This window comes from Callospermophilus lateralis, chromosome 11 (genome assembly GCF_048772815.1).
Source record: "Callospermophilus lateralis isolate mCalLat2 chromosome 11, mCalLat2.hap1, whole genome shotgun sequence".
NCBI lineage: Eukaryota > Metazoa > Chordata > Mammalia > Rodentia > Sciuridae > Callospermophilus > Callospermophilus lateralis.
Genome location: NC_135315.1, coordinates 48,611,032 through 48,668,532, shown reverse-complemented (window position 1 = coordinate 48,668,532; position 57,501 = coordinate 48,611,032). Strand labels below are relative to the sequence as shown.

General features: G+C 44.2%; 1 protein-coding gene and 1 pseudogene across 5 annotated transcripts; both read left to right on the top strand.

Moving 5' to 3' along the window:
* The first annotated feature begins 18,267 nt into the window (after positions 1-18,267).
* On the top strand, positions 18,268-18,903 carry LOC143410187 (large ribosomal subunit protein uL16-like; annotated as a pseudogene).
* A 12,732-nt stretch (positions 18,904-31,635) lies between these two features.
* On the top strand, positions 31,636-57,157 carry Slc13a5 (solute carrier family 13 member 5). Of its 5 annotated transcripts, none has more exons than XM_076870593.1 (12): positions 31,636-31,737; positions 37,259-37,387; positions 37,654-37,790; positions 40,289-40,425; positions 41,417-41,585; positions 43,109-43,231; positions 47,514-47,726; positions 48,495-48,595; positions 49,680-49,798; positions 51,912-52,073; positions 55,784-55,921; positions 57,026-57,157. In XM_076870593.1, exons 1-12 carry the CDS (start codon positions 31,636-31,638, stop codon positions 57,155-57,157), a joined length of 1,662 nt encoding a protein of 553 aa, XP_076726708.1. The 5 variants fall into 5 exon arrangements, with proteins under 5 accessions (XP_076726708.1, XP_076726707.1, XP_076726709.1 ...); XM_076870592.1 differs by having other exon boundaries at positions 40,238-40,425; XM_076870594.1 differs by lacking the exon at positions 37,259-37,387 and having other exon boundaries at positions 40,238-40,425.
* Positions 57,158-57,501: the final 344 nt, after the last annotated feature.

Here is a 57,501-nt window from a genome sequence, read left to right as displayed (position 1 = left end):
GTTTATGGTGATGCTGGTATATACAAACCTACCGTGTGGATACAATTACCAGTTGTATACAAGTATTACACATACAATTGTGTACAGTGCATACTTAATGATGGTAAATGACTAGGTTGCTGGTATATGGATTTACTACACTTTCTACTGTTATTTGAGAGTGCTCCTACTTAGAAATCATCATTGAGGGCTGGCGATATAGCTTGGGGTAGAGCACTTGCCTAGCATGTGTGAGGCCCTGTGTTCCAATCCCCCGCAGGGCTAAAAAATACTTCATTAAAAATTTTAAAAAATTTACCGTAAAACAGTTTGCTGTGTTATGCCAGCTGCCGCCTCACCATCTCATGATTACTGCATTTCTTGGTTCCACTGAGAGGGCAGGTTGAGTAATTGATCTACACGGCCTAGTTTTGTTGAGCATGTTCTAGAAAGTTCACACAACAATGAAATCCCCCAATGACTCATTTCTCAGAGCATGTGCCTACTTTTGAGTGATGAATGACTGCACTTATGACTCCATTAGAAACCCTTGAAGACTGAGCCTGTGTTGCTGCAAGGAGAAGAGCCAGGACCAGTATGCTGGGGGCCCAGGAGATGCTGAAGTTCCTCCTGGGTGGACCTGCTGAGGACGGAGGGGAGCCAGCCCCAGGAGTAAGGTAAGGCAAGAAGTGTCTGGGATATAGTGAGCACCAAGCCTTCATGCTGCTCCCCCTGTGAGTGAGCTCACGAGGAATCCCACCCAAGCCAAGGGGCAGTAGGCATGCTGTCATCTAGCTGGCCTAGAATAGCACCCAAGGGGGAGAAGAGGGGTGGCCAGAGGGGTTGGGGTGCCACAGAGATGTGGGAACAAGATGTTGATCTAGTTACATCCCCTCTGGCTCAAGAGACCTACTCCAGAGTGCTCTCTATGGTGTCCTTAGAGCTTTCCAAGATTCAGGCATGGTTTTATTAACAAAAGCACTTTAAACTATGATGTTTTTTTGTTTGTTTGTTTGTTTGTTTTTTGGTACCAGGGATTGAACCCAGTGGTGCTTAACCAGTGAGCCACATCCCCAGACTTTTTAATATTTTATTTAGAGACAGGAACTTACCCCGTTGTTTTAAGACCTCACTAAGTTGCTGAGGCTGGCTTTGAACTCGTGATTCTCTTGCTTCAGCCTCCTAAGCTGCTGGGATTATAGGTGTGCACCAACAAGCAGGCTGAGAGAATTCTGTGCAAACGGGGTGGAAGCAGCCTCTCTGAGGAAGAAAACAGGATTAGAAAGTGCCCAGATATGGGCTCCAGCCTCCACATAGACTCTAAAATTCAGGCAATAAACAAGAAACTGTGTGTGTGTGTGTGTGTGTGTGTGTGTGTGAGAGAGAGAGAGAGAGAGAGAGAGAGAGAGAATAATTATGATCTTATGATCTCAATGATAGGAGTTACTAGTGAGTGACTGTGTTCAACATTTCTGTATCCCAGAAATGATCTTTATTTTCATTCACCGGACAGCTCTGCTGTAAACATTATTGGCCCCATTTTGCAAATGTAGGTAAGGAAGCTCAGAGGGGTGAAGCTCAAGGGCACACAGTAAATGTCAGAGCTGGGTCCAGATGGGTCCATTGGACTCAGATCTCTAGGTACCTCACCAAGACCCCATCTGACTCACTGGACAGCTGGGGCGGGGAGGGCACTGCGCCAGGTGTCAGAGAGGCCACAGTCGGCATCCTGATCCCCTTCCTCATCCAGGGGAAGTTCCTCCGCCTCCCACTCCTGTCTTCCTCTGGGCAGTTTGTAAATACCAATGATATCAAAAAAGGAAGAACCTTCCCACTGTCTCCTGCGAGATGCCCAGGGAGGATGTCATAAAGGACAGAAATCTGTGACAGGGCGGTAGGGCTGGCATCAGAAGAGACCCTGAGTTTTCTTCCTTTACGTTCTAATTTTCTTCTCGTCCCATCTCCAGCCCTTCTCTTCCTTTCCCTACTGAAATTCCAACCATCCTTCAAGGCAAGTCCTCTGCCATCCCTGATGCAGGACCTGCCTCCTTTGTCTCTGGTTAAAGATACTGGCTTGTCTTTCTGTGTCATCCCAACCACAGGTGCAGGTGATTTGAGAGGAAGCTCTGTCACAAGCTTTGGATCTTGAGTGTTCCCCAAAGATCCACATGATGAAGACCCAGTCCCTGGTCACGGCCCTACTGCCAGGTGATCGAATCTTTAGGTGGCCTGGTGGGAGGGATTTGGGGTTTGGGGGCGTGCCCTTAAAGGGGATATTAAGACAGGACCTCTTCCTCTCTCTCTGCTTTCTAGTGTTATGACAGATTCGTGGGACCACAATAGACCTCCAGGAGTCGAATCCGATGCAATCACACAAGAGTCTTTATGGCAAGCTCGAGCCTGGACTCACAACAGTTTCCGATGCAGCGGTCCCAGGGAGTGAGTCCCGGTCCTTTGTTCAGTGAGATTTTATAGGTTTTGGGGGGGGATACTCTATGCGTCACAACATCACACAGCAAATCATTCCACACCACGGGAAAGTCAAACAACAACTCTTAACATTGATTAGCACATTCAATGGTGGAACAAGTTGGGTAGGGGTGATTGGTTAGTACAAGAGGGGGATTCCTTTGAACTGATTGGTTTAAGCCACGAGGGGAGTACGTGCTGAACTACATGGTTTCCCAACATGTTATCAACCACCATAAACTACTTGGGGGGTCATCTGGCATCCCAGGTATTTTCCCTGTCTCATGCTGATTAGAGGTTGCTAGGGGGGTTGCTATGGGTCCTCACCTAGCCCAACTGAGTCAGGGACACCTGGCGCTGCAGACCTTTCCGGTTATTTATGGACAAACAACTCAGCAGGGTGGCTATGTGCTTAGAAGTGCTCTGTGGGTTTTTCTAAGGACAAGGGTCACGCCCCCTTCCTTAGGACAGGCCTTGAGGTAGAAGCTGCTGTTATTTATTTATTTTTTAAAATGGAGTCACATCAATTTCTCACTAGCTGTCATGGGGTACAGGCCTCTTCTGTCATGTGCCATACAGGCCCCAAACAATAGGGCCAAGAGACCATGGACTCAAACCTCTGAAACCATGAGCCAAAATAAACCCTTCCTCTTTATAAGCTGTTTATCTCAGGTAGTTTGTCATGGCGATGGAATGCTGGGGAACAACACCTGCACACATCAGTTGCCCTCTGTATTTCTGAAGGGATCAATGTGCTTTGGGCCCAGGAGACAATGAAGTACTGTGGTTTGCAGTAATGGGCATTCAAATGTTGGCTGACCTGAGTGGATGTGGATGGACGAACATTTAGGACAATTAAGCAGTATTAAGAATCTCCCCCGCCACACACGCAACACCCCAGAACCTGAGGACCACAGTAATGGCCATTTCATTTTGATTCTGAAGAAAACTCATAATTATATAACTATGCATGGATATGCTTTCTTTTTTCTTTTTCTTTCTCTCTCTTTTTTTTTTATTTAAGAAAATAGACTATTACAGATAAAGCATTCTTTCTTGCCCACCATGCCCGGTTCCTGTGCCATGCTATTTTAAACCAGGGTGTGTGTGCAGGCACATTCTGGTTAGCACAAAAGATTGTCCCCGTTCCCATTACAACCAGGAATCAGTGCTGTGGGCTTGCATGATTTCATCACTGTCACCCATCCTTGGCCTGTCGCCAACCCTCCCCCCTAAAACCCCACTCCATTAAAAAAATAAAGTAGATGAGACACAGCTTTGTTGTGGGCTTAGAATTCCTTTCTAGGACACTGTGGCTACCCGCTGGGCAGATGTCAGGAGTTTCCGGCAATCTCTTTGTGTCAGGCCTGCGGGTCAGGGGAGGGGGCGTGTCGAAGGTTGTCACCGGGAACCAATCCTGCAGACGTGATGGGCCCTGGCTCCCCTGTAGTACCTTTCCCTGGAACCAGGAACTCTGGGCTGCACCAGGAAGCACGAATCATAATACATACCTTGATGCATTGTTCTGAAGCTAAATATAGAATTTGAGCATGAAAGCTGCTGGAGGTCGTGAAATATAAGAGAATATGCAAAAAGATTGTTTCAATAGTTGGCCTCTGGAGGGATCTTATTTAGGCTTTCTTCTTTCAAGAGATCACCATGCGAAGAAAAATGATGTAACGACAGAGATATTTCACTTCCCAGACAGAAATTACATGGTGGGGATTGTACATACTTCTGTTGGCTGTGCCCTTGAAGGATTCTGTGGTCAGAGTGGGCCTGAGTTCTGGGAGACGTGATCCTATAGATTTTGCAGCCTCCCTAAGTACAATGTATTTGAGTGGGAGTTTGTTTTTTAGACCACATGCAATTGCATCAGATGACTGGTCTCTGGATGGAATTCAAGCCTGTGGGTAGCTGTGATTGCGTTTGGGGCTAACTCTGGGCCTGACTGGGCAGCAATGTCAGGGAATGTCCTAACAGCTCCTGCTTAGTTGGCAAGTGAAGGGGAGGAAACTTGTCATTAAACTGATGGGCAACCTTGTCATTAAGCTCCATGGCATTCTCTCTGTGTCGGTGGTCACCAGTAGTTTTCCCTTCCTTTCCCCCTGCGGGAAGTCTGTTTTCACAAGTTCACAGTCTTTCTCCTGGTTAATGCAGCTTCTCACCAACTCCATCACCAACCCCCAGTTCTACCCAATCAGCAGTCCCAACCCAAGTGCCAAGGGTCATTTCAGGGTCCCTCTAGGGGCCTTCTCCCTCTCCTACTTGATGTTGTCGTTCTTATTTTTATTGATTGATTTGTATTTGCTGTTTATTTAGTTGCTTATTGCAGTGCTGAGGATCGAACCCAGGGCCTTGTGCATGCCAGGCACGCACTCCACCACTGAGCTCCACCCCAGCCCAGGTGATGCTCTTAGGTCTCACTCATGCCATGGCCACTTTGGTCGCTGCCAAATCTCATGGGACACAAGGTAAATGACCATGCATATCATATTTTTTTTGTCCTTCTTTGGGGAGAACACAAAAGAGAAATATTCAGGTTGTCATATTGGGACAAACTTAACTGTGCATTGTGAAATCCTGGCGGTTAAGCAGTCACTTGGACTCTTATTTTAGAGATTAGTGTCTTTTAATTTTTTAAAATGGAATCTTATATGTATTTGTGTCTTGAAGGATAACATCTTCTACTCTTTGACTCTATGAGTGTTTTTTTTGACCTTGACCTCAGGTGGTCTTCCTGCAATGGCTTCCTTTGGCTCCAAGATCTTCTTATGCCCGTCTCTTCCCAATTTTCCATTCATGAGGTCATGTTGGTAACTTGAAATTGGCTGTGGTGGGAGTATTTACACCATGAAAATTGGAAAATACTATAAACCAGGCCACCACTTCCCAGAGAGCTGGTAGTTAAACCTTTAGCAGCACACCTCTGCCTTTCTATCACGGGGTTTGTGCAGAAGGCCAGGAGGTCACTGGGGGAAAGAGAAGTTCACTGCTCCTTAATAATTGTCATGAAAATGTTAGAAATTCATCTGAGGGGTGTTAAAAGAATCAACGTTTGCATTGACACGTAAACTTATTTCCTTCATATAAGAGAATAAAGGAAAGAACGTTGTATTTGTTTGAACAGATCTGTCTATATTGGTTGGTGAAAAAATATGATGCCATGCTAAATTGGCAGGATATTATTTCACAAAGCAGAGGGCATGGTCTGGATTGAATGATTATGTTCATGCATATAAGGGTAGGTGTAGCATATCATATTCATCACTTATATTTGTTTACTATTAATGTAATTGATAGTCAAATGGCATATATATGTATATATGAGATTAGTGTCTCTATATATGAGATAAGTATATATCTGGCTCAGGGGCTAGAGTCACAAACAAAATAAATTCTAGCATTTTGTGCATTCACAAACCTAGATCTAATCTCATCCATGCAGGTGAACAGAAAGATGTATTTTCCTTGGAGTGTTGTGTGTGGTCCGATGAGATCACCTTCATGGAAAGGTAAGACCTAAGAATGTGTGTGTGTGTGTGTGTGTGTGTTTTGCACGTTGGGGGTGAGGGTGCAGAGAGATGGGATGGACACTCCAGGCTGAAGGTGTATGAAAATGGAATAGCATATTACATCACGTGGACACAAACCAGCTCTTTCATATGGGTATAGCAAGCAATTGGAGTGGAAGATCCATTCTTTGTCCCCAGAAAGCAAGAAGTTGGGAAGTTGCTTCCAATTCCATATGTTAATTGAGGAGCTTAGTTTAATATGTTACTATTTATACACTTATTAATGTGGTTGACTTAAGGTCTGCTACATTATTGTCATTTTTCCTATATGTCCCCTGGTTTTTGTTTCTTTGTTCCTCCTTCCTTGACTTCTTTTGGATTTCTTGGATACTTTTTTTTTTTTTTTTTTTAAGAGAGAGACAGAGACACAGAAAGAGAAAGAATTTTTAAATATTTATTTTTTAATTTTCAGTGAACACTACATCTTTGTTTGTATGTGGTGCTGAGGATCGAACCCGGGCCTCACGCATGCCAGGCGAGCACGCTACGGCTTGAGCCACATCCCCAGCCCTCTTTGGGTATTTTTGAGAATTCCATTTTCATCGATCCTTGGGGTCGTATCACTTTCCCAGCACATTAGTGCTGATCACTAATGAGGGAGCTTCTCTGAGTTTTCATTCACTTTCCTTTTATCCTGAAGCACATTATTTTGTAGTGAGGTGTCTTGGCAATTAATTCTTTTCGTTTTTCTTTTATCTGAAAGCATCTTTGTTTTGCCTCAATTCTTGAAAGATGTTTTCATCAAATATAGAATTTGGGGTGAAGAACATTTTTTTTTCAGTACATTAAAAATGCTGCCTGGCCTTGATAGTATCTGGTAAGAAGTCCTTGGTCATCTGAGCCCTCTAAGAACTCTGTCATTTTCTTCTGGCTACCACCAGGTTTTGATCTTTGATTTTCGTTAATTTGATAATGATTTGCCTGGGCATAATTTTCTTCATATTTATCCTGATTGGGGTTTGCTGAACTTCTTGTCCTGTTATGTGTTTTGCCAAATTTGGGGAAATTTTTAGCCATCATTTTGCAAGTATTTTTTGTCCCATTATATCTCTCCTCTTCTGGGATTCTGATTAAATGTGTGTCAGACATTTTGATATTTTCCCACAGGTCTGAGGTTTTGTTCTTTTTCTTTTTCCTACCTTTTCTTCAGATTATGTATTTTCTATTGATCTAGCTCCAAATTCACTGATTTTTTTCCCCTCTGTCATCTTTTATTTGCTGTTAATATTTAATTACATTTATTGACTTTTCAATTTTGGAATTTTTCCATTTGGTTTATTTTTATAGACTTCAGTTATCAGCTGAGATTTTCTATTTATGTATTCACTACAAAATATTTTTCTTTATTTCATTAATTGTGGTTACAATAGCTATTCTAAAATCCTTATCTACGAATAGGAGCCCTTGTAGAGTTGAGCTCTGTTGATTGGACTTTCTTCTGAGAATGGATCATGTTTACCTGTGTTTTTGCTTGCCAAGTAAATTGGGACAAAATCCAGGATGTTACAGATACTGTGTTGTAGATAGTCGATTATATTCCTCTGAAAAGGATTGAGTTTTTAAAATTTTTTTTTATTTTAGCAGATAATTAACTGATTGTATACAAATGAAAACTTTGCATCTTGGATCTCAGTTCAGATTTTTATTCCTAACTTGATTGCTGCGGGTCTGCCTTAAGCATGTGTGATTCAGGGGCCAGCCAGCGATTTGAGCAGAGTCAATATATACAATTTAAGGCTCTCCTTCTCTGAAATCACCTTCCTGAGATTTCCCCCATCATTTTCCAGCTGCCGAGGCTGTTGACAGGTCCTTCAGGCCAAAGAGAGTGTGAATTTTCTATTGGAGCTTTAGGTAGCCCGTGTGCCTGCCCCGAGACTAGAAAACGTGAAAACAGAAACTCACCCAGTGCTGTTTCCTCCTTCCAAGTGCCAACCAGTGTCAGGTTTTCCCAAGTACTGGGTGGTGCTACTCCTTTCTTTTAAATGTTAACTCCCTCCAGAACCTTCTTTTTTTCTTGTCAGTAATTTCAGATAGTTGTTTTGGACTTTGTCCAGAATTAATAGTTGTTGTTTATATAGGGAAATGTCACTATGAGTGCAATGACTGGAGAGGGACTTGGAGATGTGAAACTCACAAGGACACTTTTCAAGAAGGAGTTTGGTTTTTCAAGAGTAGGAGGAAGGTAGTGTGGTCACACGTGGGGCTGTGGTGCCAGATCAAGCAAGAGTTTTTAAAACCTGAGGGACACTTGAGCAAATTTTCATGCTGAAGTTAAAGTTGGAGAGTCAGTGGAAAGAACATGTACCAGATACAAGGAAGGACTGGAGCAAAGATGGAGGTCAAATGCAACTCAAGTGGGACCCTAAGCTCTTTCTCTGCATCCATTTCTGAGGTTTGCAGCAGCCAGGCAGACATGGACAAGATCATCCCCTGAGCAACTCAAGAGAGTAGATCCACAGTTACTGACACCTGGGAGTCTCTCAGTGGGAGTCTCTCAATGACAAAAGCAAATAGGACACCCAACCCCAACAGTGAGTGAGCAAACCCATGCTTGCTCTGCTCGGCAGGGCCTGACACCAAACCTGGCTGCACACTGAAGAGTCTAGAACTAGAAAAGCAAGCAGCAAATACACAATCAGATACAGCCCCCTGTGTATCTTGGTTCTGCATCTATGGAATAAAAGTATTTAGGGAAAAATCGCCTCTGTACTGAACCTGCAGACTTTTCTCCTTATCATTATTCCCTAAACAATATAGAATAACAACTATTTGCAAAGTGCTTACACTGTATAATTAGGTACTATGAGTAATCTAGAGATGACTTAAAGTACATGGAAGGCTATGTATAGGTTATATGCAAATACTGTAAACTACACTTTAAATAAGGGACTTGAGCATGTGAGGATTCTGTTATCTGTAGGGGCTCTTAGGACCAATCCCCCATCAGGGCTAAAACATGGCTGTAAAAGCATTTTAGAAGAAGCAAAAATAGGAAAGGAAAAAAACTTATGGGAAAAACAAAACACCTTAATTGCCACATATAATAACTAATATCCTTGGAGAAGGGAGGTATTACATCAATAAAAGAAAACCCTCAATAGTATATAAAAGCAAACAACAACATAAGAAAGTTTGAAGCCAGGTGTGGTGGTGTATGCCTGTAATCTCACTGACTTGGGAGGCTAAGGCAAGAGGATTGCAAGTTTGAGGCCAGCCTCAGCAATTTAGCAAGGCCCTCAGTAAAAAAGAAAAAGGGCTGGGGATGTAGCTCAGTGGAAAGTAAAAATGATGACTTAGCATGCATGATACCTGGGTTCTATCCCCAGCACTGGGAAAAAAAAAAAAAATCAACTGAATGTGTGTCATTGTTTGGATCTTAAATGTGCTACAAAAGCTTTTGTGTTGGAAGCTTGGTCCCCAGCTGATGGCACTAATTGGCCCATTCCTCTCTCTTTGCTTCTCAATCACCATTAGGTGAGCATCTTTGCTCTACTGTAAACATCCCACTATGATATTTTGCCTTACTACCCATCCAAAATCAATAGAGCCAACTGACCATGGACTGAAACCTCTGAAATTGGGAGCCAAAACAAACCTTTCCTCCTCATAAGTTGATTATCTCAGGTATTTTGTCATAGCAATGAAATGCTAATATAGAATTATTACCTACTCAAACTATCAGTTAGGTCATTCACTTTGGTCTCCTTCTGGGAAGCTACTAAAGAATATATTCCATCAAGATGAGGGCATAAACCAAGAAAGAGATGGCTATTGAATTAGAGAATCCAACAAAAAGAGAGACAAAGAGAATTTTCACGATGATAGCAAGAGAAATCCCAAGTGACAGCTGTATAAGCAGGTTTAGTGAATGAGTGCTTCAAATTGCAGAAGAATGGAGGGTCCAAGGAGACAGTCATTTACTGGTGGTTAAAAAGGGAGATCTTCTGTGTTTGACCATGTGGAGGATGGTCAGAGGCTATTTGAAAATGCAAAGAGAGTTTGGGAAGTATGAGGTACTTTAAAAGCTTAAGCCAATGGAAAATGAGCAGTAGCTCTAAAAATAAATAAATAAATAAATAAAAAGCTAGAAAAGAAGTGAAACTTAATGATGGTGCTTGGCTCAACATCTCATCGTTCTGATAATTTAGAGACCAGTTTAACCAACAGGTGGATATTCAGTACTGAGAAGACCTAAGGAAAAGAAAGGGGGAAATGTGCAGATCTTTTACAATGGGAAATCCTGAAAAATGTTTTTAAGATCGCGAAGAGATGAAACAGTTTATTTTATTGAAAAATGTGGAGGTGAATGCTGGAAGAACATACTGGAATAGTACTTGCTGTTCCAAGTGCTGCCCTCTGGGGAATGAGAGGGCAGAGGGCGGGTGGGCAGGATGACTCATTAGTTGTTGAAATCTCTGTTGAGTGCTGTTGAACATCTCATTCTGGTTCCTTCTTGGGGCCCTCCCAGCCCTTTCAAGTGGTACAAGGGTCAAGGAAGGCAGAAGAGATTGCAGCCTGCCACAGTGACCACTATTTACCCGTCAGATGGGAGATGTCACTAGAAAAATGAGCTCTGTCATCTTTCATTACAGGGACACTTGCATGTAGGGATGCTGGCCGGAAAAGCCAGTGAGGCAATGCAGATCAGGCCACAGTGGCCTATTTGACCTCACCAGTAGCCTAGTTGGTAGAAACAAACACCAAGGTTTCAGAGTAACAAAAAACATTCTAGAGCATAAGGTGGAGAACACTCAAATTTTTATACCATTCAAAGTTTTACCTCCCCATCCTTATTCTTCCGAAGCTATCTATAATATACTCAGGGCAGATGACAAATACCGCATCTAACAATTTTCAAATTAGTTCAGATATCCATCGTTTGGGAATTTTAATAATAAGAGAAGTCATTTCAGCACGCTGGGAAGCCTTACCTTCTGCTTGCATAATTTCCTTTCTGTTGCAATTTCTTCTTGATTGTTTTTGTTCAATTGCATACAGGCCACTGTTAAAATTAAGCACAACTAGACCATTTTCTTACATCTTGTCAATGACAGGTGGGATTTTAGAAATATCTTCTTCTGCTATCCTTGTATGTTTTATTCCAACTTGTCTAAAGATAGACCTGATTTTCCCACGTCCCCATTCTGTTTCTTTTAAATAATATTTGAACTTCCTATAAACTTTCTTTTTGAGCTAGTCCCCTCATTTGGTGCATTTAAGTGAAAATATTGCTATGAAAAAAATTTTAAATTAAAAGCAAAGAAATGTCATTAATATGTGCCCATTACTCAGCTTTAGAAAATTGTATTAGGATAAAAAGTTTGTTATTCCTTTCTGTTTTACTGCCTCCTCATCTGTAACTTACTCTCTGAACTTGGAGTTTATGATTCCTTTGCATGGTTTAAAATTATTGATTACATATATGTGGCCCATACACAGTGTTGAATGTAGTTGGAGTTTAAATGTGTACATCTCTGTGCATCTTGCTTCCCCCCCCACAGTTTTGTGTTTTTGAGATGTATTCACATTCAAACCTATAGTTCTAGTTTATTCAATTTAATTCCTGTAAGATATCCAATCATCTGACAATGAGGTATTGTTCCATCCACAACTAAAAGAAAAAAAAAAAAAAAAAAAAAAAAACTAAAGGAAACCTAGATATAGAACTACAGAAGCTTGGAGAATGATGTCTTAACAAATGGCGACTATCAACTACTAAGTTGATAATCTATTCTCCTGTGAATTATGATTTAAGATTTTCCATTTCTCTCATCATTCAAAACAATGCCAAAATGAAAGATCTTCAAAAGAGCTGACACAATACACTTGGAAAGACATTAGAAAAATGATATTTCCTGAAACAAGAGAATGCTATAAAAAGACTAAACAACAACAACAACAACAACAACAACAAAAACTCACACTTAGATATTAGAAGCATGATAACTGAAATAAAAATAATTCAATAGAAATCTTAGAAGATAAAGCTGAGAAAACTGCCCCCAAATAAAGCAAAAGACAGACAAAAAGGAAAAACAGGAGAAAAACTATGGTGGGGTTGAAGGAGGGGGTGGGGAGGAAAATTGATTTTAAGGAATTGGTTCCTGTGATTGTGGGGCAGGCAAATCCAAATCTTCCAGGGCAGGCCTGCAGTCTGGAAATTCCAGCAGGGGGCGATGTTGCAGTCTTGAGTCTGAAGACAGTTTGGGCATAGAATTTCTTTGGAAAGCCTCCGTCTTTTCTCTTAATGCCTTCTACTGATTGAATGAGACCAACCTACATTATGGAGGATAATATACTCTATTCAAAGACTTCTTATTTAAATATCTATTGTATCTAGATCATCTAGATATGTTTCGCCAAACGGCTGAACACCAAAACCCATCTAAGCTGAGACAAAATTGACTATCACATTCCCTGAGGGAGCAGAGACATTGATATCAACTCTCTTAAATATTCTTCAAAAGCTAAAGGAGGGCTGGGGCTGTAGCTCAGTGGTAGAGAGCTTGCCTAACATGTGTGAGGCACTGGGTTCTGTCCTGAGCACCACATAAAAAATTAATAATGATAATAAAATAAGGTATTGTTCCATCTACAACTAAAAAAGAGAAAGAAAGAAAGAAAAAAAGAAAAAGAAAGAAAAAATGCTAAAGGAAACCTGGATATAGAACTACAGAAGATTGGGGAGTGATGTCTCAACAAATGGAGACTATCAACAGTTACAGAAATTATAAAAAGCAACCAAATAGGAATTTTGGAGCTGAAAAGTACAACTGAAAATGAGAAATGCACTAGATGCTTTCCATAGCAGATTACAACAGACAGGAGAAAGAAGGTAGGAACTCGAGGATAGATCAATTGAAAATATCCACTCTGAGGAAGAGAAATACAGATGAAGAAAAATGAACAGAGTCTTGTAAGAGTCCTATGGAACGTCATGGATATACCAACAGGGCAAAATGGGAGTCCCAGAAGGAGAGGAGAGAGAGGAAGGGCTAAAACACTACTTAAAAATAACGGCCATCACCTTCCCAAAGTTGATTTAAAAAAAAAAACATGAATCTACACATCCAAGAACTCCAAGTATGATACATTCAAAGAAATCCACAATTTTTATCTTTATAATGTTTGAATGCCTCATCCCTTTTTTGCTTCTCTGGGTCTGTACTCTCTATTAAATAGTTCCCTGTGTTTCCTTGGGCTCCCTTTTCTAGGAAGCCTGAGTGTCCTTGTTCATTTAGCTGCTAGGACAAAATACCTTACACTGGGTGATTTGTGAACATCAGACGTTTATTGCTCACAGTTTTGAAGCTGAGAAGTCCAAGATCAGGACAACAGCTGAATCTGAATTTGGTGAGAGCTTATTCTACTTCAGATATGGCAACTTCTTGCCGGGTCCTCCTACTGGGGCAAGGGCCAGAGAGAGTGGAGCCCTCATGACTTGATGGCTTTCCCAAAGCCTAACTCATTAATACCATAACACTGGATATCAGATTCCAACATAGGAATTTTAAAAGGATACAGACATTCAGACCATAGCATTGAACTCCAAAAGAAAGGGAAAAGGAAACTCTCATAATCTGCAGGTACACAAGGATACATTTAGATAATCATAAAGAATCTACACTTAAATTATTTTAAAAATTTAAGTGACGTTAGTAAGATTTCTGGATGCCAAAAATAGGCCAAATATTCTCTTTTGTTAAAAGTCAAATGTAACCAGATTGCTGGGCATCGTGGTGCATGCCTGTAATCCCAATGACTCAGGAGGCTGAGGCAGGAGGATTGCAAGTTTGAGGTCAGTGTTAGAAACTTAGCCTCTGAATCTTGTCTCATAAGATAAAAAAAAAAAAAAAAAAAATGTCTAGGAATGTAGCTTGGTGGTAGAATTCCCTTGGGTTCAATTCCCAATATACACAAAAAAAGCATTAAATAGATACCAGAAGGATTACAAGTTTGAGTTTATAGAGGTTATTTTATGTAATGGTAAAAGTTTATCATCATTATAAACATGATGTAATAGTCATGAGTTCTTTACATAGAAATTATTATGCAGCAAAATATAAAATATTGATAGAAATGCAAGTGAAGTGGAGTACTTCAGTACCTTTTGAGACACTTCCCTCAGCCTAAGAATTGAAAAATACAGTCAATAAACTCGATTTAAGAGATGAATATTTAGAATTGTGTACATCTCAAATAGAGAATATACATTGAAAAGTGCCCATGGAACCTCTCTATAAAAATCAATCATGTACATGCCTTTTCTATGACCCAGCAATTCCATTCCCAAGCATACACTGGACAGAAAAACATACATGCCCACCGAGTTTACCACAGTGTTCACAGCAGCATTTTAAATAAGAGTTCCCAACTGAAGTTGGTGCAGGTGGCACACACCTGTAATCTCAGAGGCTCAGGAAGTTGAGGCAGGAGGATTGTGAGTTTGAGGCCAGTCTCAGCAACTTAGCAAGACCCTGTCTTAAAATAAAAAATAAAAAGGGCTGGGGATGTGATTCAGTGGTAGAGTACCCTTGGATTCAACCCCAGCACACCCCTGCCCTGCCAAAAAAGAAAAAAAGATTCTATAATATGGATAAACGTTGAGAGCAATATGCTCACTGAAAAGACAATCACAAAACACCACATAGTATATTATCCCATTTATATAAAATGCCCAGAATAGGAAAATCTGTAGACATAAGGTAGATTAGTGGGTTGCTGGGGCCGAGTGGGGGCTGGAGGGGGTGGGGATGGTGACTGCTAATGGGTTCATGATTTCTTTTGGAATATTTTATTTTAAAAAATTGATTGTGATGATGATTACACGATTCTGTGAATATACTAAAAAACATTGACTGTATACTTTAAGTGGGTGGATTGTATAGGATGTTGATATTTTCTGAATAAAGCTAATACAACATTTACATATATAAATATGACCTCAACAAAACTTATACATAAATACATAATAATTTTGTATGTATAATACAATATATATTTTATATGCACATCATAATGCATATTTTTTATAATTTATATACAATCTAATTATATATGCACACATAGGTGGCTGGATGTGGAAAACTGGTGCCCCGCATTCACTCTACTCTCCCCTCCATGTGCTGCATTCCCCTGCAGCTAGGATTTCAGATGTGCTGCTCCTCTAACAATCCAAAGCCTGGCAAGAAATTTCCAAGAAAGGTAGAGGGCAGAGTCTGGGCATCCCTCTGCTTTCTGTTGGCTTTGGATTTTCCTGAGTCCAGCATCAGCAGAGGTACCAGTGTCTTGTCAGCAGTTTGTCATGACATGTGCATAGAGCTTTTCCTTTATTCCTTTTTATTCTTTTTTCTTCTGGCTTGCTTTATTGCTGTGAATCTTCCTGCTCCCCTACCTGGCCCTCTGCATCCTCACCCACCCTTACCCACAGCCCCACAGTCCCTTCTTCCTGTCAAGGGTAAGTCCACTCAACCTTCCATGATGTTCCTCCATAGCATTCCTACTTTTCCTTCCTTCCTTCCTTCCTTCCTTCCTTCCTTCCTTCCTTCCTTCCTTCCTTCCTTTCTTTCTCTCTCTTTGTTTTCCTCCCTCCCGCCCTCCCTTCCTTCCTTCCTTCCTTTCTTTCTTTCTTCTCCTCCTCCTTCTTCTAACTGTCCATCTTCCCGTGACATATAAAAGTGGCCATATCTCTCCCATTATAAAAGTCAACCAACCAACAACCAACAACAAAAGTCCTTTGAATCTGCAGCCATTTTAAGTCCACCTCATTCATATATATATATATTTTTTTCCCTCCCCCTTGTAATCAAACATCTGAAGAGAGTAGTCTGGTCTAGGTGCTGCTTCTCTGCATCACTTCCCATTCTCTCCTTACCTTGCTGCAAGGTGGCTTGTGCCTCCACCACTCCAGTGAACCACACGGGCCATTTGACAATGACCTTGTTGCCCAGACTCATCCACCTGTCAATCAGTACTGTGGCCCTCTCCCTCCTTCATGATGCCCTTTTGGTCCTTGATTTCTGTGGGTTTCCTCTGGCTTGGTTTATCCTCCTTCCTTAGATGCACCTTTTCTGTTTTTTCTTTTTTTCTTTTTTTTTCGATCAGCATGTCTTTCTCCTCCCACCTACTTGAAGCTGGTGTTTTCCAGGACTCTACTCGAGACTGCTTTTTTTCAGGGTGTATCTTCTCCCTCTAGGAATCATTATTAGATGACTTCTACCTCTCTATTTCCAGCAGATCCACTCTCCTGATCTCTGTGGAGGAAATTAATTGTCTGACAGCAGGTGACTCTGATCCAACCAGTCAAAAATGAATCTTCACCGACTTGTCTTCTTTACCTTCATTCACCTCCATCTCTCAGATCCATCTTTATCTCAGCAGATGACACCACCAGTCACTAGTCACCCAAGCCAGAAATCTGGAAGTCACATTGGCCTGTCCGTCTTCCTTCCACCTTTATTCATTGAGCAAGTGTTTGTTAAGCACCTACTACATGTAAGACATCATTCCAATGCTCTGAACCAAAAATGGTCTCTGCTCTAATAGAGTTTATACTCTAATGGGGGAGAGAAGAGGCTAACAAAAAGTATAGTTATGCTCTATCAGGCCATAGGAGGAGTTATAAAAATAAAGCCTGGAAGATGGTTGTGAATTACGCATGGGGATGCTATTTGTACAGGGCAAGCAGAAAAAGTCTTCTCATAAGATGGCATTATTTAGAGATCTGAAGGAAGTGAGGGAGACACCCACATGGATATCTCTGGAGAGAATGTTCTAGGATGAAAACACTGTACTTGCAAAGGTCCTGAGGTGGAAGTAGCCATGGCAGGCGACAGGATCAGGAAGGAAGAGCAGCAGGAGTAGAGTGGACAGGGCAATTAGGAGGCCAAATCATGGGGTGCTGTGACCATTTTAAGGACCTTCACTTTGTGGAACATAGGGCAGAAAATCAGGGGAGGATGTTAGCAGAGAAGTGGCATGATGTGGCTTGTTTTAAAAGGTTGTTTCTGGAGGCTGTGCTGTGGATATCCTAAAGGTGGATAAGTGTGGAGGCAGGGAGATCAGTTAGAAATCCAGGGACAGTGTCTGTGATTGCATTGGTCCCCGCAGAAGTGATGGGAGGAGTCACCTTATGGGTATATTTAGAAGGCAGAGCCCACAGGATTGCTGCTGATGGGTTGGGAGTCTGGGTGTTCAAAAGAGTCAAGAATAACTCCAAGTTTTTTCGGCCTCAGCAATTAGAGACACAGACTTGCTATTTACTACCATGGGAGAGATGTCAGAAGAGCGGTTTATGCTGGGCAAGAGCATCCTGGAGTTATTTTGGACATGTTAAGTGTGAAATGTTCCTAAGGAATTCAAGTAGGCAATCAGAGGTGCAAATCTGGCATTCATGAGAGAGGCATGGACTGACCCGGAGACAAAAATGTGGGAGATGTCACCGGGGATAGTGTCTAAAGCCCTGGGGCTGGATGAAATCTGGAACTGAGCCCCTGGGACACTCCAATATTTGGAGTGTGAAGTGACCTAGTAAAAGAGACCAAGAAGAAGCCACCAGGAAGGTACAAAGAAAGCCAGGGAGCATGGTCTCTGGGAGGCAAGTGGAGGAGCTGGTAAGAGCGAGCAGGTGAGGTCAGGACTGAGAGTCGGCCATGAGAGCCAGCCACGTAGAGGTCATGGTGACCTTGACATCTAAGTAGAATTACAAGGCTGAAATCCAGACTGGAATAGGTTCAAGAGAGAATGGGTGGGGGGGTGGTGAGGAGAGAATGGAATGGGAAGTATAGAGGACTCTTCTTGGACCTTTGCTTTGAAGGCCACGAGGAAACGGCTTTCCCTGGTGAGGGATGAGAGTGTAAGGGAGAGAGGGTTCTCTGGGGATGGAGATGTGACTGAATATTTGTATACTGTTGAGAATCTTTCAGTAAAGGGAAAAATTTGTCAAACAGTGTCTTTCTTTTAAATATTTACACCAGCTGGTAATAGTAGCATGTAACTGTTAATTCTAGTAACTTGGGAGGCTGAGGAAGGAGGATCACGAGTTTGAAGTCAGCCTGAGCAACTTAGTGAGACCCTGTCTAAAAACAAACAAACAAACAAACAACAACAACAAAAAAAACACACACACACAATGTTGAGGATGTAGCTCAGTGCTAGAATTCCCTTGAGATCCATTCCCAGTACCAAAAAATAATAAGAGTGCCTCTTTTCCTTCGGTGTGCCACCGGAAGATCCTGGTGTCACCATGGGCCACCACCCCTCCTGGTGCTACCTGTATTGTAAAAACAAGCCGTACCCAAAGTCTCTTTTCTGCTGGGGTATCCCTGATGCCAAAATCCGCATCTTTGACCTTGGACAGAAAAAGGCAAAAGTGGATGAGTTCCAACCTGTGGCCACACGGTGTCTGATGAATATGAGCAGCTATCCTCTGAAGCCTTGGAGGCTGCCGGGATTTGTGACAAGTACATGGTAAAATCTGTGGCAAAGATGGCTTTCATATCCGAGTGCGGCTCCACCCCTTCCATGTCATCCGTATCAACAAGGTGTTGTCCTGTGCTCTGACTGACAGATCCAGACAGGTATGCAGGTGCCTTGGGAAACCCCAGGCACAATGGCCAGGGTTCACATTGGCCAAGTCATCATGTCCATCCGTACCAAGCTGCAGAACAAGGAACATGTGATTGAGGCCTTATGCAGGGCCAAGTTCAAGATCCCTGGCTGCTAGAAGATCCACATCTCAAAGAAGTGGGGCTTTACCAAGTTTAATGCTGATGAATTGGAAGACATGGTGGCTGAGAAGCGGCTCATTCCCGATGACTGTGGGGTCATATATATCCCCAACTGTGGTCCCCCGGACCAGTGGCGGGCCCTGCACTCATGAGGGCTTCCACTGTGCTCTCCCCTCTTACTCTCACACATACCAATAAATTTTGTATTGTGTCAATAATAATAATAATAACAACAACAACAATTATTATTATTATTATTATTATTATTATTATTATTATTATTTCTGGGCATGTTGGTGCAAGCTTGTAATCTCAGTGGTTCCGAGGCTGAGGAAGAAGGATCACAAGTTCAAAGTCAGCCTCAACAACTTAATGAGGCCCTAAGCAACTCAGTGAGACGTTGTCTCTAGAAAAAATACAACAAAGAGATGGTGAGGTGGCTCAGTGGTTAAGTGCCCCTGAGTTCAATCCCCAGTAAAAAAAAAAAAAAAAAAAAAAAAAAAAAAAATTACCTAATTAAATTCAGAGGATGAGAACTTTATAGTGTCTTTAATAATGATGTGCAGTGTACCATAAAAATTTTGTTGATGCAAAGATATCCCTCACATATACACACATTTTTATCTTTTCTATTGATGAGTGTAGCTAGAAAAGAAAAAAAAAAGGACTTTGGAAGAGCAGTGTATGCCATTCAGCAAGAAGAGAATTAATAAATAGAGCAAAGGGGAGAATTTGAAACTTCATTCAGTCCAAAGGAAACTGTGGATTTAGATTTGTCATTCAAGGCCACTATTACTATTTAGTGACACTAAACTTTGGACCCAATGTCAATTTAGGAAAAGAATCAAAGTCCACATTTTAATACAGACATCATTTATATACACAGTGATAAAAGGAAACTTGCTTAACTTAAAAACACACAATACAGTCTTTTCATTTCTGCTCTCTAACTGAACTGCCTCCCACTGCCCCCCCCCGCCCAAAAAAGGATAGTTTTAGAAGGAATTAACTTTGCAGTGAGACATTAGCTGTTCTTATTTTGTCTGAGACATATTTTTCCTTTATGACTTGAGCCTCATTTAAAAAACTATGTTTGAGGGGCTGGGGTTGTGGCTCAGCAGTAGAGTGCTTGCCTAGCACATGCGAGGAGCTGGGTTCGATCCTCAGCACCACATAAAAATACATAAATAGATAAATTAATTAATTAAAGATATTGTGTCCAACCACAACTAAAAACAATTTTTGAAAAACCTTGTTTGAGGAGATAAATATGGTTAAGTTGATTTAAATATACAGTGTATACACATATAATAATATATCACTACCTCATGTATCAGTTTAAATTTAAAAATAAATATGAAGTTGATACTTTTTAACATGTATCCAATGAACAAATAAAAAAAAAAACTTTAAAGTATCCAATGGAATCTAAGCAACACTTGTTTTAATACTTGCCATTATTCACTTTAAAAATGCCAAGACTCTTCCTTAACAGACCAAAATTTTTGTAGTTGTTTCTTCTTATTTATCTTGTCTTTCCATTCCATGGAACCCATAAAACTTCTGTCAAGGGCTGGGAATATAGCTTGGTGGTAGGGCACTTACTTAGCATGTGCAAAGCCCTGGGTTCAATTCTTCGCACTCCTCCCCCCCCAAAAAAAAACCCCGAAAACCTTTGTTACCTATTTTAAATTAGAAACCTTCTATTGTTTTCCTAATCATATTTTACTGTAATAAAACTATGTGCATAAATTGAAATATTGATATTTTACATTTTCTTATGACAATCAAACTCCAAGTATGAACATTTTTCCTGCTTTTCTTACTGGGGTCAAGCTTCTGGGCTCCTTCAATTCAAGTATTCAAAGTTTATTCACAGCTGGCCCTGAAGGGGACACATGGGGGCGGTGCCTCCAAGCTCCATCTCTTTCTGGGTTCAGGAAAGGAGACTCTTGCTTGGATTTTTTTTTTTTTTTTTTTTTTTTGAGACAGGGTCTCACTAAGTCGCTTAGGTTCCTTGGGATTTGGATCTCCTATGGTTAGCTACTACAGAAGGGAATTATGAAGATTATTCAAGTTGGGTGAATATAGAGATTTCATACCTGTAATGCTAGTGACTCCGGAGGCTGAGGCAGGAGGATCGAAAGTTCGAGGGCAGCCTGGGCAAGCAATTTAGTGAAACCATCTCAAAATTAATTAATTAATTAATTAATTAATTAAAAAGACTGAGGATGTAGCTCAGTGGTAGAGCCCTCCTGAGTCTGATCCGCAGTGCCCTTCCACCCCCAAACATTTTAGGTGAGGTCTGTCCTCAAAATTTAGATTATTCAGGGGAGGCCTCTCCTTAGAGTTTGGAATACAAGGTAAAAAGGGAGGAATACCAAAGGATTAGGAAGGAAAGGTGAGAGCAATCCTGCCAAGGACAGCTTCCAGAAGGGGCTGCCCCTACTAGGGTGAGCTATTCTAACAACAATTATTAGTACACATTGGACCAAAGCAGTGTAAGTATAACATGGATTCTGACAAATAATTATATATAAAAAGTACCCCCCGCCAAAAAAAGTAACCTTTGATTTGAAAGTCAGCTCGGTCAGGTTAGCAGGGCTTTGGTGTTTCCATTTAGTCATGGGTGAGTGTTTTTTTATTACTAGGAGGAAGCAGGACTCAGCACCAAGTCTGTTCCTTATTTTCTGCTATAGATATAAACCATGAGAAATCTTTAAATTAATAGACAGGAATGTAAGAAGTTTTTAAGATCTGAAATGCACCCCCAAAGCTCATATATTGAAGGCTGGGTACCCAAAGCAGCAGTGTTTAGAGGAAGGGCCTATGGGAGGTGACTGAATCCCATAGGCTTTGACCTCATCGATTGATTAATCCATTGATGGACTCATAGCTGAATGGGTTATTGTGATGTGGTGCTTTAAATATACTTTTGTCAAAAACTAGGAGGGGGCTGGGAATGTGGCTCAAGCGGTAGCTCGCTTGCCTGGCATGCACGGGGTGCTAGGTTCGATCCTCAGCACCACATAAAAATAAAGATGTTGTGTCCACCGAAAACTAAAAAATAAATATTAAAAAAAATTCTCTCTCTCTCTCTCTCTCTCTCTCTCTTAAAAAAACAAAACAAAACTAGGAGGTAGGGTCTAGTTGGGGAAGTAGGTCATTGGGGGCATGCTCTTGAAGGTGATATTTTGTCCCCATTTCCTCTCTTTCTCCTTGTTGGCTGCTGGGAGGTGAGCAGCTTTGCTCCACTAAGCTCTTCTGCCATGATGCTCTGCTTCACCACAGGCCCAGAAACAATCATCTGGTCAATCGAGAACTAAAACCATGAGCCAAAATAAATCTTTCCTCCTTTAAGTTGATTTTCTCAGGTATTTTGTCACAGGATACAAAGTTGACTACCAAAATCATGTTGTTTTTAATATTTTATTGCTCAACAACTTGATTGGGTCCTCATTCCATTTTGTCGACAGCAAGGACTTAAAAATAAACTGACTTGGAAAAGCATTTGTTGCTCAGTTGTCAGAGGTATTTTCGTGTTCAACTTTTAGAAAGTATATTGTCTTAGTCTGTTTTGGGGACTGTAACAAAATTCCATAAACTGGTTATCTTATGAATAACAGATTTTTTCCCCCCTCATAGTTTTAGATGCTGAGAAGTCCAAGATCAAGGTAGATCTGGTATCTGGTAAGGACTTGATTTCTGGTCTACAGATGACTCCTTCTAGCTGTGTCCTCACATGGGGGAAGGGGCAATTGACTTATGGTGTGTCTTTTATAATAGTTCTAATCCCATTCATGGGAATCACTCTCATGACATAATCATCTCCCACAGGTCCTACCTTCTCATATAATCACCCTGGGGATTAGGATTTCAGCATATAAATGTTAGGGAGACACAATCATTCTTACTATTGCATACACCAGTCTTTATTAATATCTTCAAATAATAACTAACACTGGTGTGTGTGTGTGTGTGTGTGTGTGTGTGTGTGTGTGTTTTGGTTAGGATATGGTTAACACTAGGTTACAGGTACAGTGTAACTAAATATATCACTGGCATGTGTGTGTGTGTATGTGTGTGTGTGTGTGTGTGTGTGTGTGTTTTACTGGGGATTGAACCTAGGTTCTGTACAATATAGGCAGTGCTCTACTACTGAGATATATCCCCAGCATCTTTTAAGATACAGTATATTCAGGAAAACTTAGGAAAATGAAAATATTGTTACTTTCAATACATCATGGCCAATAGAATAAAAAGTTTTCTGTTATCATGTGCTTTAAATATACTTTTGTCAAAACCTTGGAGCTACTAATTTAGCTTAGTCCACTTATAAGAAGCATCCTCTTATAAAAGCTAATGGGTAAAGTTAGTCATAATTATCAAGTTAATTATTAAATCAGACATACTTTTATCAATAAAAAGTCTGATTTCATTTTCCAATTTGATTAAATATGTTAATTTGCATCCCTATGACCATCATCTGCAAATTCATATAACTCATAGAATTGAACTTGTGTAACTCATGTGAGTTGGTCCCATTTCCACATGCATCCCTCTAAAGATGTGCAAAAGCAACTCCCTAGACTTAATAATATGTATCATGGATGGTAGATTTTACTATTTGCTCACAATTATTAATCTGCTCCACCTTTTCCATCCTTCCTGATAGAGGAGACTATTTCCCCACCCTGTTGACTTTGAACTTGGCCATGGGACTTGCTTTGACTACTAGAAGGTGAGAGATGGGAAGTGCAGGAACCTCAACAGAGGTTTTTAGAGATACTGCAAATTCCCATCAGCCCTCTGGGCACTTACTCTCTGTTGTGAGAACAATGTGTTCCCCAAGTGCATTTGCTTCCTCAGCCTGGGTGAAGTACATTCAGAATGAGAATATGGAGCTGCCCACCATCCACCCACAGCCAGGACGCAGAGTTCCAGACTTCTAGATGATCCGAAGTGCTCATGCAAATATTTGTCATAAGTCAAATCTGGGGGAAGTTAATGTCAACATCCAGTACCTGACTTTTTAGCAACCAAGGTTTGTTTACAAATAAAACAGCATTCCCAAGTTAAAGCATGAAAAACAATAATTAGACCGCTCTTGTGATCAGTCATTGTCGCAGTCCTATCCAAAAAAATATTCCCGCACTATTCCCAAATAAGTGTGAATAAGCTCAAATGGAAGTCCCAAAGTCTATGTTGCCTGTCACCCAATGGGGTTGAATCACACCCATCTGTTTGTTGTAACCCTACCCTTTGCCCTTTTTTGGATAGAATGTTCCATGGATAGCTCCCCCCATTAATAAAACCCGGGTTCGAGGCATACTCCCTCTCTTTGTTGCCTAAGACAATGTATATTGTCTTAGACAATATACATACCATCTGTGTGTCTTTGCATGTCACAATCTTATCAGCAATGCCATTTTCTTAGCTGTTAATATTGATCATTAAATAGGAACTGGGAAAGTATTGGATTCAGCTGTGTAAAGTATATTTGATTTACCACAATTTAAAAATGTTTTTTTTTTATTTTGAAATAGTTTGACTCATAAGGAGTTACAAAAATAGTACAAAGAGTTCCCATGTAGCATTCCCCCGATTTCCCCAATGACGATATCTCAATGACCACAGTGAATTATTAAAAATAATAACACTAGTCAGGTGTGGTGGTGCACATCTGTAATCTCAGCTACTCAGGCAGGAGGATCACAAGTTCCAGGACAGGCTGGGCAACTTAGCAAAATAAAATATTTTAAAAAAGGGCTGGAGGAACCAGTCTATGTGACCACCGATGCATGAATTGACAAAGAACATGTGGTACATATACACAGTGGAGTTTTATTCAGCCATAAAGAAAAATGAAATTTTGTCTTTTGTAGGGAAGTAGGTGGAACTTGAGAAAATTATGTCAAGTGAAATTCAGAAAGACAAGGGTCATATGTTTTCTCTCATTTGAAAGCTAGAGAGGAAAAAGGAAAAGAAAGGTGGGGGAATCTCATGAAAATCAAAGGGAGATTGTCAGGGGCTGCCCTGGACAGGAGCTATGCACATACCTTTGAGCCCTGAGTAAAGAGGTACCGGACTGGTATTGCACCCATTGCAATGCAAATGGTGAAGCTCTGATTCAATGGGGTTGAATCACACCCACCTGTTTGTTGTAACCCTACCCTTTGCCCTTTTTTGGATAGAATGTTCCATGGATAGCTCCCCCCATTAATAAAACCCGGGTTCGAGGCATGCTCCCTCTCTTTGTTGCCTGCCTTGCCTCCTTTGTGGGAACTGGGTCAGAGGGGCCGTCACAGAATCCAAAGAAAAAGGTATTTCTCTGTCATTATTTCATGCCAGCCCAGTTCACCTGGAGTGACCCTGACTGGTTATGTCGGGCCAGGAGATCAGTAGCCTAGCGGAAAGGGACCAGGGGAGAGGGGAGAGGAGGAAAAGGGAAACACTGGGGAGTGACATTGGCCAAATTATATGGTATATTGTGTGAACGTAAATATCACCATTATAAACAACTATAATGCACCAATAAAAAAATGGGAAAAAAGATTTTTTTTTTTTTAAACAGGAGTGCGAATGTATCTCAGTGGTAGAGTACCCCTGGTTTCAATTCTCAGTACCACCACCACCACCACAACAACAACAACAACAATAAAGAAAACAAATGAAGTTTGAGGAGAATTTAATGAAGAAATGCTTAATTAAATCACTACATTGATTTTTCTATGATATGTTATCAAAAAAATAATATCTAATTTTAAAGGACTTTTTTCTTTGTTCTCCCTTTAAGATGAGATAAAATCAAGCTTAAAAAATTAGATATGCTTATCAGCCGGGCGTGGTGGTGCATGCCTGTAATCTCAGCATCTCATTTCAGAGGCTGAGACAGGGGGCTCCTGAGTTCAAAGTCAGCCTCGGCAACCATGAGGTGCTAAAGTAACTCAGTGAGACCCTGTCTCTAAAGAAAATACAAAATAGGACTGGAGATGTGGCTCAGTGGTGGAGAGCCCCTGAGTTCAATCCCCAGTAACCTCCCCCCCCCAATTAGATATGGTTAATGAGGATGAAATATTATACAATGTATACATGTATTGAAATATCATATCACATGTTGTCCCAGAAATATGAACAATTTTGCTGGGCATGGTGGCTCATGCCTGCAATCCCAGTGGTTTAGGAGATTGAGGCAGGAGGATCACAAGTTCAAAGACAGCCTCAGCAAAGGCCAGACACTAAGCAACTCAGTGAGACCCTGTCTCCAAATAAAATACAAAAAAGGGCTGGGGATGTGACTGAGTGAAAACGTACCCCTGAAATCAATCCCTGGTACCAAAAAAAAAAAAAAAAAAAAAAAAGAACAATTTTTATGTATCAGTTAAAGATAAATTTAAAGTAAAATAACATGAAACCAGGAAATTGATGTTGGTATAGATAGTACTACCAATGCAACTAGAGATCTTACTTAGATTTAGTAGGTTTTAATGTACAATTGGTGTGTGCGTATATGTTTATAATATTATAGAAATCTATGAAAATTATAGATTTAAGTGACCATCACAATAATCAGCCTTCACTACAGTTTGATTATCACAAAGAGACTCACTCTGGTTGTCTTTTTTATAAAAAAGACTAATGAGATGACAAATCTCATCCCTGGCAAACACCGGTCCATTCCACCTCCCTCTGATTTTGTCACTTGCAATACATTGTATAGATGGGATAATGCCACATGCAGCCTTTTGAGAGTGGCTTTTCCCATTCAGCATAATGCCCTTGAGATCCAACCAAGCATGTTATTTCTTTACTGCCAAGAAATAGTTCACTGTGTGGATGTACTGTAGTCTGTTGATCTACTCACTCATTAAGTACATGTGGGCCGTTTCTACTTTGGTTTGTAAATAAAACTGCTATAAATATACACATACAGGTTTTTGTGGTAATGCAAGTTTTCAGTTCTCTAGGATAAATATCCAGAAGTATAATGGCTGGGTCATATGGCAAATGTATATTTAACTTCTTAAGAAACGTGCCAAGCTGTTTTTCCAAGAGTTTGCACTACTTTATATTTCCACTATCAATATATGAGAGATCCAGATTTTTGCCAGTACTTAATATTGTCAGTGTTTTCTATTTTAGCCAGCCTGATTGGTGTGTATATGTACTATAATTTTTTAACAAAATTTGTTGATCTATGTCAAAATTTGTTGATCTATTTACCTAGCCAAATCAATGTGGAGTGTGGGGACTGACAAGCAAGCAAACTTAATGGAAGAAACAAACTTGGAATCCAACATCTATTTATCTCTCAACAATGCTTGAGCTATGGATATTTTAAGGCTATTCTATGGCTTTCAGTCTTTACACTGAGCAATGCCAATTTGTATGCATTTTCCAGAGTAAACTTTGGTGATCATATAAAAATAGTAAGTTTCCTTATACTGCTATTAATACTCTCAGCTTTTCTTATTAAAGAATCAGTGGGAGACTGGGGTTGTGACTCAGTGGTAGAGCACTTGCCTTGCATGCGTGAGGCACTGGGTTCAATCCTCAGTACCACAAAAAAATAAACAAATAAAACAAAGGCATACTGTCCATCTACAACTACCAAAAAACAACAAACAAAGAAAACACAAAAATAGCACTGAAGAATCAATGGGTAAAGTTTAGAAGCTGTTTTGTGAATTATGCTTTTTTCTCAATAGGTAGTTTTATATATCAATGATTTTGCTAGTGAGATGGCATGTAGGATTCCACAGAGCATCAATGTTTAGATCGAAACTCGATTTTGTTGTACTTGGAAATTTGTAAGATCGAAAAACTTTTACTAAATTTGTACCATATGAAGTTTGCTTTTTGAGAAATCACATCTGCCACCTTATCATAATCAAGATAATTAAATGAATTAATTCTCATAAATTTTTGTCAACATCCTCATTTCTATGTATTAGAAATTCAACCTTAGACTGGTGCATTTTCAAGTTTATTGCATGTGTTGCCAATTAATTCTAACCAGAAGGTAACAACTGCAAATTGAAACTGAAATTAAATTGATGAAACACACCACCCTTTAAAACTCTTGTATTGAAAAGTAGACTTTTTTAAAAAAATATCTTTTTAGTTATAGATGGACACAATACCTTTATTTTATTAATTATTTTTATGTGGTATGAGGGATCAAACCCAGTGCCTCATGCATGCTAGGCAAACGGTCTACCATTGAGCCACAACCCATCCCTGAAAAGTAGACTTTTACTAACTCAGTTTTAAGATTAAAATGATATTAAGTGATTCAGGTGAGGGTAAAAGTTGCATAACACAATTATTTACTATATGCCATTGTAATTAAATATCTCCAAATAATTTCATGACATAAATAACATATTTTCAACTAGGGAATAATTGCTTACTGAGTTTAAAAATACACTGTAATGTTTGTACTCACATTTTAAGGAATATTAAAAAGACAATTGAGAAATAAAATACAGGTTGCTAAAATGGCTGTACTACATCAAGATAAAATTATAAAGATATAATAAAATCACTTAATGGTAAATTATTGATACAAGATATAAATTAGCATATTCTTAATTTTTTCATTTGTTATAATGCAATGTAATATGCGATTAAAATTTTAAGTTATTTGTGAAGAAGGTGTAGGACCAAAAGCAGAGTATGAACTTGGTAAATAAAAGTGCATACATAAACTGATCGACCACATTCAGTTTTGGAGAATAATTAAATAAGACTCAATGCATAAAATCAGAAATACCCTTATTAATTAACAATAAATCATCATCAGCTTAGACACAACCATCCTAAGTCTAATTACAAAATAAACATCATCGACAACCTAAGATTTTGATGGGCACTGAGGGCCAACTATATGGAAATCTGAGCCCCAGCAACTTGGGAGGCTGAGGCAGGAGAGTAGCAAGTTCAAGGCCAGCACGGGCAACTTAGTGAGACCCTGTCTAAAAGAAAAAAGTGCTGGGGATGTAGTTGAGTGTCCCTGAGTTTAATCCCTAGCACTGTCAAAACAAAACAAAACAAATAAACAAAAAAAACCCACCATGACCAAATTTTCCGTATATGTATTAAACATATTTAATAAAAGTAAAATGTCTACATTGCTAAAACTAATTGACTCAGCAGCTGAAAGTTGTCATTGGAGAGTTTGTGTACTTGGCTGTATTATTGTTTCCAAATAAGCATGAGTCTGTTTCTAGGTTCTATCATACCTATTTTTAATATATCCTCATCCCAATAGTTAATGATTACATCAATTATTATAATTTTGTCATTCTGTGAAGTCTGATAGCATTTCCTCCCCTTCCTTTTCTCCAGAAGTGTCTTGACTGTTCTTGGCTACTTGCTATTCTGCTTGCATTTTAGACATCAAATAATCCTGTTGTGGTTTGGGTTGAAATTGAGTTGCATTTATAGATTCATTTTAGAGGAATGAATATTTATATAATGTTTGGTCTTCATATCCATGAACTTGGTACAACCTCTACATTTATTTAGCTTTTTGTTGTAGTACTTAAGTTTCCAACATTCCTGAACTAGTTTAGGATTTTTCTCAATAATCTTAATACTTTCTTTTTAATTTAGTGGTGATTTTGACTGGTCTTCACGGCTCCCTGGCAAATCATTACTTAGCCTTGAAGTCTCAGCTCAAATGCCAACTCTTCCTTGAAGCCTTCCTCTAGTATTTTAGGCAGACTTGGAGGATCTTTCTTCCAAGATCCCTGTCACCCAGAATATGTTGCATATAATTACAAGAGCAAATACTTACTGATTAATGACTATATACCAAAGTACTATGTTAAGCACTTTCTGAACATTAATCAGTCTTCAAAATAGCCATTTAAAATCAAAGTCGGTGCTATTCTTTCCATTTATGAGAAAACGAGGTCAGAGAAGGCTACCTGTCCCAGGCACATAGCCAGAATGAGATAGGGCTAGGATATGGATCCAGGCAGTCAATCTCGAGAGTACTTGCTCTATGTTATACCCCCTTTAAAGCAGTTGTATTATGTACCTAAGTGGTTCATTTGTGCACATTTGTACATCAAGAGAACAAGTTTTGAGTGTACACCCTGGATCAGGCACAGTAATAGACGCTGGCTGGACAGGCTGATGAAATAAATCTGACATTAAATAAAAATCACGCCCATAAACACAAAGGTACAACTTGTGCTAAGTGTCCCCTGGGGAAAGAGGGAGGGGGAACCCGGGGTTATACAAACGTGAATTACAAAAGGAGGAGCTTGGGGGAATGTGTGTTCTTGGGTACAGGTCACAGGGAAAGAGTCATGAACTTGATTCAAAATGTGTTGAGTTTTGGAGTCTGGAACATACATACGCTGTGAAAAATTGGAAACAGCGTGTGTTTCCTGTGGTGGTTGGGGAGACTGGTTCCAGAACCCCCAAGAATACCAAAATTTGTGGATGCTCAAGTCCCTTAAGTAATGCATAGTATTTGCATATAGTCTATACACATCCTCCCTATACTTTAATTCACTTTATACTTAATTTCACTTAAATTCTAGATTTCTTATAATACCTAATACAATGTAAATGTTTTGTAACAGCTATGTAAATAGCAGTGGGGTTATACTGTATGGTTTAAAGGACAACAAGGAAAAAAATCTGCACGTGTTCAATACAGACACAACCATCCTAAGTCTAATTACAAAATACACGTCAGCGACAACCTAAGATTTTGATGGGCACTGAGGGCCAACTATATGGAAATCTGAGTCTCAGGCATAATCACTAAGGAGCCGGCTTTGGTTATACCATGTGTAGTCCTCAAAAGGAAGCTCCCGAATGAGAAGGTAGAAGAGACACAAAGAAGAAATAGAGGTGGCTGTGTCTTTGCGTCCTTCAGTCTCCTTCACAGAATAGGTGCTCAGTCCAGCTTCATTGGCTGAATGAATGTTGGCAGCCGAACGAACGAATGACTCAGCGTAGCCTTAATTGTGACCCTTCCTCTCTAGATGCCTATATCCCTCCGTAAAATGGAAATAGCGACCCCGGTATGCGCCGGCAGCAGCGTCTCCCGGGGTTCAATGCCACTGCTCTTGGCTGCGTACACTTTGCCAAGAGGGGAGTCCGCTGGCTGCGCGCATGTCCGCTGGAGGGCGAAAGCCGTCCACACTGCTGGAGACAGTCATCTCGGCCCCCTTGGCGTTCCCTGGAGAGCGCTCAGGATGCCCTGGGTGAGCGCTGGGACTGCAGATGGGGTCTTGAGTCTGGAGTAGAGCCAACGCCTAGGGAAACCAGAGGATCCTGGTGGGGAGTGGGGGTGGCGATGCGGAGGGCAAGGCGCGCTGTCACCGTCCCTTCAAGAGACCCCTCCAGGATCGGCGTGGAAAAGGAGAGAGATTTCTCAGTTACATGTAACTGAGAAAATCAGAGGCCGGTGGAGACTTTCATCTAGGAACCACCCCCACCCCGCGCCCCCGCCAGAGCCCCGGAAAAAAGCAGGTGTGGATGAGGGAGGCGTCTGCACCCCAAAGCTGGTAGAATGCATGATCCCTACAGCCGGCTTAGCGCCCCGGGTTTGCGCCTCTGCGCAGGGCAGCGCAGGGCAGCGCAGGGCAGCGCAGGAAAGTCTCCGAGAGTTGTGAGGTGCCGGGGTCCAGTCCGAAGTGCTGGAATCCGCAGAAGCCTCCCGCCACCGCGGGGTGGCAGAGTTGGGGGCAGGCTAGCCCCGTGGACCCCAAGGGATGGCCCCGCCCCGTGGCCGTCGGGAGGCCAGCCGTAGGGGGCGGAGTTGTCGCCGCCCCCCATCTCGTGGAACTGCAGCCCCTTCTTAAGCTCGGAGCTTCTGGCTGCCTCTCATTCGTTGTCTCCTGCCAATCTCCCGCGCGATGGCCTCGGCGCTGAGCTATGTCTCCAAAATCAAGTCCTTCGTGATCTTGTTCCTCACCCCGATCCTGCTGCTGCCACTCATCATTCTGATGCCCGCCAAGGTCAGTTGCGTCTCTCGTCAGCCCGGAGGAACCCCGGCGCTCAGTGCCCTATAACGGGCACGGAATTCCGGGAGCACTGAGCTGCAACGCACGGACTCCCCCCCGGGACAGCTCCCCTGAGGCGAGCTCCAGGTGCCACATGGGAGGTGACCTGCAAAGAATCCTGAGGGGTGCAGAGACCAGATCCCAGGGCACAAGAACCGTCCGGGCAAGCACAAAGATCTAGACGTGAGCACAGATCTTAGCCACACAGACTCCAGTCAGAGGCTTAGCCTTTGGCTCATACTCTTCCCCCAGAGTGCATAACCGCTGTCCCCATCTCTCCCCAAGATGTCACTCATGTTAGCAGGGACTCTGAGTGCCTCGCTTCTCCCTCCCTCTGTCTTTTCTCTCTTTTCCCTCGGTGAATGGACACTTCCCAGCTGCAAGTGTCTTCTGACCTCAGTGGGGACCCACACAAAAAGACCATCCCTTAAGTGATTCCTGAGATCTGCCTTTGCCACTCTCTGTCCCCTTTTGGGACCTCAGTTTTCCCATCTGCGATCCATATTTCTTTCCGTCTCTGAAACCAGCAAAGCCACATCTGATTCAAAAGTCCTGCTCCAGGATGAAAAGCAGGTCAGAGTTGGTCTCTTTGCCTGCTGCCTGCTGTGGCTGTGGCAGGAGGTGGGACATGTTCCCAGAGCTCACGCCTTGGGTGGCATGGTCCTGGGTAGCAGGGAAGCTGCCTTGGCCTCCTAGTGCTTCTGGGAAGGAGGGAGAGAATGAATGAATGGCCTTGGTGGCGGGGTGGGGGCAGGGTGGCCTGCTCAGCCTGGCCCAGACTCAGTTGTGCTGTGCACAGCCAGTTTGGCAGAGGCCCGAGCGCTTTGAAGCCTTTTGTGGCTGCTGGCTGCTCCTTCCTCCTTCCTTTTTTCAATCCTTTCACTCTGAGCCCTGACAGGAAACCTCCAGTTCCTGTGTCCCCTCCCCAGGCAGGTTTGAGAAACAGAACTCCTCAAGGGATGCTCCAGCAGGGATCCTGGAGGAAAGGGGTGCATTGGGGTATCAGGAAGCCAACCTGCAAAAGAACTGGATTTCCACCATTCCCTTAATCTCACGACTTTAGCCAAGTCCCTGTGTTCTTTGGGTCTTGGTGCACTATAATGGGGTGGCTTGATTCTGACACTTGTTTTGGTTGTCAAAAGAGATTGTTAGTTCCTGAGATGTAGGAAGAAAGACTGGGAGGAGCCCTTGGTATAGTGGAGCAGAGCCCCTGGATGGACCAAAGACAGCAGATTGAACTCTGACAGCTCTGTACACCATCAGTGAGCAGCCATAGCTCCTCATTGAAGAGATTTGTGGCTATTACTGCCCGTGGGAGGGAGCCAGGCAGGAGCGCTGTGATTTTAGTTCTGCTGGCAGGAATAATTATAGTTGCTTGATTGACCTTCCTGCTCTGGGGCAGTGTGACTGAGATCCCACTTGCACCCTGGCACACTCTCTCTCACACACACACACACACACACACACACACACACACAGGTGGGTCCTGAACTGAGATCCCTACTCAGACTGTATGTGCATGTGTCAATTAACCGCCCTGGCAGTGAGGCTTAAGGGAAGTGAGTGCTTAAGAGAAGAGAGGAGGAGACACCAGTGATAGTTCTTCCAAGGCTACCTTCCCATGGCTCCCTGCAGCCCATGCTGGGCTGGGGGCTTGGAAGCCTGGGTCCCTGGCTTCTCGTTTTCTCCCTTTGTGTGCGTCTGTTTTGAGAGTTCCCTGCCCTTACCCTTCCTCACCCTCCATGTCTTCTCACCTCCCACCTTGTGCAAGGAAATCCAGAGGTCCAAGGCACAGAAGGAGCTTGGCAGCCTGGGCAGCGCTGTCCTCATCCAGTGGCGACTCCCAGGTCACACCGCCCTCTGCTGTTGCTCAGCCAGTCTCCTCCAGGCTTTCTTCTTTCTTTCCTTTCATCTACCTTGTTTGCTTCCTGGGCTCATCTTTGTTCTGCTTTTTTTTTTTTTTTTAACTCTTTCTCTTGGTCCCTTTAAAAAAAAGTCATTTTAATGAAATAAGTGATGAACTTATTATATCATTTACTTTATTAAAATCATAAACAATTCTTTTTTACAAGTTTATAAAGTATAAAGTAAAAATGAAAATGTCCTCAAATCTCATGACCAATTAATATTTTGTTAGAAATCTTTCTAGAAATAAATCATTAATCTTGTCTCATTAGACACACACACACACACACACACACACACACACTGACAGAGAGAGAGAGAGAGAGAGGGAGAGAGAGAGAGAGAGAGAGAGAGACTGTTTTGCCTATATATGTATTTTTAATACAACACATTGGTGGATACAGTCATGTGTCACATGGCAATGTTTTGAACAATGCTGGACCACATATATGACAGTGACCCCATAAGATTGTATCACCTGGGGACATCGTGTTCAGCCTAGTTTCTGTTAATGCCCACTGTGATATTCACACCATGAGGACATTGCCTAAGGACACATTTCTTAGAATGTGCCCCCATTGCTAAGCAATATGTGAATATGTGATTGTCATCATATCAACAATGACTCCTGTTTTTATTCAATTGTGCATTTATTCACATGTGCACTCAGTTGTGCACATGGCCCCACTATGTGTTAGGCTCAGTGCTGAGTACTGACTTTTAAATCCCATGGCCTACTTTTATCTCTTCTCTAGTGATTTTTCCAGCCCCTTCTCAGTTGCAGGAAAGTGTTCTGAAGTTGTACACCAAAAGCCAGGATCCTCTCTGAAGGTAGACTCTACCTCGTTCTTCGGGGTTACCACCCTCTTCCTAGCCTTGGCCTCTCCATTGATGCCAAGGGAGCTTTCTGGAAATAGGGAGGGTCAAGTTTGTTGTCTGGTATTATTAGTCAGGCCTGAGGCACTTCCTAGACTTTCTAATAGTGTAATTGAGGTGAAGGAACAATTTTCCTTGTGTCCCATCCTCTTTTCTAATGTTTATTTCTGGTTTCTCCAGGAGCTCCCAATGAAAATTGGTTACCTGTGTCATCCACTGCTTCTAAGTTTAAATAATAAAAAATTACCAAGGTCTTTCTGAGTGCCAGTCATTAAGAATAGGCCCTCTGAAATCCCCAACTTATAGATGAGGACATGAAATGACTTTGGAGAGGGGCTGGGATTGGGAGCAAAAGATGTAATTTATCAATGACACTGTTTAGAGTTACTATCATGTGATGATCATAAAAGCAGACTGATTTTTTTTTTAGTAGTATTGTTTTAAAATTCTCTACAATGCACCCTCTTGCCCACACCTGGAGGGAATCCCTCCCTCTATTCATGGCACACCCCTGACCCCAAGGCTCAGAGAACTTAAGTGACTACTGAAGGTCAGATAGTGGTGGACACTGGACATTGATCAAGTGGGCTGGTGGCAAAGCCTGGCTTCTAACCACACTGCTATTCTGACTTAAGTCCAGTGGCTGTCAACCAGCATTGATTCTGTTGGGGTGAAAGGAAAGGCTTCCCTTTGTGCTCTGAAGGTTCATTGCCATGAACTGACAATAGACAGATTAAATAGGAGAAAAGATATACAAATTCATTAGGTGCATGGAGGCAATCACAAAGTGTGATTTCCCTATTAGCCCAACACAGTTTTGAATCTTATATACCCTCTTCCATAGGGGAAGGGTACAATAGAGAATGTAGACAGTTTTTAGGGAAATAGTAAATGATTTTTAGGGGAATTCAGGGAGCTTGGAGAAATGTACAATGTCCTGACATAAAGTTCATTGGGCCCATAGAGCATACAATGGGTTGTAAGTGATTCTCTTCGGAATATTGAATGGAACCAAAATAGAGGACAATGCTGTGTGACAAATGACTGTCCATCTGCCTTTCTTCTGCAACATGGGTTCAGTTAATGAAAACTCAGGGAAGGAACCAGAGGTGGTTGTTTCTTCCTTGGTGGGATGGGACTTTAAGTAGACATGGAGATGTCAGAGTAGCATCCCTTCCTGCATCTGCTGCTCTGAGTTTCTTAAATTTAAAATAATCAGCATGCCAGGGCACCATATTTTGGGGGTGACAGTCTCTGGACTTCTTCAATCATCTGTCCTCTTCACAGCAGGGGACAAATGATGGAGTGGCCTTTTTGAAGTTGCAACCAGTCTCTTGGGTGGGAAGCAAGGATGCTATTAAACCTCACGGGACAGTCTTAGCAACAAAGAATCATCAGACTTAAAAAGTCAATGTGCCAGGGTTTAGAAACCCTAAACTTTCCTGCTTGGAGCAGTAGGAAGGCATCCTGAGTTGCTTGTGGGATGCTGAAGAAAGATTTATTTCTCCTCTCAGCTGATGCTATTTGGTTCCTTCTCTGAGCACCTGCTTAGCATCTACCAAGTGCTGAGACTATGCAGGATGCTGAGGACAGACTGAATCTACAAATATTGCTTGTTTCCTCAAATGGCATGATTGAATGGTGGTGCTGGGTGGGGGCGGGGAGAAGGTGAAGAGAACGATGCAAATCTAGTGTGTGTGTGTGGGGGTGCTTCAAGGAAGGGCACAAAGCAGAAACAAAGAACAAAGATAGATTGGTCATTTTTAAGATGCTTTCTTTGAAGGTGGGGACAGGGAGTCAGAACAGTAGAAAAATAACTGATTGGTAAATTTCAGGTGACTATTTTGTAAGGACTAAAGGAGAGGGAACTTCATTATCATTCAGATTGAACTTGGCCTGTTTGGGAAACTTGGCTCTTATCTCTCCTGATTTCTCAGAAGATCAGATAAGAACTTGGTTTGGGTTTGATGACATGAAACCCCAGTACGAGTGACTCCAGTCTGATTTTTGACTGGTCTCTTGGGACCTGGTGTAGGAGGCTGGTCTAAAACAATGGTCTATAATTTTTAAATAACAGGATAAAGGTAGAAAAGGGGACGAGGCCTTCGAATAGGAGAGAGAAGCCTTGGTGACTGGTTTTGTGGAGGGGGCTAGAATGAGGGGGAGGGCCAGTGAAACATAAAACAGCTAGGGATGTAGGAATTATTGTCCACATTTTAATAGGTGACGAAACCGAGGGCCAAGGTGGTTTAATGACTTACTCCAAGTCCTACAGCGAATGAGGGCCAGGATGGCAGGGGCTTGCATTGGAACCCAGTTCTGCCTCACTGCAGAGCTAAGAGTCTGGTGGCTAAGTGGCTAATGAATGTGACTTAACCATCTGTTAAATTAAATATAAAACGAGACACCTTTGTAATGGGAGAGATGGTGACTAGTCCAAGGTTTGAAAAGATGAAAGAACTTGCCTGGGACCACGCAGCTGGGAAGGGGAAGACAGAGGGTGGTTAGGGGTGGGGCTGGAGTTTTCTGATGACAAATCCGGCACCCTCCTCACCGTCCTGAGCCTGGAGAGCTGTGCTGGCAGAGGCAGGGCACAGGATCCCTCTAGCGGAGTCCCCGCCAGCTCCCTTCCCCTTTGGTGGGATGGGGCGGTGGGGGCAGTGAGGCTCCTGAGGTCTCAGGGCAGTCTCTTCAGTTTGTCAGGTGTGCCTATGTCATCATCCTCATGGCCATTTACTGGTGCACGGATGTCATCCCGGTGGCTGTCACCTCCCTCTTGCCTGTCTTGCTCTTTCCGCTCTTGCAGATATTGGACTCTAAGCAGGTGAGCCGACTCAGAGGGTCCTGGTGACTTCCCAGTTCTCTCATGGACCCCTTCCTTTTCCAAGCCCCTCTCTGGGAGGCCTGGGGGTGGGGGTGGGGGTGGCCGGATAAACCCCACTGGTGGATTCTCCTTGGTGTGAAAACTTACTGCCCCAAGCTGCTCCTGAAGTCAGCATTTGGCCTGCTTGCCTGTCCCTGGTGACAGGTAGCCCTGAGCCCAAGCAGTAGGTGGAACAATCCTCCTGGGCCCTCCATGCTGCCCTCTAGGTGTGTGTCCAGTACATGAAGGATACCAACATGCTGTTTCTGGGAAGCCTCATAGTGGCCGTGGCCGTAGAGCGCTGGAATCTACACAAGAGGATCGCCCTGCGCACCCTACTCTGGATAGGGGCCAAGCCTGCACGGTAATTAAGTCTTCTCTCTCTCTATGGCCGTGTGGCTCTGTGTGGGCCCCCAGGGCTAGGGAGTGGAGTTTGGCATAGACCAGATCACCCCCAGTCAGTGCAGGAGGGCTGGCCACTGCTTCTCGGGGCATGGCAGGCTGGCCTCTGGGTGGGGCATGTTCCAATCTTAGCTGGGAGGCCAGGTGCCTGAGGGGTGGTTGCAGGTGGTAAACAGCGGTAGGCAAAGGTTCTCTGCCTCCGAGGGCAGACTGGCTAGTAAGAGCCTTTGCAGGTTCCAGAGGTTTCCCAAGAGAAGTGGCTATGGGGTTCCACAGGGACCGAGTTGGATGGAGGTTGGAAAGCAGACCTGAGATGGTTCCACTACTCAGCTCAGAGGGAAGCAGAAAGGTCTTTCCTTCAAAGCTGGGCTGTCTACCTGAATGGGAAGCTCCTTACCTCACTTCCCCCCACATCTCTTACCTCCCAAGATCCCCCTTCCAATCACACATAAGCTATTCCTGCCATCCTATGAGGCTAGTATACTCTAATTACAATCATAATGGCACTGTGGATGTCTCCAAGGCCCCAGGCATGACATTGGGAACTTATTTATCACCTTATTTAACTCTTATTACAACTCTGAGTGTTGGGGATTATGAGGAATCTGGGGCAAAAATTGGGGAAATGACTTGCTGACAGTCACATGGGGGTTGGACTCAGTATGTCTGATAAAGACTGTGACCCTCAAATGGAGAACTCAGGGCGCATGTTTTGAAAAGATGTGCTCTGTAATTAATGGTGCATTCTCCACCCAGTCCTTGGGAGGCAGCTGTGGGTTAGTTCACAGTAAATACCTCCTGAGATGTCCATGTCTCAGGAACTTAGCTGGGCCATGAGCACACACAGATCCTAGCTGGCTTTTCAGGTGACCATGCCTGGGTCTCCCTTGGTGCCTGCCACTGACTCACCTGAGCAGAGAATTCTGTGAGTCGCTGACTTCTTCGTGGCATAGATCTTCTCTGGTGATGGGTTTATAGGGTCAGATCACAAACCACTGTATTTTCTAGAAACACAAGTGCTCAGGAAAGTGGACCTTGGTCCCCTCAGCTTTCTGCTCTTGGAAACTTTAAGTGGCTAGCTTTGGGCTCTCAGCAGGTGGGAAGCCACCATAGCAGCCTTTGCAGGAAGCTTTGTCTTCTCTGCTCCTTCCTGCCACCTGGATCCTCCTCGGAGCCTGGCTTCCAGCTGTCCTGGGGTGGACCTGTATGCAGAGGTTTTCTTGGTGCCTTGAAACTTTGTGTAGAAGCCATGGTCCTTCTGAGACCACCTGCACTCACCAGACTATCATCTCCTCCAGGCCTGGATTTCAGTCTTTGACTTTACGGTCCATGAGGTCAACCTGTATGGACATCAGCTTGAGCCTTAGTGTAGCTCAGTCCCCAGGTCCCTTCTTCAGGGTTCAGCCCTCAGGCACATTAGTATCCCCAAGGAGGAGTCTGATGGCAGAGGGCTTTAGAGACCTAGAGCAGTTGAGTTCCATTCAGCCAGCCTCCCCGAGAGCCTTCTGTTCCTGGTATTGTGCAGCTGGGGTGTGTAGAGCCATGGAGAAGAGTCAGGCCCTATCCCCACTATAGCCTAAGGAGAGAGCTCACATGGAAACTGGTCTCCCAGTGCCACTAAGTGATGAGTATAGAGGGAGGATGGAGAAGTATGTGACAGCCCTGCTTGGTACACACTTGGAGGTGGCCACAGAGGAGGGTTGTTGTCTGAGTCCACTTGGGGGGGAACCAAAAGGAGCTCTCCAGGTGGACAGTGGGGTGAAAGGAAGAGAGGGAGCAGCTGTGGAGAATGAGGGTTTATAAGCTAAGGGAACATATTTTCTAAACACTGTTAGTTTAATCTGGTTTACTACAGAGTAAGACAAGCAAAGTGTGCAGGTACAGGGAGCTGGCCGGAAGAGGGCCAGCCATCAGGAAGGTCACAGTTCCCTTAGCTCCTCCCCCCCACCCCCTGCTATCCCTACCTCTCCAGGCAGATTCTGCATAGCTCTTCTGAACTTAATAGAGGAGAGCTGAGGCTGAAATGCAGCTCTTTTCTATACACATGCCTGCACACAGGGGTGCTCCAGCACACCCCTAGGGTCATACTCCATACTGAGTTGACACCCTCTGAGTGTTTATGCCTTTCCTCCTAGCCACAGCTGCCTCTGGAGTCTCTTGCTGTTCTATTAGCCAGCAGAGTAGGTGTAATGTTTGAGAGAAAGGAGTAGCAGGAAGGGAGGAAAGAGGGTAGGGAGGAAAGAAGGGAAGGAGGAAAAGAGAGAAGCACCCAAACTGTAATCCTCTATTGGAATATCCACAGTCTTGAATTGGCCTGCAGGGTTGGATCTAGCTTCTGGTTGCTCCTGGGGATGAAGGGGGTAGGGAGTGGGGGATTCTCTGGCTTTCCTCCCTGCCCCGTCTCTGCAGGCTGATGCTGGGCTTTATGAGCGTCACTGCCTTCCTGTCCATGTGGATCAGCAATACAGCCACTACGGCCATGATGGTACCCATTGTGGAGGCCATGCTGCAGCAGATGGAAGCCACAAGAGCAGCTACCAAGACCAATCTGGAGGCACTGGAGCTAGTGGACAAGGGCAAGGCCAGCGAGTTGCCAGGTGAGCCCCAGGCTGGGTCAGTGCATGCGCTACAGTCCCAGCCTTCCCTTCCATTGCCAAACATTTTGGCCACCTTCTAATCCCTTCCTCCTTCCTGGAGCCCAACTCAAAACATGCATAGAGAACAATATTAGGAAGTACTGTTTTCATAAGTTTTAGAAATGTCAATTTTGCATCAATTGACATTTTGCATAAATGTTCTAGGAGAGCTATAACACTTCATTTCCATTAGTAAAAGCTTATAATGGGGCTGGGGATGTAGCTCAATGGTAGGGCACTTGCCTAGTATGTATGAGGCCTTGGGTAGCATCCCCAGTACTGCAAAAAAAAAAAAAAAAACTTTATAACTGGGAACTCAGACCCATGATTGATGTCCTGATTACCCGACCCTGGGTGGGGACCTGGGGCTACCGAGGTGACCACCAACTCTTGTGGAGTCCAGTGGGATGGCATCAATGGTTCCCTCAAACAAATCATCTGACTTGGAGGAAGCCATGGGCAAGCCATAAACCAGATGCTGAGGGAGCTCAGAAAAAAAGGAGAAGCCTTGTTGGGAGGAGAGACACTGGAGGTCGATTTACATACCCACTAGATGCAGGGAGCATCTCGAGCAACAGCGAGGAACCAGAGAAGAGGGGATATGCGTCTCAAGTTGCTGATTTGGGGGCTGAGAGTGTGGTTCAGTGGTAGAGCGCTTGCCCAGCATGAATGAGACCTTGAGTTCAATCCCCAGAACTGGGAAAAAAAAAAAAAAATTGCTGGATTTGACAGGAGCATGGAGAAGACTTAGGGAAGTCTTGGGAAATGACCGTGGGAAGGCAGATGGAACCTGACCATGAATTTAGTTCGGAAGCTGAGGAATGCATGTGGAGGGACCTGCCAGGGGGTGGGGGATGTCCCCTTCCTCAGGTTAGGAGCAGAGTCAGGATCTGAGGTTGGCTGGGTAGCCCCCCAGTGACTGGCTCAGCCAACATTGCTGTGCTCACCACAGGAAACCAAGGGATTTTTGATGGATCTGCCATGGAGAAGCAGGAGGACCAATACAAGAAAAGCATGTGCAAGGCCATGAACCTGTGTGTGTGCTACGCAGCCAGCATTGGGGGCACGGCCACCCTGACTGGGACCGGACCCAATGTGGTGCTTCTGGGCCAGATGCAAGAGTGAGTCACTGGCCACAACTTCAGAGAAAACAAAGTGGGCCCTGGGGCTGGAGGGACCCCTACTCACCTCTCCCACCTCAGCTGGGCCCTGGAGCTGGGAGGCCAGGAGGAATGGGAAGATGTGTCCCATCTGGCCTCTATGTCCCAGCACCGCTGCAACCACTCAGAATTACTCAGAGGACATGGGAACCTGTTGCCAAAGGAGTTAATGGGCAGAGTTGCTTTCCTCTCTTGGAGTGAGTTCCATCTTTCTTTCCTGGGCTCAGAAATTCCAGCTCAGACAGGGACTGTGAATTGAATTCTCAGCTCAAGTCATGGGAGATGACAGTGTAGTCACAGATACCTGAGTTAAAATTTGCAGGAATTAGACATCTCTAAAAGAGTCTCCCCCACTCCCTTGACTCACAAACATGGGGGTTAATGGCAATGGTCCCAAGATATAGAGGTTCTATAGATGGTATGAAGGCTTGGGGTTGGGTCATTTTTTACCTTACCATCTCACTCACTATAACCCCACTCATTGTCCTGGAGGTGACATATTCCCCGTGAGGCTCCAGGTGGACCACAAGGGTAGTTTGGAACTTTCCAGCCTTGTCCAGAAAGGGACACAGGCCATGAGGATTCCCTATCTGTGCCAGCCTTGTGCTGGGTGGGGCTGGGATCACGGAAGTGAGAGAAGCCTGGGCCCTGTCTGGGGCTCTCATGGTCTGCTGAGGGTGCCAGATGCCAAGGAGCTACAGGTGGGTCTGGTAAATAAACACGTTAATTGAGGTATGGATAATTGGCAGGTGTTGGAATAAAAAATAAATGCAGACAAGAGCCATGGTCACGGGCAGGGAAAACTGCTGGCACAGGAGTTGGGAGACAGAAAAGATAGGACAGCAGTCCTCAGGGCAAATACTGAGGTTCAACAGCCAGAGTGTTTTTAATCCTGAGAGGGTTTTCTCTAACTATATCCTTTGGCTTCTCCCTGCAATTCCTCTGGGAAAAACAGCCTGTCTGGGCTGAGTGGGGAAAAAAATCTGTGTCTGCTTTGACAACCTTGGGCTACCGGGGGCCTTGGGGCTACTAGTACCAGCTTGGGTTGGGAGGCGGGCCTAAGGAACATCTTTTTGTCCCACCCTGGGAAATGTTTTTGAGATTCCTTAGAAACCTACAGGGTGAGGGAGTTACAGGCATACATAGACCCCTGAAGCTGTCAATCAAATTACATGCATATGTTTGCAAAAGTGTGCTTGTCTTGAGGGATGGAGTCATAACTTGATGAGATACCTAGCAGAGTTGGGATTCATAGGAAACGTTTGTTGGTCATTCTTCAACCTTGTCTTGTGCTCTGGCCTCCCCACTTGATCAGAGCATAGTGTTACAAGACAATGAACTTGGATGACTAGCCCTCAGGAGGATGTGGCCCTGAATCCTACCCATCTCTCAGGATCCAGCTACTGCTAAGCCTCTGCTCATTGCTGGCTTGCTCTGCACAGCTCAGCCTGGGTTGAGGTGTAGGCCAGTATCTCTCCTTTCAGATTGTTTCCTGGCAGTAAGGACCTCTTGAACTTTGCCTCTTGGTTTGGATTTGCCTTCCCCAACATGCTGATAATGTTGCTGCTTTCCTGGTTGTGGTTGCAGTGCATTTATCTGAAATTCAGGTAAGTCAGAGCTGCTCACAAGATGCCATCCAATTGTGCCACCACATCCCTGCAGAAATGTCCTCAGTTCTGGTCCTGTTTCTGCAGCTCTATCTCTAGCTAGGCTGCCCTCCCATTCCCACCATCCCAGGTTGCTCAATGTGGCTTTGTGCACATTGCTCCCTCTGTCTGGAAAGCCATTCCTGCTTTCCCAGTTGCTCACCTCCTCAGCCTTCAAGGTCAATTCAAGTGCTACTTCCCTGGCTACTCCTTCCCTGGCTTCCTCTCACCTCCATTTCATCTCAGAGGAACACTTGCTCCCTCCCTCCTCTGAGATGCCCCGGGGCATATCTCAGCCCTATCCCTTGCTACCTGTCTGTGTTTCAGTGCTGCTTCTTACCGTTGACCATGAACTCTTCCAGGGCCTCTCTGACCCCGGCACCCAGCATAGCTCCTGGCCCAGGGAGAAAGAGCAAGTATGCCATCGACTTGGGCTAAAGCAGAACTTTGACCCATGTGAACAAACTTTCACTTGGCCACCTGGCTCCATTAGACCAGGTCACAAACAAAAAACAAAAAACAAAAAAACAAAAACCCTCCTGATATCATCTAAATCAGTCCAAACCCAGACCTTTACCAAAGGCCTATGATGTTCCCAAAAGATTGCTCATCCTGGAAAGTTTACCTTCCTCTTCCCAGCAACTGTCAAGTTCACCTGGAGTCAACCTTCACCAGGGCCAGACTTTGGACAGAAACCGTGACGTGCAGCTGACAAATACCTAAAAAAAAAAAAAAAAAAAAAAAAAAAGTTGTTATTTTAAAAGACACGAATGTATCTGTGGCAAAAGGTGATCTTGCCACTCTGGGATGAAAGTACTCAGCTAGGAGCTAAGTGTGTGTGCTATGCCCTACTTCACAGGGAGCTTGAGTCAAGTGAGATGCAGGACCGTATAGGACCAGAGGAAGGGACTCAGAATAAAGGTACAGAAATGCCTACTCAAGCCTGTAACTTAATGGGGGAAACAGGTGTTTTTCTTTGTTTTCTTCTGAAGGAGGAACTGTTTGGAAGCTGCCATTCAAAATTTGCTATACATGTTCAAAACAGTCACTTTAATGATCATAATAGTAGGCAGGGCTCCATTCTACCCACCCTGCCTGGGGTCTAGTCCCCCACTCTCTGAGAAAGAGACGCGCTTCCATGATCACCTGCTGCACAACTTGACTTTGACAGCAGCTTTCTTTGCTCTTCTTTCTGAAACTGTGCAAGGACTAAAGTCCAGCTGGTTTGCTCATAACAACCAGGGAGGCCTGTCAGCAGACAGTCCCCAGGACCTTCTGCAGGGGACACCTGTGTCCATTCATGGGGCAATAGAAATATCAATGACTAATGTTTAATCCAGTGCCTATTATGTGCCAGACCCCATTTAAACACTCTACATTCATGAATTTGTTTAATCTTTACAACAATCTGTGACGCAAATATTATTATAATTATTATTGCCAATTTGCAGATGAGGTAACTGAGGTCTGCAGAGGTTAAATGGCCTATGCAAGTTTGTGTGGCATGGAAGTAGATGGCCTGAAATTGGAACCCTGGCAGTTTGGCTCCAGAGTCTTTGCCCTTGACCTACAATCCTACATCCATCCCCTCCTAGGGAGGTCAAAGGTTGCTGTGCTGAACTGCCACCAAGCCAAGCATGACCGGGTGTCAAGTACACTAGTAGTGGTCTGGGTGGTGTCCCTAAAGCTCAAGGACCAAGTAAGAAGAAGGAACTGACCTGGTATCAAGACCACAGGAACACAGTCAGCCTCTCATTCAGCAGCTGAGGTGGATACCAGGCACCTTAGGAACTCAGCCAGGAACCTGCAGCTACAGTTCACCCAGCCTGGTGCAGCCTCCCTCTGCTCTTCTGGGCCATCAGGGAGCCTGGAGAGCAGCTGCCATGCAGCATGGGGACTTTGGGAGCCTGGTGGTGGTGGAGGAGCTGGGCAGCCATCTGATTCCACCCCTCCCCTACGTGCTACTCTAGCTTGGACACAGAGCAGAGGGTGGGCTCACAGGTCAACTAGTTTCAGTTCCAGATCTTGAAGGTGGAGGACAAGCATTTTCCACTTGGCTGGAATGGTGGGGACAGGTCATATTCTGGTGCAAACCAGGACCTGGAGATCCCCCTCTGCTTCCTTGGCCTCTGGGACCATATCACCTAAGGATGAGGAGTGCATGTCTTCACCACAGGAACCACCTCTACAATCTAGCAAGCCTCATCTCACTCGAGTTTCTCATTTGCATGGCTATGGAGAACAATGTCAAGCTCTCATCCTCTAGCCTAATCCAGAAAAACTGTCTTGCTGAAATTATGGGCAGCTTCCTGGCTACATTCTGCCAATGGGGCCACAGACCCTCCCCCAGGACTGCCAAGAACATGGGATATTACTGCTGGCTGGCACCCAACTGTTCCAACCAGGCTAAAAAGGGGATGAGTGCTCTTCCCAACCCCTGCCGTATAGAGGCATATGGGGGCTCAAAGATCTTGTGCCCTCTCTTTGGCTCTGCAGCATAGTCAGTCCACATCTACCATGACTCATCATAGTGAAGGCCGTTCTGCTACAGGATGCTGTGGTCACCACCCCAGTCCCTGGGCTCCTGCAGGCCAGCTGAACCCATGTACCTGCCTCTCATGCCAGCTCAGCAGTCACCTGATGAAATTAACCCATTAGCTAAATTGCTTAACATACAAGGGTCGGAAGGCTTGGTGGCACCAGTATGGGGTGCCAGGGTCAGTGACTGCATATTTGATGCGGCCCCAGAGTCTGTAGCCACTGTGTTGTTGGGAATGTATTACCAGAACCAGATGGGCTCAGCTCCTTATGGCCTGTCCTTATTGTTCCTTATTGCTGGACAGCTAGGAATACCAAGGTCACCCCTTATTCTGGAAACCTGAGGCCCCTGGCACAACTCCAAAGTCACTAGAATGACAGGTGGCAGCAGTCCAATGCTTGGAAGAACATGGACTCTATGGAGCCAATGAAGGTCCCCTCCTATGTCATCCCCACTCCTAATGATCTCATGACCTGGGACTTTGCCCCATGTCCAGCAAGGAGATCCCAGCTGACTGCAGACCTGAGAGTCCAACACTACTGCCCATTTTCCTACCTCTGAGCACCCCAGGAGGCCATGTCCTGACGTCCTAGTGTCCCTGTGCTGCAAGCCATGCCACCATTGCCAGCATGACTCTCATGATCTCAAAGGTGGTTCACATCCAGCAGTGGATTTGGAATCAGCATCTATTCCACCAACCCCAGCCCTTCTATGAATCTTGTCTTAGGCCCCAGAAGGACTGTCATGGAGAAGGCTCTCCAGGGACAATGCTCTTGGCATTCTCTGCTCCCTTCAGACCGACAGTGGTAGGAATGAGTGAATAGAACCCTCAAAGAGTATCTCAGGGCCTGCAGCCAGTGCACCAGTGGCCCCAGTTACCCCTTCCCTGCAGCTGAGTGACTTTCTATACCGCCTCCACAAATCCTTCCTCCTTCCTGCACCTCCATACCAATACCACAAGTGGGAGATTCTGCAGGGCAGCCTGGCAGGCCCCTTCTACCAATGGGCCATCCAGTAATAGTCCCGGGTGATTTCTTTCCTGCTCCAGCAAGAGTTAGCTGCTAACTCCAGAGTCTCCTGGATCCATAATCCCCCACACACCTTCAACTCCTGTCCCCTCCTGGCCCAGTCTGCTGGGATCTCTCCTTGCTCCCTGTCCCCTCCTGAGTCACCTTGGTGTTGGAGTCTGTCATTTCAGGACTGTCAAGGGCTCTGGTGAGAGTAGGAGGGCTTGGGAAGCATGTGAGGGAAACCTGCCCCCACTCTGGGCAGGTTCCAGAACTTTTTCTGGCCTTCTTCACTGGTGACCCAGAAGCAGTCTCCAGGGGACCAGGCACCTTTGCTAGTGACAGCCTGAGCTCTGCTTGTTTCTGCGTGTATTCTCCTGTCCACTCCCCTGGTTCTGCCCTGCCTCTCATCCTTCTGGCCATCCTCTCCTTTCCTGCCTCCACTGTCCCTAAGACCTGCATCCTCATTGGTGCCATCTCAGGCTTCCTCTAGGAACATGCCTTAGCTCTGGAGGTGCCCCTGGGGCATGCCCTGGGGACTCAGCCCTTTATCTCTCCACAGACTTTCCCCATGACATCCTGGGAAGCTGGGGAGGCAGATGAAAGTGTAGAAAGAGGGAGAGAGGGCTTGCCCCGCCATGTGTCCTTCTGCCATATTCTGCTGCGCAGCGTTCACGCTCATCTTTGTATTCTCTAGCTTTAAAAATTCCTGCAGCTGTGGGGTAGAGAAGACTAAGGAGAAGGCCGCCTACAAGGTGCTGCGGGAGGAGTACCAGAAGCTAGGGCCTTTCTCCTTCGCGGAGACCAATGTCCTGATCTGCTTCCTCCTGCTCATCATCTTGTGGTTCTCCCGGGACCCCGGCTTCATGCCCGGCTGGCTGTCGCTTGCCTGGGTGGAGGGTGAGAAAAAGTAAGTTGTTCGATTGGCTAAAGCCCCTGGCTTAGTTCATCAGAACCAGAATGCTGTTATTCTCCATCATAGGTGGCCAGAGGAAGGTCCAGGGTTGGGCTTTTGATTCTGGAATGGTGGGTTTTATGACTCATTTTATTCTGATGGATCTTCATGATAAAAATGCAGATAGGTTTGTTTCTTCAGCATCCTCTCCTGTAATGAACTGAACAGAAAATACCTGGTCAGGCAGAGTGGCCTGAGAGTTTCTTGGGCTAGGAGTAGGTCTCCTAGAGTAAAGCAGGAATATGTAGAATCTTTCCTGGCTCCGATGTTGTCCTCGGAGGGAAGGTTGAGAAACTTGTAAATCCTAGGAAAGGCAGGAGATATAGGAAGAGAGATGACCGCCTGAAACTGGATATTCCATTTTGATCTGCTTGGGTATTCCAAAAAGACCTTGTGGGCACCCTGGTGAACATGCAAGTCTAAAGAACCTGGTACAGAAGTCCACCCATGGAGCAATGCAGGCTAAAAGAGGGAAGTGGGATGCTGAAACTCATCCAAATTACGTGCCCAAGAATGTCAGCATCTTGTTTTTAGCCAGAACATAGTCTTCTACACCACCTTGACCTTGGCTTTGGGAGCTTCAGTTTTCACACCCAGTTGAGCCTGATTCTTCGTGTAGGAGGATTTAGACACAGAACTGACAGAGTCAGAACATGTTTCTTGGTTGACTGTCACTGCAGCAGCCGAGCTGGGCTAAACCCCTGTGTCCTCTTTCCCCCCTAGGTACATCTCTGATGCCACCGTGGCCATCTTTGTGGCCATCTTGCTTTTCATTGTGCCTTCACAGAAGCCCAAGTTCAACTTCTGCAGCCAGACAGAGGAAGGTAAGGCCTCTCTGTCCTGACCTCCCAGTTCATCAGGATTGGGGAGCTGGCAGTAAATGATTATCATAAGATAGGCCCTGGGCCTAGTGGGGAGAAAAATCTTGTTTCACCAACCATGTTAGAAAAGCTTAGGGAGATGAGATTTTCAAGTCAATTATTATTTAGAGCAAAATCTTTTCTTTTTCTTTTTTTTTTCTTTTGTACCAGGGGTTGAACCCAGGGGTGCTTAACCACTGAGCCGCCTCCCCAGCTCAGGGCCTTGCTTAGTTGCTTAGGGCCTCCCTAAGCTGGCTTTAAACTCTCAATCCTCCTGCTTCAGCATCCTGAGCCGCTGGGATTATAGGCGTGTGTCACCATGCCTGGCACAAAATCTTTTCTTTTTGTGCTTTTTAAATATTTAAAATCTTATTTATATCACACAGGGACAAAAACTGTTTTGGATTTCCCTTAATGCCACCAGTATTTTTTCATCTCTTCCTGCCTGTCTTTGTTAATATAAGTTATGTAGTTATAATAAAAAGACATGCAATTTGAACCTTATTTCTTTGTTGTTTAGGATCTTTGTCTTAATTTGGTACTATTCTAGAAATATTTGTCACTATGACCACGGTCTCCAGATTCGCTCTGTTTAATGACAGCATCCTATCGCCTGGAGGGGCTGTGCCCATTCTCCATCTTGGCCCCTTTGAATTTTTTGTTAGTATAAATCGATGTTTTCTTGTGCATAGCTTTTCATTTGGGGGTATTTTTCTTTAGGATAAATTTCTAGCCATGATATAGCTGAGTTAGAAGAACATAAATGTCTTAACGGCTTTTAAAATGTTGGGCCAAATTGTTTTTTCGAAAAGTTTGTTCCATTTTAAAATGCCAGCACGGAACAATCTTACCAAACCCTCACCAGCAATGGTTACAAGTATTATCGTAAATTTTAGCTAATTTACAGATATAAGCTGGTATCTCATTATTCTTTTTGGCTTTATTCTCTTTTGATTATGACTCTTTTTTTGTCTTCTAACACTGTTCTTGGCTGTGTGTGTGTGTGTGTGTGTGTGTGTGTGTGTGTGTGTTTGCCTTTTCTTCTCAGAAAGGGAAACTCCATTTTATCCCCCGGCACTGTTGGATTGGAAGGTGACCCAGGAGAAGGTGCCATGGGGCATCGTGCTGCTACTGGGGGGCGGATTTGCTCTGGCTAAAGGATGCGAGGTAACTTCATCAGCCATCACACTGCCTGGGGCCCTCAGATTCCTACCAGGAGGGAGGCCAGAGGTGCCACATTCCTGCACTCCTCCATCCCTGGGCTCCTGTATTTCTGTCTCCTCCACAAAACTGCACATGCTGTGAGGGCAAGAACTTTCTCTGGTCATCTGAGAACCCTGTACCACAGACAGTGCCTAGAAGGGAGAAACCCCTCTTGAGTGACTACAGAAATGAGTGGATAAGTGACCTCAGTTTTCACACACTCACACAGAGGCCAAGGACACACTGCTGGGCCCACTTTGGGGTCTGGTAATAATAATCCCTGCTTTGATTATCTTAGGGAAATCTTTCCTTCAAGTCCTCATGAATATTTTCAGCATTTCCTTTGATTCTTCTATATGGATTCTCTCATTGTCCATGGTTTCAAAATTTCAATTTTTTTTTTCTCTAGCTAAGTATCTAACAACATAGGGGAGGGGAACAGCTTTTAAGGGAAAAATACATATCCCAAAAGGTACCTTTCTCTACCTTCTTTCTTACCCCTTGGGGAAGAAATGAGACAGAGGGAGATGAACTAGCTCAGTGCTGCTATTCTCCCTCCCTCCCTCCCTCCATCCCTCCCTCCCTCCCTCCCTCCCTTCCTCCCTCCCTTCCTCCCTTCCTTCTTTCTTTCCATCTATCCAGGAATGGAAGATAATAGATAGGCTTGGTCTATCTTGTATTTTCTGTTTCTTCAACATCTAGGACAGAATCTGATATGTAGTGGATGCACACACACACACACACACACACACACACACACACACAGAGATATCGATATATATGTATATTGTCATATATACATATATGACCAAACCCAGGGCCCCATGCCTACTAGGCAAGTGCTGTGCCACTGAGCTACATCCCTAGCCCAATACATAGTTTTGGGATGAGCAAATCCATCCATCAAGTCGCCTTTCCACCATTCATTCACCTACCTGTTCATTTCTCCATCTATCATTTTTACATTCCTCAAACATTCCCATTACATCCCCCTAGTGTTAGGTTAGTAGGGATTATGGAGGAGATTGAGACATGGCCCCTGTTTTTAACACTTCATAGCTGAGGTAGGAGGGTATATCTGGAAGGACATTTCAGGAGGAAGTGACTCACGAGCAAGGGAAAAACACAAGGTATCTGGCTCAAGAGCACATGAGGTTGGAGAAGCCTTTGTCCTGGGGTCTTGAATTCAGAATGGCGCATGTGGACTTGACTCTGAAGGTAGTGGAGGTTCCGCTGAAGAGGAGAGGCCAGGGGAGTGACTTGGCCTCATGTGCACTTGAGAAAAATCTTTCTGATGTTTGAAGTGGAGACTTGGGGTAGGCGGGAGTTGGGGCAGGGCAAGCAGATGCTCTGTAGTCTTCATCTAACTCAATCTGAGATCAGCGGACTTCTAAGTCATTCTCTCCTTCACACCTTCCCCCCCTTTGGCCTGATTTCCTTCTGACTTTTTTCCCACTCAGTCTCCTTTGCTGACTTCTCCTCCGTTCTCCCTGAATTATGATTGTTTTCCCAGGCTCTGACCTGTATCTCTGATCTGTTTACTTTTCATTCTCTGCCTGGTCAATCCCTTCTCATCCCAAAGTTCTAAATTTACACCCAAATTTCTGGCCCAAATCATTCTCCTGGGCTCTAAGAACTGTGGGAGACTGAGAGGAGAATGGATGTGAGTGAGATGTTTTGGGTGATGTGGTGACTGGGTGCAAGGAGGAAGGGGACAGAGACCCGTCTGTGTGACTCCCAGACCTCTCGTTGGACAGCAGCAGATGGTGAGTCCAGAGGGAGAAATGGATTCTGAGCTAACGAGTTTCAGGTTGGAGCATGTTGAGCATAGTGCTCACAGGACATCTGGGTGCGAATATCTTGAAGGCATATAGATGTTTAAATGCAGATAGTAGACCAGCTGAAAAGAAAATAAAGATTCAGGAGATTGCAGAGTAAGGATGAAGTGGGGGTGGGTGAGATCACTTATGGGATGTGTCTGAGGGATTGGAAGTAGAGAATGGGCTGAGCTCCCCCACACCCTGGCCCTGGAGAAACTGTAAAGCCCTGAAGTCACTGGCCTCCTGCTGCTTCCCAGGCCTCAGGACTCTCCGAGTGGATGGGGAAGCAGATGGAGCCCTTGCAAACAGTGCCTCCTGCAGCCATCACCTTGATCTTATCCTTGCTTGTTGCTGTGTCCACGGAGTGTACAAGCAACGTGGCCACCACCACCCTGTTCCTGCCCATCTTTGCCTCCATGGTAAGTAGCCATGCTAGTGGGGGTGGAGAGGGTGGTATGTCATTTCACAGGAAGCTGTCAACCCATGATGATATTCTGGGTCCCTAGACAGGTGGTAAAATCAGGCACCAGAGCTTGACCAGGCTCAGAGAGCTGGATCTGGCCCTGGTTCTGACCTAGACTTGCGTGCCCTTGACGACCCTGGTCCTGAGGCCCTCACTGTTTTCTATTTCCTCTTTGTATTTTGTCTGTTGGTCAAAGCACCAAATATGGACTTTTTTTTCTCCTCCTTCTTCTCCTCCTCCTCCTCCTCCTCCTCCTCCTCCTCCTCCTCCTCCTCCTCCTCCTCCTTTTTTCTTTCAAAGTGCTGGGGGTTGAACCTAGGCCTTGCACATGCCAGGCAAGTGCTGTACACTGAGCTACGTCCCCAGTCCTTTTTTTTTTTTTTTTGTATTTTGCGACAGGGACTTGCTTAGTTGCTGAGGTTGATCTCAAACTTGCAATTCTCCTGTCTCAGCTTCCTGAGTAGTTGGAGTGTCACACTGCACCCAGCATTGAACTTTATAAATCTCACTGGATTGTTTTTCGAGCTGGGGAGACAGGACTTGTGCCCAGGAGGAGGGGCCAGGATGTGGTTGCTGAGTATGTCACGAAGGTGTGCAGTAGGACTGCAGAGCACCCCTGGGAATACTATTGACTGGGACTCCTTAGGAAGAGACCTTAGAGAAGGAACGGCTTGGGGATGGGTAGAAGGGAGAGAACATTCTAGGAAGATGAAGCAGCCTCTGAAGGAGAGGTATGGCAGGACTGAGGACTCCCCACAGCTTTGCTTAGAGAGCTCAGGGATGAGAGGTCCATGTGAGCTGAGCCAGAGAGGTCGTTGGTGGTAGAGAAGGAGCCTACTGAGTGCCAGGTGGAGCATTCTATTCATGCGCAAGCATGATTTTGAACGGGAATTGAGAAGAAAACAGAACTAATAGAAAAATCAGCTCTTATCATTTCTCACATTTCTTTTGTCCTTCATTGCAAAGCAGTACTGCCCTCAGGGGTGGTATGGGAAGAGCCCTGGGCTTGGAGCCAAAAGACCTGAGTTCCCCCAACACATCCCTTAAGATCTTTCCTCCTAGAGTTGTGCTGGGTGTCTGTCAGATGGGGCTATGAAAAGCCTCTGTAGACTGCAGAAGGAGCGTGGGAGATGCTGTAGTTATTCTGGAGCCAGGAGACAGACTCACAAAAGGCCCAAACAGACCATTGAAGTTGGTAAATTTCCATCCAGCTGCCTGGGCGTCCAGGTGCATAAAAAAGCAAACCTAAGTGGTTTTTTCTTTCCATTCCAAGTGAAGATGAAAGTGTTAAAAATAACAAGGTGGCCTCTCTTCTCCCCCTAAGCAGGCTGCCAAGCAGATGCCAAGGAGGAAGAGGTGGAGAAGGAGAGGGATGATGCGGTGCAGGGCCTTTTGCTAATGGGCGTGTGTTGGGGGTGCCTCCTTGGCTTTGACATCTCCAGCCCTTGCTATGAGCACCAATGGCCCTAGCCACACAAATGCAGGCTTTAGCCCAAGAGGGTGGCTGGGCCCTTTGGAAATAAGCTTGTCAAGAACCAGAAACCCTGAATTAGGTGTCCCAGAGCTATCTCTAAGGCCCCTATGCCCCTGCCTGGGCACCCATGTAGGAAAGGGAAAGGTGGTGGTCATCCAGCTGCATTGTCGAGGAATGAGGGCTGCAGACACCATGTGCTAGACAAAGCCAAGGGAAATGAAGATGTAGAGGGGGATGAGGACACAGCCTGGCCCTATCTGAGACCTCCCAGCAATTCTCAAAAGGTACACAGCCTTTTCAGAGGAGCTGTAACCTTAATCCTGCTCAGACCCTTTGTCTGGGCAATTTCCCATCTGGGACTAGGTCCTAGGAAAACAATAATCAGAGTTGCCTGTAAGTGCCGCAGGCCGGCTGCAGCAAAATAAACGCAGGGGGGGGGGTGCGGCGTGACGAACAACTTGTGTAGATTGATACAGCAGGAGTGGAAGCCGTTTATTGTAGGACAGGAGTGGTATTTATACATTCCACCCAGCTTATCTTAATTAGCATAAACTAGATACATCAGTCAGCCAATAAGGAATCTCCACACTTAATGGCTTGCTGGTGTTACTTCACAAACCACTCCCTCTGGCATTTTGCCAGGCGCCATCCAGACTTGTTTACAGACTCTAACATTTCTCTGGCAAAATGCCAGGCGCCATCCTGACTTGTTTACAGACTTTAATAGACTAGGTCCTAGGAAAATAAATCAGAGTTGCCTGTAAGTACATCATTATTACAATATGTGGCACTGAAATATTTGTTATAAAATATATTCATAATAATAGGGGGTTGGTGAAATAAATGACCACATGTTTGTATAATGCAATACTATCAACCCACTAACAATCAGTTTTGAAGAATATTTAATAAACTGGGAACATGATTATGCTTTGATTGTTTCAAGTTGAAATGTAATATATGTAATATATATGTTATATATATATGGCTAAAAATTGCAAAATTAATATAGAAAAGTATACCGACTCTAATCTTCTAGCCTCTTTCCTAGAGACAAGGTGTCTTAATTTCTTAGACATTTTTCTGATTATATTATACATATGTATAGTACACACATACAAACATACATCTTTTGGGGGAGGGTAGGAGTACCAGGTATTGAATCCAGGGGACCTTAACCACTGAGCCACATTTCCAGCCCTTAATTTTTCTTTTTTTAAATTTTATTATGAGATAGGGTCTCACTAAGTGGCTGAGGTTGGCTTTGAACTTGAGATCCTCCTGCCTCAGCCTCTCAAGGTCGCTGGGATAAAAAGTATGCATCATTGCACCAGGAATACACACTCTTTTCAAAGAAATGGGACCATTCTATGGACATATTATAGACTTTAATTTTTTTCTTTTGAATCTAATTATAATTATAATTTAATCTAATTATAATTTTATTAATCTAATCTAATTATAATTTTTCTTTTGAATCTATTTACATCTGCATGTTATTCCATCTTTTGTATATACTGTATTTTATTTGATCACCTTGCTACTGATGGCCATGGAGTCTGTTTTCTATGTTTTGCTGTTACAATGTTGCAGTGAACATCTTTGCCTATGTATTTACCCTCACATGCATGATAAAGGTTCATTTTAACTGATATTACAATTAATATCATTCATTCTTCATCAGATACCTAATGAGTGCCTGCTCCTGTGCTTTTAGAGTAGCTGAATTTTAAATGTAGAATGAAAGAAGTGAATAGCAAATTGCAGACATAAAATGATCACAACTGTGTATAAAAACACATGCATCCATAGATGAGGAGACCCGGTCCCTTCCTTGTATGTTCTTTCAGTCTGTGATAGGACAGAAAGAGATGTCCACATGGCATTGTGAGATTCAGTGCAATCCAGAGGTCCAGCATGGTCTTTGGCACATAGCAGAGGTCAAAGGCATAAATGGAGAATGAATCGTGGAGATTCAGACAGACTTCTAGGGGGTGGGGGACCTTTGAGCTCAGCCTTCAGTGTTCAATAGTGTCATTGGCCAGGGAAGTGGCAAAACCCAGAGCAACCAGCAAGACAAAGGCTTGGAAGTTGGAACTTACCCGGTGCCTGCAGGGAATGCTTTTTTAGAATGAGGGCCCAGGAGCTTTTATGTTCTGTGCTGTGAGCTTCTGTGCTGTGTTTCTCCCCAGTCTCGTTCCATCGGCCTCCACCCACTGTACGTCATGCTCCCCTGCACCCTGAGTGCGTCGTTTGCCTTCATGTTGCCCGTGGCCACTCCGCCTAATGCCATCGTGTTTGCTTACGGACACCTCAAGGTTTCTGACATGGTAACACAGCTGCTTTTGTTTACTTTTATGATGCTATTGGTATAAGGGATGCCCCATTGATGAATGGCGTGTGAGTTTCCAAAGGATGGTATGTGATTTGGAAATACTACCGAATGTCCCAACCTATAGTCGTTATTGGTGTTTATAATACAACTTTTCTTTTTTGAAATGATCTCAAACTTCATAGGCTGTTCTGTCCCCAAGGTGGGTAATAGAATCTCCCACTGAGAGAAGCCTCTGTAGGCACCAGGGGGCCCCGGCAGAGCGCTTGGAAGAGGTGGGGGACTCACATGGCCAAGGTTGGACTTCACAGGCCAGCAAGATCCCTGGGGAAAGTTGGGGAGGTGCAAGGCTTATATGGGGGGAAATGCTAATGTAGAGGTGTAGAGGTGTCTGAAGAGGTAGAAGAAGTGAGGGGTGGGGGAATGAGAGACTACGGATTGGAAGCAAACGCTGTCACAGGAAGAATTCTCATCGCCTCTGATGGGGGAAGGGCAGCTTTGCACAACTCTGGATGAGGGATGGGCAAGTGGGTGAACCAAGGAAACCAGAAGCAAAGGTCCCTATATGGGACCAGTCAGTTGTTAGTTAATGTGGAGCCTCCATTGGGTATCTTTTGGACTTCATGGAGCATTTTTTACAAAGAAGGTCGATCCCCGAAACCATGGATTGCAAACCTGATTCCAGTCCCCTGTAAAAAGTCTACAACAGGACATTGAAACAATGGTAGAAAAGAACACAGAGACAGCATTGGAGAGAGCTAGAGGAGGGCCACAGGGAAGCCAGCATTTGTGGGGCAGTTAAGGCACTGGGGTGACCACTGAACCTAGAGTCACACCCCAGGCTCTGCCACACTCTCCCTTAGTGGCTGTTGCCTCATGTCACCTCCCTGAGGCCATTTTCCAATGCCCACTTGGACATAGAGAACCCATCTGTCTTGGCGTCCCTCCCAAGGACACTGTGAGCATTTGATGACAATTAGGGACGTTGAGGCCTAGCAAACACCTCTCCAAGAGGACTGGTTCCCAGTGTCCCATTCACTCTGTCCTGACCACAGGCAGACCTGAAGGGGCTGACTCTGACCCTGTTTTTATTTTCTTCCAGGTGAAAACAGGACTAATGATGAACTTGATTGGAATCTTGTGTGTGTTTTTGGCGGTTAACACCTGGGGACGGGCCCTATTTGACTTGGATCATTTCCCTGACTGGGCTAATGTGACACATATGGAGACTTAGGAAGAGCCACCAGACCAAGCCCACAGTCCCTTCCCTCCTGAGGATTACAAAGCTTCTGGCATGCCTTGCACAGAGCTTTGGGGATCGTACCCCAAAGTGACCCAGAGATTCCCACACCCCTGCAAGACCCAGCCAACCGGCCACCTCTTCCTCCAGACCCGGATTCAGAGATGGTGATGGGCAACTGGAGGGCAGGCTCTGAAGTGAGGGGAGCCCCTCCACAGGCTCAGGGCTCATCTTTCTCGGGGCTTGTCATCATCTCTCTGAGTTGGGTAGGCTACAGAGAGACTAGGATGCAGGCTCCTGTGTCATGCGCCCTCTAGTGGCCACCGTGCAGGCCCCAT

What these genes read in the sequence shown, in the direction of transcription:
- Slc13a5 (XM_076870592.1), top strand. Translation starts at nt 31,636, where the DNA reads ATGGCCTCGGCGCTGAGCTATGTCTCCAAAATCAAGTCCTTCGTGATC. An exon ending in TGCATTTATCTGAAATTCAG is followed by an intron (nt 43,232 to 47,513) that starts GTAAGTCAGAGC and finishes TGTATTCTCTAG; the next exon opens with CTTTAAAAATTCCTGCAGCT. An exon ending in TGGGTGGAGGGTGAGAAAAA is followed by an intron (nt 47,727 to 48,494) that starts GTAAGTTGTTCG and finishes TTTCCCCCCTAG; the next exon opens with GTACATCTCTGATGCCACCG.